The 72,089-nt window shown below is 37.9% G+C and overlaps 4 non-coding genes across 4 annotated transcripts; all 4 read left to right on the top strand.

The window, feature by feature from the left end:
• The first annotated feature begins 710 nt into the window (after positions 1-710).
• On the top strand, positions 711-817 carry LOC141676428 (small nucleolar RNA R71). Its single transcript, XR_012557018.1, has one exon. It is a non-coding gene; the product is annotated as a small nucleolar RNA R71 (small nucleolar RNA).
• A 5,442-nt stretch (positions 818-6,259) lies between these two features.
• LOC141676082 (small nucleolar RNA R71) lies at positions 6,260-6,366 on the top strand. The gene has a single exon (XR_012556691.1). It is a non-coding gene; the product is annotated as a small nucleolar RNA R71 (small nucleolar RNA).
• A 28,852-nt stretch (positions 6,367-35,218) lies between these two features.
• Positions 35,219-35,325, top strand: LOC141675354 (small nucleolar RNA R71). The gene has a single exon (XR_012556012.1). It is a non-coding gene; the product is annotated as a small nucleolar RNA R71 (small nucleolar RNA).
• Positions 35,326-40,766: 5,441 nt separating this feature from the next.
• Positions 40,767-40,873, top strand: LOC141676081 (small nucleolar RNA R71). The gene has a single exon (XR_012556690.1). It is a non-coding gene; the product is annotated as a small nucleolar RNA R71 (small nucleolar RNA).
• Positions 40,874-72,089: the final 31,216 nt, after the last annotated feature.

Raw genomic sequence — 72,089 nt, 5'->3', positions numbered from 1 at the left:
CCTGGCACTTCAGTGTCACTAGGCAATGTACCAGGTTGACGATTTAGCAAGGCATTGGCAATTTGCCCAATCTGATTTTCCAAGGTCTTGATAGAAATAGCTTGACTCTTACACATAAGCTTCAACTCCTATAATTCAGATTTTTCATTAGCTTGTTGCAGCTAGAGTTGTTGTCTTGGTGCATACTGTGGTTGCTGAAAACAAGAGCGTTGTACTACTTAGCTGGATACTGCTGATAAGGCTGTTGAACCGCATTCGGAGCGTTGCTCCAACTGAAATTAGGATGATTGCGGTTGTTAGGATGATAGGTGGCTGACACAGATTGCTGCGATCGCTGGAAGTTGCTCACGAACTGAGCTGATTCACACGAAAGTGTGCACTGATCAGTCTCATGGGCACCAACACAAAGCTCACATACACTAGTGATTTGATTAACTCCATAATTAGCCAAAGTGTCCACCTTCATTGTCAAAGCCTTAAGTTGGGCAGCGATAGCAGTTGTTGTGTCCAACTCCAGAATTCCTGCTACTTTTCCCTGAGTCAGTCTCTGGGAAGGATTCTGGTACTCATTAGCAGCCATTAGTTCAATAAGTTTATAGGCTTCATCATATCTCTTAGCCCACAAGGCTCCTCCTGATGCTGCATCAAGCATGGGCCTAGAAGTATGACCCAATCCATTGTAGAAGCAGTTAATAATCACCCAATCAGGCATGCCATGGTATGGGCACTTCCTTAACATCTCCTTAAATCAATCCTAAGCCTCACAAAGGGATTCTCCAGTTTGCTGCGTGAACTGGGTAAGAGCATTCCTGATTGCTGCAGTCTTCTCCATGGGGAAGAATTTAGTGAGAAATTTTTGAGCAAGATCTTCCCAAGTTGTGATAGACCCTACTGGTAGAGAGTGTAACCAGCACTTAGCTTTGTCCCTTAGAGAGAATGGGAAGAGTCATAGCTTAATAGCATCTTCAGTCACATCATTGAATTTGAAAGTGTCGCAGATCTCGATGAAATCCCTAATGTGCATGTTGGGGTCTTCAGTAGGAGAACCCCCAAACTGAACTAAGTTCTGTATCATCTGGATCGTACTTGACTTGATCTCAAAAGTGTTAGCCTTGATGGCTGGTCTGATGATGCTAGATTGAATGTCATTAATCTTAGGCTTAAAATAGTCCATCAAAGCCTTCGTATTTTCTGCTTGATCACCCATAGCTACTACAATTGGCTCTTCAACTTTCTCTTCTTCTTCTACCTTCTTTTCTTCCTCAAAAACTTCCCTACGAACTACCACAAGTTCTTCCTCGGCTTTATCCAGTGTTCTCTTACGAGTACGTGAACGCGTATGCAGACACCCTCGCTAGAGTACCTGAAACCAGACAAGGAACAAATAAGTAACAATGTCCGAGTTAATGAACTTTAACGACCACTTGTGGAAAGCACATAAACTATAAATTAACACTGCAGTCCCCGGAAGCGGCGCCAAAAACTTGTTAGTCGCTAAACACGCGCTAATAATACACGCAAGTATACGAGTTCATAAGTAGTATAGAATCTTTTCTAGTTCGTTCCCACAGAGACTGTATTGATTAACTATCTAATTTATGCACCTAAGCAACAATGTATGGTTATTATCCAATGCTAAGAAGACAACAATTTGAGATTGTTTATAACTAAGAATTACGCTAACAATTATAACTACGAGAATAAGATTGACTGAATTAATATATATGACAAACATGGGATTCTAACTTCATTAAATACTTCATTCAATAGTCTTATTATTCTTAACCTTAGCATGCAATAGTGATGACACTAATTAGATAACACGAAACTGATAAACGCCAACTTTTGTTGCACGAGTACCATTCTACCAGACATCCATAAAAGAGATAGAAGCTGAATAGGAACTAATTTTATTGAGACCCTATATGTCTATAAAATTTGACAACATAACGGTTTAAGCACAAGTTATCTATCTTGATTACATAGGGCAAGTAAGATGGTTAAAATTACCTACGAATCATGCATAACAAATACATGAACCTATGCTAGCATGACAAGTTCTAAATCCTTAAATTCACTTTCACTTCATTAAGAATTAACACACTATCTTATAAGTTCGCGACACTCATAAGACGAATATGCACAACCAATAGTAGGATATCATACAATAACCACATACTAAGGCATCAAACAATTTAACTAAATAAATCCATAAATAAATCCGCTAGAAGCCTACGATAACGATTAGCCCATAATCGGACTCATCATCAACATGGGTTCCGAGGAAAACATGATATAACACACGTAGTCTGTATATGAATAAATAAAACCAAGTACAAACAAGAGTATAGGTTCAACAAAACAAGAAATAAGCATCCAAATTACAACTCAAAAAAAAGATTCACAAGAAAGTATGATAAATGCCACTCAACAGGCACGCGGCTACAGGGCGCCGCACGCTGGAATAGTGTTTTCAGCTGCGCGGGCGCACTAACTCTGGCGCGGCCACGTTGACATTCTGGAAAAATTCTGACAATTCTTCTTTTGGCCGTATCTTGAGTTCTGCTCATTAGAATTAGGCGATTCAACTGCCCACACGAAGCTAACGAGATTCTCTACAACATAAGAATGACCTAGGCTTCTAATTATGATCTATTTTCAGCATATTTTCTTGAAAAGCTCCTTTCTTCATTTAACTAATGCCTGAAATGCAATAACGCAAAAACACATAAAAAATACCAACTACTTGAGTCCAAAACACCAACTTAAGCTTGTAATGAAGTGTTCCAAGTAGATATAAAATCCACTTATCACACCCCCAAACTTGAATCGATGCTTATCTTTAAGCAAAAACAGACTCAAAACTATAAAACAAACCTAATACATGAATGCAACTACATGAATGCAACTAAATGACAATGCAATCGATCCCCTCAGAATAACCATAACCAAATGAAAAAGCTGACACCTCTAAGAATGCAATGACTCAAAATAGAGCTCGAATAAATCTCACAAACCAACTTACAAACCAGAAACGTGTGTGTTTGGATGCTTAACAGATATACTCTCGATACTAGATCAATAACCATAACTTATCTTTCATCAAGACAATCACAAGTTTATAACTAGAATAGACGTTAAACGCATAATGACTCACAACGCCTCCTTTCTACTAGAGTTATACAAGGATTCATGTTATTATTGAACACATAACAAAGATGCTCATTTGACCGTGTAATGAATGAGGTCCCAGAAGACTTATGCAATAATACCCATGTAGCGAGTGTTATGTTAGCGGATCCCAGACTATCAAAACCTTAGGTCACTAGGCACAAAGTCCCCTGGAGCTTAATAACTCGAGTATTAAAGAGCTCACTCTTAATCAATTATGTATAAACACATACTTTTTTTCTTCTTTTTTTTTCTCTTTTTTTTTCTTTTTTTTCAACAACTTCTGAATGAGTGTGTTTCGCTCCATCTCATTCAACCCTAGACTACTCATAAAAATATGAGCCGGCTACTAGCTATTTGATGTCTAGCCTTACAACAACTAGCAATGAAATCTAAGTTTTTCTCCAGTTTAAGAATTCAGTGTTCTTTTTGTCATTACGAGAATATGAGAAATTCTAAATATAACCAAGTGATTAAATCTCAACAAAAAACAAGTATGATCATGATCTAGATCAAAAGCAACCCTATAAGACTTTGTGAAAATATTTGTTTCCTGGGCATGCAAATCAATTCATTAAGACTTAAGCAACCCTCTATTCATCATCACCACACTCAAATCAACATCAACTTATCAAATAACATAGTTCATCTTAAGGGATCATGCTAAATATGCATGCAAATGCAGCTATATGAAATCACATAAAAAACAAACAAATGTGTCCTATATGAACAATCATGCAACACTACGAATGAAATACAACTATATGCAACATGAATCTATATGAACTTTATGGACACGCACAAACTAATCCTTTCATTATCACCCCAAACTTAAAATTTTCAATATCCTAATTGAAGGTAATAATAAGGATTTCAGGCATACCTAGTCGTCGAAAAGATCACCCTCCTCGGGTGGAGGATCAGGTGGCCAATCAACCTCAACACCAGTATCTCAGGAAATAGTACCGAGAGCGTGTGTCAAATCTGGAACAAAATGACAGTGAATATCTTGCATGGCCTCCATACGCTTAGTCAATCGCCTGTACTGCGCATCACCAACACCAGTCCTATCAACTGCGTGCTATACATGAGAAGAACCCTCTATAGGCATGGAAAGATCCGTCCAACCACTCTCTATATCATCAAAAATATATCCCAACCCATTATCATGGGGTGCACCTAAGAATGAATAACTCAAGTGATCTGGTAGCCGGTTGAGCTCAAGTGTGGGAGCTTCTTAAATAGATGGTTCAAAACGCTCCTGAGAAATTTTCAGCTCTGCTAACCCAAGAGAATCGAATGGCATATCCAACTTCCTCTTCCATGAAGGTGCATTCAAAACCTGCAGTTGCTCTGCCCATCTTCATCTTTACTATCAAATTCCCCTATTAAGGATCTCTCCAAGGTATTCGACTTTGGCAATTGCTCAAGCTCCGAATTCTTGATAAAATCGACCCACTCTACTTTAAAGCATTCCTTTTCAGATGTGGGTAACTTTATTGCCTTGAACACATTAAAAGTGACCTTTTGATCGTGAACCTTCATCGTAAGATCTCCTTTTTGCACATTGATCATAGTTCGGCCTGTAGCCAAGAATGGTCTTCCCAAAATAATGGGAATCTTCTTATCCTCCTAAAAATCAAGAATTACAAAGTCAGCAGGGAAGATGAGTTTATCCACCTTAACCAAGATATCTTCCACTATACCTCGCGGATAAGCGATGGAATGATCAGCTAGTTGCAATGACATGTATGTCGGTTTCGGATCAGGTAGACCAAGCTTCTTGAAGATAGACAAGGGCATCAGATTAATGCTAGCTCCCAAATCACATAAACACTTGTCGAACAACAAGTTTCCGATGGTGCAAGAAATAGTGAAGCTTCCAGGTTCTTTAAGCTTTGAAGGCAACTTCTGTTGCAGCACAACACTGCACTCCTCCGTTAGAGCAACGATGTCTAAGTCATCGAGCTTCATTTTCCGAGATTGAATACCCTTCATTAACTTCGTATAGCTAGGCATCTGTTCAAGAGCTTCAGCGAAGGGTATGTTAATGTGAAATTTCTTGAACACCTCCAGAAACTTAGCAAATTGCTTATCCAGCTTCTGCTTCTGCAACCTTTTAGAAAAAGGAGGTGGAGGATATACATGTTTCTCCCCTGTATTACCCTCAGAAGAAGTGTGTTCCACAGTTTTCTTCCTTGATTCCACTTCTGCTTCCTTCTGCACATCTTCTTTAGCCAAAACTTCAGATTCTGGAACTTAAGATTTTTTAGGGCTTGCAACCTTCCCAGACCTCAATGTAATTGCCTTAACCTGCTATTCTGCTTCCCTCTTGCCTAGAACTTCTGTATCACTAGAAAGCATTCCTGGTAGTCGATTCAGTAAGGAATTAACAATTTTCCCTATCTAGTTCTCCAGAGTCTTGATATAAATAGCCTGTCTTTGGCATATAAGAGCCTGGTTTTTGCACATAAGCCTCAACTCCTCCAATTCAAATTTTTCATTCGAAGATTGACCTGCATCATGAGTTTATTGTTGAAGTTTAAGTTGTTATCTTGGTGCAAACTATTGCTGAAAATCAGGATGGTTGAACTATTTTTCTCCAAACTGCTGGAATGGTTGTTGCATCGCATTTTAATTATTGCTCCATCTGAAGTTAGGATGATTTCAGTTGTCAGGATGATAAGTGTCTGGAACTGGTTGCTGCGATCTCTGAAAGTTGCTCACAAACTGAGCTGATTCACTAGATATAGCGCATTGCTCCATCGCATGCGAACCTGCACATAGCTCACAAACACTGGTTATCTGATTAACACCATAGTTAGCCAGAGAATCGATATTCATAGACAGCTCCTTTAGTTGAGCAGTGATAGCCGTAGTTGTATCCACTTGAAGAACTGCTGCTACCTTGCCCAGTGGGAATCTCTGAATTGAATACTGATATTCATTAGCATCCATCAGTTCAATTAGATCATAAGCTTCCTCATAGCTCTTTGCCCATAATTCTCCACTTGATGCTACATCGAGCATGGGTCTTGATTGTGCTCCCAAACCATTATAAAAGCAATTGATAATCATCCAATCAGGCATTCCATGATGAGGACACTTCCTAAGCATCTCCTTGTAGTGCTCTCAAGCTTCACATAGTGATTCTCCCGATTGCTGCGCAAATTGAGTAAGAGCATTTCTGATTGCAGTTGTCTTCACCATAGGGAAGAATTTAGTAAAAAACATCCGAGCAAGATCTTCCCAAGTGGTGATAAAACCTGCTGGTAGAGAATGTAACCATTACTTAGCTTTATTCTTCACAGAGAATGGGAAAAGCCTCAGCTTTATAGCATCTTCAAAAACACCATTGAACCTGAAGGTGTCGCAGATCTCTATGAAATCCCTAATGTGAATATTGGGATCTTCCGTTGGAGCACCCCCAAACTGAACTGAATTATGCCAGGCTTGACCTCAAAGGTAGTAGCTGTGATAGCTGGCCTGACAATGCTAGATTGAATGTCATTGATCTTGGGTTGAGAAAAATTCATCAAGGCTTTCGTTCGTGCTGTTGGATCTCCCATTGTAATGAGTACCTAAAACACAACAAGTAAACCGTGAAAGTAAAAGAGTCCGAGTCAGTGAACTTTAACGACCACTGATGACAAGCACATAAACTAAATTAACATCGAGTCCCAAGAAGCGGCGCCAAAAACTTGTTAGGGTGAAAACACACGCTAAATTACACGCAAGTATACGCGTTTGCAAGTAGTATAAAATATAGATCAGATTCGTTCCCACAGAGACTGGTTTAGGTTAAGTTCAATTTATGCACCTATGCAACAATGTATGGTTATCGTTCAATGCTAAGATAATTAACAAATTCGGTTTTGATTAAACTAAGAGATTATACTAAATAGCATTAACTAAGAGAGTTGAGGTTGAATTACTTATATAAGACAAACATGGAATTCTAACTTCATTACTACTTCATTCAAAGTCATTGATCTTAACCTTAACATGCAATGGTGATGACAACTAATCAGATACCACGAAACTAGTAAACGCCAACTTTCGTTGCACGAATACCCTACTACCAGACATTGTTAGTCCCTAAACACGCGCTAATAATACACGCAAGTATACGAGTTCGCAAGTAGTATAGAATCTTTTCTAGTTCGTTCCCACAGAGACTTTATTGGTTAACTATCTAATTTATGCACCTAAGCAACAATGTATGGTTATTATCCAATGCTAAGACGATAACAATTTGAGATTGTTTATAACTAAGAATTACACTAACAATTATAATACGAGAATAAGATTGACTGAATTAATATATATGACAAATATGGGGATTCTAACTTCATTAAATACTTCATTCAATAGTCTTATTATTCTTAACCTTAGCATGCAATGGTGATGACACTAATCAGATAACACGAAACTAATAAACGCCAACTTTTGTTGCACGAATACCATTCTACCAGACATCCACAAAAGAGATAGAAGCTGAATATGCACCAATTATATTGAGACCCTATATGTCTATAGAATTTGACAACATAACGGTTTAATCACAAGTTATCTATCTTGATTACATAGGGCAAGTAAGATGGTTAAAATTACCTATGAATCATGCATAAAAAATACATGAACCTATGCTAGCATGGCGAGTTCTAAATCCTTAAATTCACTTTCACTTTATTAAGAATTAACACACTATCTTACAAGTTCGCGACGCTCATAAGATGAATATGCATAAACAATACTAGGATATCATACAATCACCACATACTAAGGTATCAAAAAATTTAACTAAAGAAATCCATAAATAAATCCGCTAGAACCCCACGATAATGATTAGCCCAAAATCAGACTCATCATCAACAAGGGTTCCGAGGAAAACATGATATAAAAAATGTAGTATTTATACAAATAAATAAAACCAAGTACAAATAAGAGTATAGATTCAGTAAAACAAGAAACAAGCATCTAAATTACAACTCAAAACAAAGATTCACAAGAATAAACTAGATCGTCTTCACCTTTGTTGAATTGTGCTAAAGGTCTCTTGTCGTCTTCTCCTTGCGCTATGGTCCATCTCTGACTTGATATATATTAAAAATGACCTACTATGAATATATATGGGAGTAATGGGTTTGATTTGGAGAGGGAATTATGGGATGTGGGGAAGTAAAATTCGGTTAGGAATCAATTTTGGGAAAAAATTCCCGTTTCCCCCCTAAACTGCCTTTTATTTTTCTCAAAGTTGGGACACGGTGCGGGCGCGCACTGGGATGGCGCAGGCACGCGCTACTCCTGCCAAACCGGTGAGGGCGCACGCTGTAACAGCGCGGGCGCGCGGTGTTTTCGTGTAAATGGAGTGGCCGTGCGCTAAGATAGCGCGAGCGCACCAGGCTTTTGTAGTCAGACCTGTACTTTTCCAATTTTTTTAATTTTTTTGTGATTTTCTCTTTTCTTCTTGCGTCCTCTACTTACTAATGTACAACAAACTTGGGTTGCCTCCCAAGAAGCGCTTCTTTTACGTCGCTAGCTCGATGTAGAATCTTGAGATCAAGTGGACAATAAAATGACACTAACCACCTCGCGGTTTGCCGTGTCACTATAATAATGCTTTAACCATTGACCATTTACCTTGAATGCTTGGCCCGGATCATTCTCAAAAATTTCCACCGCTCCATGTGGAAACACAGTTTTGATTATGAAGGCCCCTGACCATCTTGACTTCAACTTTCCAGGAAAAAGACGGAGACGAGAGTTGAATAAAAGAAATTGTTGCCCTGGCACAAATTTCTTGAGCACTAGACCCCGATCGTGCCACCTCTTGACTTTCCCCTTATACATCTTGTTGTTTTCATAAGCTTGAAGTCGAAACTCGTCAAGTTCATTTAACTGAAGCATCCACTTCTTTCCAACTGCATCCAAGTCCATATTCAATTTCTTCAAAGCCCAATATATTTTATGCTCGAGCTCCACAGGCAAATGACACCCATTACCATAAACTAACTAAAATGGTGACATTCCCAATGAAGTCTTATATGTTGTTCTATACGCCCAAACAACTTCATCAAGCTTCAAAGACCAATCCTTCCTTGATGAACATAACACTTTCTCCAAAATGTGCTTGATCTCTCTGTTAGATACCTCAGCTTGACCATTTGTTTGAGGATGATAAGCAGTAGCGATGCGATGATTTATATTATACCTTTTCATCATAGCAGTGAACTTGCGATTACAAAAATGTGACCCCTCATCACTGATTATGACTCTTGGAGTTCCAAATCTTGTGAATATTTGCTTGTGAAGAAAATTAAGCACAACTTTCGTATCGTTTGTTGGAAACGCCTTAACTTCAACCCATTTCGACACATAATCAACTGCCAAAAAGATATACTGATTGTTACAAGATGAGACAAATGGCCCCATGAAGTCAATTCCCCAAACATCGAAGACCTCAACCTTGAGAAGCACATTAAGAGGCATCTCATCCTTTTTAGGCATATTACCCACTCGTTGACATCGATCACATTTCAAAACGAACTGATGAGCATCTTTAAACAATGTTGGCCAAAAGAAACCTACTTGAAGAACACGAGCTGCTGTCTTTTCTCCACCATAATGTCCTCCAACCCCGGCGGGGCCGCGCGCAATCACAGCGTGGGCGCGCCGTCCTTCTGGGAAAAACTCAGATTTCTTCTTAAAACTTACTGCTTCGAGCCGGCTTTCCACGAGCTTTTATTCCAACACCACCTGGACATCAAATTAGCACCAAAACAATGTTAATTCACTTGATTACCTGAATAGTGCCTGAAATGCAAAAACACTAGAAAACACATCAAAACACATAACAACTTGAGTACAAATACACCAATTCAAAGCTTATTAGAGCATAATAAAGTGTCATAAATGCCACTCAATAAACATCCACAAAAGAGATAGAAGCTGAATAGATACCAATTATGTTGAGACCCTATATGTCTATAGAATTTGAGAACATAAAGGTTTAATGAACAAGTTATCTATCATGATTACATAGGGCAAGTAAGATGGTTAAAATTACCTACGAATCATGCATATAAATACATGAACCTATGCTAGCATGAAAAATTCTAAATCTCTATATTCATTATAGCTTCAATAGAGATTAACACGCTATCTTATATGTTAGCTACGCACATAAGACAAATAAGCATAACCAATACTAGGTTATCATACAATTACCACATACTAAGGTATTGATAAGTGGAATTTTATACCACTTAGAACGTCTTATAATGGCTTGAATTGATGTCTTGAAATCAGGTATTTTGTGTATTTAATGTGTTTTCCTAGTGCTTGTGTATTTCAGGGTATAACTTGCATTTGTGGGGAGATTTCATTAGGAATAAACCTAGGGGAGTGCTCGACATTGGATGTGGGAAGTTAGGAGCAGAACGCAGTAGAAATCGGGAGCAGAATAAGGATTTTTTCCAGTAACCTGCTGGGCGCCCGCTCAGGAAAGCTGGGCGCCCGCTCAGGATGCTGGGCGCCCGCTCAGGATTGTTGGGCGGCCGCTCAGGGGCGAGAAATTTAATACTGATTTTTTATAATCCTTATTTTGTTAGATTTCTGAGACGGCTGGTTCTTATGGGCTTCTATATAAGTAGTTTTCAGAGACGTTTCAAAGAGTGTGGTATCAAGCAAGGAGCAAGGAGAGAAGGAAGAAGACCGTTTTAGCACATAGCAATGAAGAAGAGGAAGCATACATTTTCTTGTGATTCTTTTATTCGTTGTATCAGTGGATTCTAGTTTTCTTTACTTTGAACCTTATTACTCTTGTGACGTACTCTGGTTTTAATAATTATTTTTATTAGTTTATCTTGTGTGTTATTATCATATTTTCATATGAACCCATGGTGACGATGCGTTCTATCATGGGCTAATCGTGATCATGGGGTCGTAACGGATTTACTATGTATTTCTTTAGTTAGTTGTTTAATACCTTAGTGTGTGATGATTGTATGATATCTAGCATAGGTTGCGCTTATTCGTCTTATGTGCATCGCGAAAATATAAGATAGGCTGTTAATCTGTTGTGAAGCGACGGTGGATCTTGAGGTTTATAACTTGCCATGCTAGCATAGGTTCATGTATGTGTATGCATGATTAGTGGGTAACTCGAACCGTTTTACTTGCCCTGTGTAATCATAAGGAATAACTTGAGCTTAAATCGTTATGTTGGCAAATTCTGTAGACATATAGGGTCTCAACATAATTGATGCCTATTCAACTTCTATCTTAATTATGGATGTTTGGTAGCATTATATTAGTTCAACGAAAGTTGGCTTTTATCAGTTTCGTGTTATTCGATTAATATCATCACCATTTCATGCTAAGGGTAATAACGATAACTATTAAAGGAAGTAGTAATGAAGTTATGATCTCATGTGTGTTTAATATTTTTAATTCAAGTGTCAATTAAGTGTTCAATTCTCTTAGTTATAATTGTTAGTTTAATCTCTTAGTTTATCAAAACCTAATTTTTTTTTCTTAGCATTGAGCGATAACCATACATTGTTGCATAGGTGCATAAATTGAACTTAACCTAAACCAGTCTCTGTGGGAACAAATATGATTTATATCTTATACTACTTGCGAACACGTATACTTGCGTGAATTATTAGCGCGTGTTTTGTGCCTAACAAGTTTTTGGTGCCGCTGCCGGGGACTTGGCGATTTGTTTAGTTTATGTACTTACCATCAGTGGTCATTAGGACTCATTGATTAAGATGTGTTACTTATTGTTTCCGGTTGTGTTTCAGGTACTTTAGCGAGCGTTTATGCAAACACGTTCTCGTACTCGCAAGAGGACTTTAGATACGGCTGAGGAGACATATTCAATTCTTGATATTCCGGAGAAGATAGATTTTAAAGATTCGGATAAAGGGAGTGAGCCAAAAGAACCAATAATCATGGGTGATCATATAGTTCCGGCAGATCCAGCTCTTATGGACTTTTCTCGGCCTAAAATTGATGACATTCAGTCAAGCATTGTAATAACCCCAATTTTTGAGAAATTTTGAAACCCTTATGAATAGTGTTTTTGCTGAACGAGAAAACTTTTCATGCCACGCTATGTAGGGGTTCTGTTATTGATCTTATGAGATATTATTAGTACTCTATGAAGTATATAAGTGTATGTAAAGATCGTCAGAATCCAATTCCGGACACTTTGGTTTTTCCCGGAAATCCACAAGATACGGAGAGAATTGAGTATAAGGTAACAGGATAAAAAGGATTTAAATAAAAGGATTATAGGAGAGGATCATAAAAGGAATATAATATATTGAGAAAGGTTAAGGGAACCTAAGTAATAAGATCTCGGGTATGATCCCTCAAACGATAAACGAAAACGAAAGTTAAGCGAACCGTATAACAGATCAGCGGTCATTAGGCAAACGATTAGGAAGATAATCAAAGGGATTAGTGGGAATGATGTCATCCAACCAATAGAAAGAGGACAAGGAAGGGAGAATGACATCATGAGGATGACATAGGCATGACAAGAAAGGAAGGAGATGTGGTGACTTTTTAACCACACAAAAACCAAGGGCAACTAGGTAATTCACTAAAGCAAACAACAAAAATCAACCAACCAAGCAAATCATTTCATTTCACCAAGAAAAACACAAAAATATCTCTTCTTCTTCTTCAAGCTCTCGGGTTTTTTCTTAAAAAATGGAAGTCCAAGCTCCTCCACTTACTATTTAGCAAGGTAATTATCTAAGCTTCCCCATGGATAGTTACATACTTCCTATAAGTTTAAGCTTCTAATTCCAAGCCAATCTTTTTCTATAAATCATGAAAGAAGATGGTGAATAGTGTTTTCAAGAACTAAAATTTGTGTTCTTGAAGTTTTGTTTAGATTAAGCTTGGATAAGGGCTTTAAAGGTGATTCCAAGCCATTCTCTTGATTCTCCACTCTCCAAGGAAGGTATAAACTACAAACCCTAGCTTTAGTTTTGAGTAATTAGGATTGAATGTGTTTGATATAGCATATGTGAAGCATGATGCTTGATTGGTTGAAGTTTGGTTGAGTTTGTAGAGATTAGTTGGTTTTGTTGCATTGTTGGAGTTGTAAATCTTGGTAATTAGTTAAAGAACCTAAGTAAAGCTTTTAGTTCATATGAGGAATAAGTATAAATGGTTAATGTGGATTTGTTGGGGCTGTTATGATGTGGTTTGGAGGGATATTGGTTGTATGATTGATTTGGGGTTGATTTGTGGTTGGTATTGAATGGTTTAAAATTGGGAAAACGCGTAAACATAGCCGTCGTAACGTCCGATTTTCTTTGGACTGTTTTTGTGCATAGCATTAGGACCCGAGAACCCCCTGCTAGATTATGACCACTGCCATGTTTAGATAGCTCATGTTACGAGCTTCGTTTTGATATGTAGTTCGTTCGATTCCGATGCACGGTTTAGGAGAAACGACCGTTTCAAGTAACGGCGTTTCGCGAACGAAACTTTTTCCCTCGCCTTACTTTAAAACATAGGTTAAAGACCAAAAAGGGTTAATTAATGTATGAAACATTTATGGTAAGTGTGTTAGGAAGTTGGTAAGACACTCGCGAAGGAATCGCTTTAAAACTCGTAAAGGTTAAATTATTAAAAATGGTGGAGCCGAGGGTACCCGAGTGACTTAAGCAAATCAGTGAGCGCAAATCAAGCGTTAGAGTCTAAGTTAGTTAAAGTATAGATTTACAAGTGATTTTGGTTTAATTCCAACTTACTTGTTGTTTATAGGTTACCAGACTCGTCCCGAGCCATTCGTAACCCCAGTCGCTCAGGCAAGTTTTCTACCCGTTATACTGTTGTTGTGATGTAAATATGTGTATATGCATTATCTTGTGATATTGCATGATTGTTATTAGCAAATTTTGCGATATATTGGAGCATGCTAATATGGTATATATGCATGTCTGTTTCGTAATCTGGTTATCTATCTGTTGATTTCAATGCTTATAGTTGCATAATACCTATGCTAGAAATAAGCAAGTAGTTGCGTATACCCTTAGTATAGGGGATAAAAGGTGAACATATTTCTAAACCGGGAGTCGATGTTCCCGAGTATATTATATATATATATATATATATATATATATATATATATTTATATATATATATATGGATATAGTTTTTAAAACTATTAATCGAATAAGGTTTATTCGATAACTTTAACTTTATTTTATTATTGAATATTATTTCGAATATTATTCGAAGGCGTATGACTCCTTTACATTATTTATTGGATATTACTTGGACATTCATTTGAGGATGTATGACTCCTTTATTTTATTTAATGAATATTATTTATAATATTCATTCGAGGTATTATGACTCAGCTTATTTTTTTTATTGAATATTATTTGAATATTCATTTGAGGATCTATGACTCCGATTATTTGCTGAGATATATTCTTTATTTTATTAAAGAATAAGGTGTCGATAATCAAACTTATTTTTGATTATTCAAATAAAGATATTACTTTCGTATAAGTATATCTTTGATTATTTGCTATTCATTTCAAGTATAAGTTTTAATACTTCTACTTCAACTATTTTATAAAGATTATTTTTTTATGGGAATATTATTTAAATAATAATATTCAGACATTTTCTAAATATTCTGGGGACTGATTTACTTCATTAAATCAGTTTTACTCCAAACACCCTTTAAAGTGTTTTCGAGTCTTTAAAATGATTTTCAAAAGTTAGAGCGGATCCCAAAACTATTTTTATATTTAAGATCTTCCTTTTAAAAAGGGGATTTAAATACTCGCTCAAAACCTGGGGGATCCGGCTCGGTGGTGTGTTTTATATTCGCAACAAGGTTGCTGTCTTGGTAAAAGAGTTTTTGATTACTTACCCAATATTCGGGAAGTAAAATTCTTGGAACAAGTTAATCCATTAACAGGCATCGCCTGGGAAATATCGGTGAGTTTTCCTTTCCAACTAGGTACGACTTCTTGGTGGAGCCGTATCAACAAGTTTCTACTTGGGGAAAGGGGGAAACGAACTTTACGTTTCAGAGTCATGGATTTCATCTGAACTAGGAGTGGCGTAAGTGGTCGAGTAGCGCCGGCCCAGCCTTATTATATTGGCCCAAATGGCCTGGAAGTTCCGCTAAGGCGGTCCATTCCTTAGGAGTTCAGTGTTCGGTTGACAAGTAAATCCGACAGGTTCTCCTCTACATGTAGAAAATGGTGGGGTTGTACTACTACGACTGATCATCGTAAGTGGTCTTCCTGGCGCGGTAAACTCCCGTAATGAGTTCATCATCCAATTGGATATTTCTGCAACACTACCCAAAGCACTTCGATAGAAAGGCTACGGTTGGGCGATTGTTGAGTGTTGGCAGGGTCAAGTTTTCAAAATAATGTTTGCATCAAATGAAGTATCTCATAACTTCATTTTATTTTGATGATATTTTAAAGGTTGAATCTATTCAAGTATTATCTTGTAGTCTCGTCTATATGATGAACTTTGGAAACTAATTATAACTTGAATGATGGTAGTTCAAGTAGTATTTGGAAAAGATATAAGTATATTGGAGTATTTTGTAACTTCATCTTTTAAACTTATATCTAGTAAATGATTATCTTATGCATGACAAAGATTTTCAGAAAAATGTTGAGACAAGGTTAGATATATGAGATCACCTTGCAACGATATTTTTATACAGTTATACACTGGAATTCTGTGTGTATTATGCATGGAAGAGGACTTCCAATATTTTGAAAAGTATATATGTATATATATATATATACTGAATATTTTGCGACTTCATCGCATTAAGATATCAACTTGGTTCATTTCTTTTGACCAAGACTTTCATGAGTATTATGAGTAGGCTCATATATTGTAAATCATTATACATATTATTTTGGTGGGCTTGCTGCTCACCCTTGCTTTATTTCTTCATCACACAACAACAGTTAGGAAAGATGGCCAGACTCCAGCAGACCCAGCGCAAGCACGTGGGAAGCGTCCTGTGTCTTCCCGTTGATGTTGTAGCTGCTATAGCTGCAGAGGTAGATCTATTGTAGATCAGACCATCTACTTTTGAGAATCAATTATGTATAATTATAACTTGTGGCAGATAATGGCAATTAACTCTAAATTTATCAAGTAATCATTTTGGGTTGTAATAACTTTTAAATTGTGGATTCAAAGACTTGTACTTATTTAAATTTCATCTCTGAGACTATAACGGGTTGTGGTGTGTGTTAGTGTGGGGTCACAGCATAAGGTTATTTATTAATTAAGTGAAGTGATATTGTGGAAAGAAAGACCGTGACGACCCGGATCCCCGACCCCGGATCTGGGGGTGTTAGAGAAATGGTATCAGAGCTAAGCGTTATAAACCTCAGAGATGATGGGACGTTAAGATAATAAGTTCACAAAGATAATAAGAACTCTTGCCAAGTTCATAGTCGGGCTACCTAACGTAGTACTGACAGTTAAAACCCTTATGGGAACCCTTATAAATATCGTGATAGGAGCGTAGTTCGTTATCGTATATGGTAGCGGGACTCCGAACCCTGATGTTGAGGAGCAACATCGCGATGATATTTTATTACTAATTGGAGATCGGATTGTGGATCCGATAGAGTGTCCTAATGCAGGACCGGATGATGTTGATATTGAGGATTTAGCGGTTGAGGATGTTGTCCTAGAAGGGATAGTTGTTGAGGAGGATCCCATGGAGGATCCTGACAGGATTGGATAAAGGACCACTGATGAATTGATGACCATGGGTTGGTCGACTACCAGAGGTAGGATTGGCCGGTCACTACCGGAGGTTCGTTCAAGTTGTAAAGATAGTAGCCCCTTTAACGCGGCTTACTCGTAAGACTGAGAAGTTTGAATGGACAGAGAAATGCGAGAACAGCTTTCAAGAACTGAAGCAAAGATTGGTGATGGCCCCTATGCTGGCGTTGCCGGATGGAAAAGGAGATTTTGTGAAGTATAGTGACGCTTCGCACTAGGGCTTAGGGTGCGTGCTTATGCAGCACGGTAAGGAAATCGCGTACATGTCAAGACAATTAAGGTAATATGAAATTCGATATCCCCGCCCATGAGCTTAGGCTCGTGGCAATAGTTTTGCCCTAAAGGTTTGAGGCACTACTTGTATGGAGAGAAGTATGAGATTCACAAACCATAAGTACTCTAGTACATTTTCCCATAGAGAGAGCTCAACATATGCCCGAGGAGGCGGTTAGAGCTAATCAAGAATTATGATTAGGAGATTCTTTATCATTCGGGGAAAGCCAATGTGGTGGCTGATGCCCTTAGTAAGAAGGAGAGACTTAAGAGGTTAATGTCTTTGGGAAAGTTGATAAGAGATTTTGAAAAAAAAAAATGGAAATAGATATGAAGGTAACCGGAGCCGGTACCGAAAAGCTGTTTGAGATTGCAATACAGTCCGAATTATCGGAAAAGAGCATATTGTGCCAGAGAAAGGTGATGAATGAAGGCAGAGAGCCAACAAATAAATATGAGATTAATACCGAGAAAGAGGATAAGGGAATAATGAGGTATTCCTATAGAATTTGGGTTTCGAAAGTTCAAGAGCGTAAGGATGAGAACTTAGATGAGAGCCATAGTTTGAGGAATAAGATTTAGAGCAAACCCTGAACGTGATAGTCAGGGAGGTCGCCATCAAGATAGAAGGAACCCATGACATAATGGAGAGGAAAATGAGGATTTTAAATTAAAAGATGACCCCAATTATGGGGAGTAGGATGAAACATTTCATACTAAGGAAACAGAAAGTCGAGTAAGGAAAGGAGAACCGAGACGGTACTCCTATACGGCAATTCATGGACCTATCTAGAAAGAACTTAGACTATTATCCCCAACCACCACCCTGAGGAGACAGTGCGGTGAGAAATTCTTTCAGGACCTTTAAATCGCTAAGCTCTCAGAGTTCCAAGGAACAAGCTGACCCAGTCGAGGCAAGAGCCTGGCTAAAGGAAATATAGGAATCATTTGAGATTCTAAATGATTGACGAATCACAAAAGACTATTTTTATCACTTACCCTCCTAAGAGAGAGGCCACCCGCCGGTGAAAGGCCAAGGAAAGCACGGAGCAAGAGATTATAATAAACTGATTTAAGTTTAGTCAATTGTTTTCGGGAAAGTAATTCCCAAAGATAAGGAGATAGTGTAAAAGCTTTAGAGCCAGAACAAAGGCAGACGAGTATGATAAATTATGAGTCTAAGTTGTAAAAGTTGTCAAGATTCGTTCTAAGGACACGAATCCAGAATGACGGGATGTTTGAAATCAATGCTTAAGTTGTGTTGGTTCATGAAATAATGATAAGAGAAAGGAAAAAAAAAACTGAAGTGGAAAGGAATATAAAGGCAATAGAGTTTGAGGAATGATAAAGGAATTGGGTATGAGGAAACCCTAAAGACTCGTAGCAATAGAAATAGAAAAGTATGTAATCGTCAGGATGAGGGTGATTCTCCATGAGTTAAAATTGCTGGTTGAAGGCATAAGAGATACATATATTTTATCCCCTGTAAGTTGGGAGGATTCGAGGAAACCTTGAGGTAATTCGAAGGATAAATAATGAGACGCGGATAGACTGAGGAGACAAGGAAGTAAGAAATTAGGAAAATTAGATGAAGGAAGTGACCTTCAGGAATGTGAAATGTAAGACCGGTGGCTCGATACCCAGAAAGGGAGATTCCAGGTATGAGAGATATCCCAACATTGAGATGACTGTTGGGATAAACAACAAAAGTAAATAAGGAATTATTAAGAAGAAGTTCACGTTGAACACGACCAATATCTTCCAGAACATCCTTGTTATCATTACCAAATTAGGCAAGAAAAGTGGATAACCGTTGTTATCTTTTGGAGGCCATATTGATTGACCTCATTTTGAATACAAATGTTATTGTGAAATTAGGCATATACTATTGAGGTGGGAATGATTGAATAAGACACCCTTATCAGGGATATATGACTTGATTTATCCATGGAAGGATGCAGGTACCTTTTAAAGGTGGAATTAAGGATAGAACATCGGTAACTTAAAATGAATCCTTGGGGAATGCATAAAGGTTGGCATTTCACCCTTAATAGGGACAGTATGAGTTTTGACAGTATGATTGGGAAAGGGTTAAGGTAGCAACAACCTTTAAGAATCAGTGGAGAATTTTTTCAGAAGTATATAGACAATGGTTCTAGTATTAGTAAATGGTATTTTGATATGCCCTGTATCTAGGGAATACAGGAGGAACGATTGAAGGATAACCTTAGAGGTTTTACAAGGAGAAAGGTAATATTCAAAATTCTCAAGAATAGAAATGTTGATAAAGGAAATATGACGTAATTATAATGATGCCAAGTAGGGCACGTGTTAAACCACGAGAAAGTATGGATCGAACCAGTAAAGGTCGAAATTATTCAGGGCAATTAAGACTTAAGATAAAAGATGTTCTAAATATGATTGAGAGTCAGTCGTGACAGTGATTAACCTCTAAAGACTGAGGCAATAACTTATGGAAAAATGGTGATATTTTTTTTTACTCATCAGATTTTAAGGAATACATCTTCACAAAAGCAGTGATTGAAATAAGGTAGAAAATTTATTTGGAGGTGGTTAAAATGACATTGACTGTAAGGAAATTTTAATATCAGGAAAGGCCAAAGAGGTGGCCGACACTTTAAAGGTAAGAGGATAATTATAGGCGCTTGTGCCAGAGGAATACAGTGATGATGGTTAAAACTGTGAAGGTTGTATTATGGTTTGGAAGATTGACATTCCTTCTGATGACTGTGCAATACCCAACCGTAATAGTAGTTGGTAAAAGTTTAATTCGTGTAATCGCCAAAGAACGGGCTATCTATCTTAGAAGGTCCTATCTTGAGATAAGCCAGGACCATGTTTCAAAAAGGACTAGATGAACCTTTGAGCTAAGTCTTCTATTTAAGGCATATGATTAAGAATGGTATTAACCTGCTATCGTTGCTTTGATTGAAACTCTTCTGCAATTTTATCTACTTCATGTCATGAAAGTACGTCAGAGTTTGGAGTGTTCTTCATGAATTGTGATTGGTGGTTATGTTAACTCCTTAGGAGAATTAGATACGAGATGTATGGACTCCGTATGGTTAGCTATTAAGATTTCATGGAAAGTGAATGATGACAGTGGGTCAGTGGTGGACCATAGTAAGGCAGCAATGATTCTGCGAGTAGTGAGCTGATTATAACCGTGAGAGTTGTATTGGAATGGATGTTGAGATTGAATACCACTAATCGGGTAGTGGTAGTGTATAAGTTATCATTGATAGACTAATTAAGTAGAGTATCTACATAGTGAATTATTATTCTTTCTTATCAATAGAGAGTCGTATTATTATACGAGGAAGGTTGCGATGCAAGCATAGAATTCGAGTAACGATGATGTCTAGGATGAGATCCCAGATTCGATTTTCGATATCGAGGGAGTTTCAAAGGTAATTGTGTATAAGCTCGAGGAAGAGCATGGGTCTATAGAATGATGGACGGGATAACGAAAATATTTAGGCACGTGAAATACGATGCTATAATACTTGATGCTGATATAAATACGTTTATGTTTTGTTCTCCTATGACAAACCTCTATAATTCAGAGGTAGGTTCCAAGCCAGATATTTTGTGGCAGTATATATATATTTTTTTTATATATACAATTCTCTTCAGTTCGTTCTTTTCTCTTCTTTTCATTTCATGTAATCTGAGAAGAACAACCCTTCCAGAAGGGGAGGTATTGCCGAATGACTATCTATCTGTGTGATCAAAGCCTAGTAGGATACCATCTATTGTTTAATTGCTTGTCAAGTACTAAAGGCTGGCCACCTTCTGTACTAACTATGCAATATAACAAGTGTTCATGATCATAGTGATCTCTCAACAAATTCCTTTACTTCTATATGATTGATCAAGCTTCCAAAGATAGAAGCAGCTGAAAAAGGAGTAATAAAGTGGTGGTAGTATGCGGAATGGGAACACATTCGTGATACTAAGGTTGACGTGGTTATTAAAAGGTTATAGAACGCTAACGAGCAAAAGTATAACCAGTATAATATTAGGAACGGAAGGTAGTAGCGATTACGAACTGGAAAAGAATGGGTATTGAGAAGTAGAAGCTCTAATGTTAAAAGCAATAATGAGAGTCTGTGTAATAGACTTGAAAGAATTTGGAATGATCACTTAATTCGGATTGAGTTATCTTACGACAATAGATCATATGTCATTATCGAGATGTCGCCTTATGAGATCCTTGAGGGAAGACAATGTCGATCTCCCTTATGTTAGGATGAAGTTGTAGAGCGCAAGATGCTCGAACCCGCAGTAGTCCAAAGGACCAAGGATATGATAGATCTAATCAGAGGACGGCTGGTAGTAGCCCAAGATGGACATGATAAGTATGTTGATTTGACACGAAAGGATAAAGAGTATGAAATAGGGGACCTAGTAATGATATAGGTATCCCTTGGAAAGGATTGATGAGGTTCGGAAAGAAAGGAAAACTAAGTCTACAATTCGTTGGACCCTTGGATATATTAAGACGTTTGGGAAGTTAGCATATGAGCTAGCCCTAACCCCGAACATGTAGCAGGTCGTAACGTGTTTCACGTATCAATGTTAAGGAAGTGTAATTCAGATGCCAGATAAATAGAGGCATATGAGCGCATAGATATGCAACCCGACATAACCTATATGGAGCAACCAGGAAGGGTTATAGAGTGAAAAGGAACGAGTGCTTAGGAGAAGGGTTATCAAACTAGTAAGAGTTTGATGGTAGAACCACAATGTGGGAAAATTGACTTGAGAGTTAGAAAGTGCAATACTAAGAAAGTATCCCTATTTATTTTTATCCGATTCCGGGACGGAATCCTTTTAAGGAGGGGAGGCTGTAATAACCCCAATTTTTGAGAAATTTTGAAACCCTTATGAATAGTGTTTTTACTGAACGAGAAAACTTTTCATGCCACGCTATGTAGGGGTTCTGTTATTGATCTTATGGGATATTATTAGTACTCTATGAAGTATATAAGTGTATGTAAAGATCGTCAGAATCCAATTCCGAACACTTTGGTTTTTCCCGGAAATCCACAAGATACGGAGAGAATTGAGTATAAGGTAACAGGATAAAAAGGATTTAAATAAAAGGATTATAGGAGAGGATCATAAAAGGAATATAATATATTGAGAAAGGTTAAGGGAACCTAAGTAATAAGATCCCGGGTATGATCCCTCAAACGATAAACGAAAACGAAAGTTAAGCGAACCGTATAACAGATCAGCGGTCATTAGGCAAACGATTAGGAAGATAATCAAAGGGATTAGTGGGAATGATGTCATCCAACCAATAGAAAGAGGACAAGGAAGGGAGAATGACATCATGAGGATGACATAGGCATGACAAGAAAGGAAGGAGATGTGGTGACTTTTTAACCACACAAAAACCAAGGGCAACTAGGTAATTCACTAAAGCAAACAACAAAAATCAACCAACCAAGCAAATCATTTCATTTCACCAAGAAAAACACAAAAATATCTCTTCTTCTTCTTCAAGCTCTCGGGTTTTTTCTTAAAAAATGGAAGTCCAAGCTCCTCCACTTACTATTTAGCAAGGTAATTATCTAAGCTTCCCCATGGATAGTTACATACTTCCTATAAGTTTAAGCTTCTAATTCCAAGCCAATCTTTTTCTATAAATCATGAAAGAAGATGGTGAATAGTGTTTTCAAGAACTAAAATTTGTGTTCTTGAAGTTTTGTTTAGATTAAGCTTGGATAAGGGCTTTAAAGGTGATTCCAAGCCATTCTCTTGATTCTCCACTCTCCAAGGAAGGTATAAACTACAAACCCTAGCTTTAGTTTTGAGTAATTAGGATTGAATGTGTTTGATATAGCATATGTGAAGCATGATGCTTGATTGGTTGAAGTTTGGTTGAGTTTGTAGAGATTAGTTGGTTTTGTTGCATTGTTGGAGTTGTAAATCTTGGTAATTAGTTAAAGAACCTAAGTAAAGCTTTTAGTTCATGTGAGGAATAAGTATAAATGGTTAATGTGGATTTCTTGGGGCTGTTATGATGTGGTTTGGAGGGATATTGGTTGTATGATTGATTTGGGGTTGATTTGTGGTTGGTATTGAATGGTTTAAAATTCGGAAAACGCGTAAACATAGTCGTCGTAACGTCCGATTTTCTTTGGACTGTTTTTGTGCATAGCATTAGGACCCGAGAACCCCCTGCTAGATTATGACCACTGCCATGTTTAGATAGCTCATGTTATGAGCTTCGTTTTGATATGTAGTTCGTTCGATTCCGATGCACGGTTTAGGAGAAACGACCGTTTCAAGTAACGGCGTTTCGCGAACGAAACTTTTTCCCTCGCCTTACTTTAAAACATAGGTTAAAGACCAAAAAGGGTTAATTAATGTATGAAACATTTATGGTAAGTGTGTTAGGCAGTTGGTAAGACACTCGCGAAGGAATCGCTTTAAAACTCGTAAAGGTTAAATTATTAAAAATGGTGGAGCCGAGGGTACCCGAGTGACTTAAGCAAATCAGTGAGCGCAAATCAAGCGTTAGAGTCTAAGTTAGTTAAAGTATAGATTTACAAGTGATTTTGGTTTAATTCCAACTTACTTGTTGTTTATAGGTTACCAGACTCGTCCCGAGCCATTCGTAACCCCAGTCGCTCAGGCAAGTTTTCTACCCGTTATACTGTTGTTGTGATGTAAATATGTGTATATGCATTATCTTGTGATATTGCATGATTGTTATTAGCAAATTTTGCGATATATTGGAGCATGCTAATATGGTATATATGCATGTCTGTTTCGTAATCTGGTTATCTATCTGTTGATTTCAATGCTTATAGTTGCATAATACCTATGCTAGAAATAAGCAAGTAGTTGCGTATACCCTTAGTATAGGGGATAAAAGGTGAACATATTTCTAAACCGGGAGTCGATGTTCCCGAGTATATTATATATATATATATATATATTTATATATATATATGGATATAGTTTTTAAAACTATTAATCGAATAAGGTTTATTCGATAACTTTAACTTTATTTTATTATTGAATATTATTTCGAATATTATTCGAAGGCGTATGACTCCTTTACATTATTTATTGGATATTACTTGGACATTCATTTGAGGATTTATGACTCCTTTATTTTATTTAATGAATATTATTTATAATATTCATTCGAGGTATTATGACTCAGCTTATTTTATTTATTGAATATTATTTGAATATTCATTTGAGGATCTATGACTCCGATTATTTGCTGAGATATATTCTTTATTTTATTAAAGAATAAGGTGTCGATAATCAAACTTATTTTTGATTATTCAAATAAAGATATTACTTTCGTATAAGTATATCTTTGATTATTTGCTATTCATTTCAAGTATAAGTTTTAATACTTCTACTTCAACTAATTTATAAAGATTATTTTTTTATGGGAATATTATTTAAATAATAATATTCAGACATTTTCTAAATATTCTGGGGACTGATTTACTTCATTAAATCAGTTTTACTCCAAACACCCTTTTAAGTGTTTTCGAGTCTTTAAAATGATTTTCAAAAGTTAGAGCGGATCCCAAAACTATTTTTATATTTAAGATCTTCCTTTTAAAAAGGGGATTTAAATACTCGCTCAAAACCTGGGGGATCCGGCTCGGTGGTGTGTTTTATATTCGCAACAAGGTTGCTGTCTTGGTAAAAGAGTTTTTGATTACTTACCCAATATTCGGGAAGTAAAATTCTTGGAACAAGTTAATCCATTAACAGGCATCGCCTGGGAAATATCGGTGAGTTTTCCTTTCCAACTAGGTACGACTTCTTGGTGGAGCCGTATCAACAAGTTTCTACTTGGGGAAAGGGGGAAACGAACTTTACGTTTCAGAGTCATGGATTTCATCTGAACTAGGAGTGGCGTAAGTGGTCGAGTAGCGCCGGCCCAGCCTTATTATATTGGCCCAAATGGCCTGGAAGTTCCGCTAAGGCGGTCCATTCCTTAGGAGTTCAGTGTTCGGTTGACAAGTAAATCCGACAGGTTCTCCTCTACATGTAGAAAATGGTGGGGTTGTACTACTACGACTGATCATCGTAAGTGGTCTTCCTGGCGCGGTAAACTCCCGTAATGAGTTCATCATCCAATTGGATATTTCTGCAACACTACCCAAAGCACTTCGATAGAAAGGCTACGGTTGGGCGATTGTTGAGTGTTGGCAGGGTCAAGTTTTCAAAATAATGTTTGCATCAAATGAAGTATCTCATAACTTCATTTTATTTTGATGATATTTTAAAGGTTGAATCTATTCAAGTATTATCTTGTAGTCTCGTCTATGTGATGAACTTTGGAAACTAATTATAACTTGAATGATGGTAGTTCAAGTAGTATTTGGAAAAGATATAAGTATATTGGAGTATTTTGTAACTTCATCTTTTAAACTTATATCTAGTAAATGATTATCTTATGCATGACAAAGATTTTCAGAAAAATGTTGAGACAAGGTTAGATATATGAGATCACCTTGCAACGATATTTTTATACAGTTATACACTGGAATTCTGTGTGTATTATGCATGGAAGAGGACTTCCAATATTTTGAAAAGTATATATGTATATATATATATATATACTGAATATTTTGCGACTTCATCGCATTAAGATATCAACTTGGTTCATTTCTTTTGACCAAGACTTTCATGAGTATTATGAGTAGGCTCATATATTGTAAATCATTATACATATTATTTTGGTGGGCTTGCTGCTCACCCTTGCTTTATTTCTTCATCACACAACAACAGTTAGGAAAGATGGCCAGACTCCAGCAGACCCAGCGCAAGCACGTGGGAAGCGTCCTGTGTCTTCCCGTTGATGTTGTAGCTGCTATAGCTGCAGAGGTAGATCTATTGTAGATCAGACCATCTACTTTTGAGAATCAATTATGTATAATTATAACTTGTGGCAGATAATGGCAATTAACTGTAAATTTATCAAGTAATCATTTTGGGTTGTAATAACTTTTAAATTGTGGATTCAAAGACTTGTACTTATTTAAATTTCATCTCTGAGACTATAACGGGTTGTGGTGTGTGTTAGTGTGGGGTCACAGCATAAGGTTATTTATTAATTAAGTGAAGTGATATTGTGGAAAGAAAGACCGTGACGACCCGGATCCCCGACCCCAGATCTGGGGGTGTTAGAAGCATCCTTCATCCGGCTATTCAGGCTAACACTTTTGAAATCAAGTCGGGCACTATTCATATGGTACAGAATTCTGTTTCTTTCGGAGGTGCTGCGATTGAAGACCCCATTATGCATATCAGGAATTTTGTCGAGATCTGTAGTACTTTCAAATATAATGGTGTGACTGATGAGGCTATCAAGCTGAGGCTTTTCCCATTCTCTCTGAGGGATAAAGCTAAGGACTGGTTACATTCTGAACCAGCTGGGTCCATCACTACTTGGCATGATCTTGCACAAAAGTTTCTAGTGAAGTTCTATCCAATGGCGAAGACTGCAGCTATGAGGAGTGCTCTTACTCAGTTTGCGCAGCAACCAACAGAATCTATGTGCGAATCTTGGGAACGCTACAAGGAGATGTTGAGAAAGTGTCCACATCATGGTATGCCTGACTGGATGGTGATCACTGGTTTTTATAATGGTTTAGGGGCCCAATCTCGGCCCATGCTCGATGCAGCAGCTGGAGGCGCCTTGTGGGCCAAAAGCTATACTGAGGCTTATAATTTTATTGAAACTATGGCTGTAAATGAGCATCAAAACCCAACTCAAAGGATGATGACTGGGAAGGTAGCAGGTATTCTGGAAGTTGATGCATCTACAGCTATTGCAGCGTAGCTCCAAGCGCTGTCTTTGAAGGTCGATTCTTTAGCCAACTATGGAGTCAATCAGATAGCTATGGTCTGTGAGCTTTGTGCAGGTTCTCATGCTACGGATCAGTGTTCTCTTGTTAATGAAACTGTGCAGTATGTGAACAATTATCAGCGACCGCATCAGCCTATGCCAGCTACTTATCATCCTAACAACAGAAATCATCCCAATTTTAGCTGGAGCAATAATCAGTATGCTATTCAGCAACCATATCAGCAAGGCGAAGTAAATAGTTTAATCCACCTGGATTCCAGCAACCACAACATTACGCTCAAAGGCAATCATATCCTTAACAAGGAGGTGCTGCTCCACCTTCTAGTGCTGATTTCGAGGAGCTCAAGCTGTTATGCAAAAGTCAGGCTATTTCTATCAAGACCTTGGAAAATCAAATCGGTAAAATAGCAAATACAATTCCCAATCATTAACCTGGCACACTTCCTAGCGATACTGAAGTGCCAGGCAGGAAGGAAGATAAAGAGCAAGTAAAAGCTATTACCTTAAGGTCTGAAAAAGTTGCTGATGCTGAAAAAGCAAAAAACGGAGAAGCTGAAGTTGTCGAAGAAGAAGAGAAGCAAAAGAAGAAAGTGGCGGAACCAAGGAAGACCACTGTTGAACACACTCTGCCTGAGGGTAATACAGGGGAGAAATATCTCTATACTCAACCACCTTTCCCTAAGAGATTGCAACAGCAAAAGCTGGATAAGCAGTTTGATAAGTTTCTGGAGGTGTTCAAGAAACTTCACATCAACATACCTTTCGCTGAGGCTATGGAGCAAATGCCTAGTAATGCAAAATTCATGAAGAGTATTCTTTCAAGGAAGGTGAAACTGGATGACCTTGAGACCGTTGCTCTAACGGAAGAGTGCAGTGTTATGCTACAACAAAAATTACCTCCAAAGCTTAAAGATCCAGGTAGCTTCACCATTCCTTGCACCATTGGCAAGTTGTCTTTCAAAAAATGCCTGTGCGATTTGGGAGCAAGCATCAATCTGATGCCTTTGTCGATCTTCAAAAAGTTGAAATTGCCTGATCCAAAGCCCACCTACATGTCTCTACAATTGGCTAATCGTTCTATTACATACCCATGAGGCATAGTGGAGGACGTGTTAGTAAAGGTGGATAAGCTCTTCTTCCCCGCAGACTTTGTCATTTTGGATTTCGAGGAAGATAAGAAAATTCCCATAATTTTGAGAAGACCTTTCTTGGCTACAGGCCGTACCTTGATAGATGTGCAGAAAGGTGAACTTACTATGATGGTGTAGGATCAGGATGTGACATTCAATGTATTCAAGGCGATAAAATTCCCTACAGAAGACGGGGAGTGCTTAAAGGTGGATTTGATTGATTTTGCGGTAACTTCAGAACTTGATCATATGCTAATGTCTGATGCCTTAGAGAAAGCCTTAGTGGGGGAATTTGACATTGATGATGAGGATGGCAATGAGCAACTACAATATCTAAATGCTTCTCATTGGAGGCGAAAGCTAGACATGCCATTTGAATCGCTTGGTACTACTGAACTCAAAAATGCTGAAGGAAAGCTCAAACCATCTATTGAGGAAGCACCTACTTTGGAGCTTAAACCATTGCCTGAACACTTAAGGTATGCTTTTTTAGGTGATGCATCTACTTTACCTATTATTATTGCATTTGACCTTTCAGGTAGTGAGGACGACAAGCTCTTGAGGATCTTGAGAGAATTCAAATCGGCTATCGGATGGACTATAGCAGATATCAAAGGGATCAGCCCTTCGTACGACATGCATAAAATTCTACTAGAGGAAGGTAGTAAGCCAACTGTTGATCAACAAAGACGACTTAATCCTATCATGAAAGAAGTGTTGAAGAAAGAAATTCTGAAGTGGCTGGATGCAGGAATTATATATCCTATTTCTGATAGTTCTTGGGTGAGCCCCGTGCAATGTATACCTAAGAAAGGAGGTATAACTGTGGTAGCAAATGAGAAGAACGAGCTCATCCCCACTCGAACAGTCACATGATGGAGGGTATGCATGGATTACAGAAAGTTAAACAAAGCCACGAGAAATGATCACTTTCCTCTTCCATTTATTGATTAGATGCTTGACAGGTTGGCTAGTCATGAGTATTATTGTCTTCTGGATGGCTATTCGGGGTATAATCAGATTTGCATTGCACCAGAAGATCAAGAAAAGACTACATTCACTTGTCCATTTGGCACGTTTGCTTTTTGCAAAGTATCGTTTGGCTTATGTGGTGCACCTGCCACTTTTCAGAGATGTATGATGGCTATATTCTCTGATATGATTGGAAACAATGTCGAAGTGTTCATGGACGACTTCTCCGTCTTTGGACATTCATATGATGAATATTTGAATAATCTTCGTTCGGTGCTCAAAAGGTGTGTGGAAACTAATTTGGTGCTCAATTGGGAAAAATGTCACTTTATGGTGCGTGAAGGCATTATTCTTGGGCATAAAGTCTCTAGCAAGCGTCTTGAGGTGGACAAAGCCAAGGTGGGAGTCATTGAAAATCTCCCACCACCTATTTCTGTGAAAGGAATCCTTAGTTTTCTTGGTCATGCGGGTTTTTATCGGCATTTCATCAAGGACTTCTCGAAGATATCTACGTCATTGTACAACTTGCTCGAGAAAGATGTGCCTTTCAAATTTGATGATGAATGTTTGGCGGAATTCGAGACTCTCAAGAAGAGTTGGATAACTGCATCAGTTATTACGGCACCTGATTGGACTGAACCGTTTGAGATGATGTGCGATGCGAGTGATTATGCTGTGGGAGCAGTTCTTGGGCAGCGCAAGAATAATCTTTTTCATGTGGTCTACTATGCTAGTAAGACTCTAAATGGAGCTCAAATGAACTACACCACTACTGAGAAGGAGCTCTTGGCTATAGTCTTTGGTTTTGAAAAATTTCGATCTTATCTGCTTGGGACAAAGGTGGCAGTATTCATTGATCATGCTGCCATTCACTATTTAGTCTGAAAGAAGGATTCAAAGCCTAGACTTATTCATTGGGTGCTCTTGCTACATGAATTTGAGTTAGAGATCAAGGATCGAAAAGGTACTGAGAATCAAGTAGCTGACCATCTCTCTAGATTGGAGAATCCCGATTCTACTTCACATGATACGACATTGATCAACGAATCTTTTCCGGATGAGCAGTTGTTCGCAGTTCAGGAGGAAGAGCCATGGTTCGCAGATATTATGAACTATCTTGTCAGCAATATAATGCCTCCTAATATGAATGCAGCTCAAAAGAAGAAGTTTATGTATGAGGTGAAGTGGTACATGTGGGATGAATCATATTTGTTTAGAGAAGGAGCTGACCAGATCATCATGAGATGTATCCCATTCTGTGAGACGGAGGGGATATTACGATTCTGCCATTCCACAGTTTATGGTGGACATTATGGTGGTGAAAAGACAGCAGCTCGTATTCTGCATGCAGGTTTTTTCTGGCCTACTTTGTTTAAGGATGCACATCAGTTTGTTTTAAGGTGTGATCATTGCCAAAGAGTGGGGAATCTTCGAGGAAGGATGAGATGCTGTTAAATATGATGCTTGAAGTTGACGTCTTTGATGTTTGGTGAATCGATTTTATGGGACCATTTGTCTCATCCTGTAATAATCAGTACATCTTGCTGGCAGTCGATTATGTTTCAAAATGGGTAGAAGTCAAGGCTCTACGGACGAATGATGCAAAGGTAGTGTTGAGTTTTCTCCATAAGCAGATATTCACAAGGTTTGGAACGTCACGAGTAATCATAAGTGATGAAGGGTCGCATTTTTGTAATCGTAAGTTCACTTCTATGATGCAGCGCTATAATATGAATCATCGTGTTGCTATTGCCTATCATCCACAAACGAATGGTCAAGCTGAAGTGTCTAATAGAGAGATCAGGCGCATTCTAGAGAAAGTTGTTTGTCCGTCAAGGAAGGATTGGTCTTTTTATCAGAGGATGATAAGCCGCAGCGATGCAATGATTCACATTATACTTTTTTATCATAGCAGTGAACTTGCGATTGCAAAAATGTGACCCCTCATCACTGATTATGACTCTTGGAGTTCCAAATCTTGTGAATATTTGCTTGTGAAGAAAATTAAGCACCACTTTCGCATCGTTTGTTGGAAACACCTTAACTTCAACCCATTTTGACACATAATCAACTGCCAACAAGATATACTGATTGTTACAAGATGAGAAAAATGGCCCCATGAAGTCAATTCCCCAAACACTGAAGACCTCAACCTCGAGAAGCACATTAAGAGGCATCTCATCCTTTTTAGACATACTACCCACTCGTTGACATCGATCACATTTCAAAATAAACTGATGAGATCTTTAAACAATGTTGGCCAAAAGAAACATGCTTGAAGAACACGAGCTGCTTTCTTTTCTCCACCATAATCTCCTCCATAAGCCGTTGAGTGGAAATATTGCAAGATCCCCCTGTTTCGCTGTAAGGAATACATCTCCTGATAATTTGGTCAGCTCCTTGGTGAAAAAGAAATGGCTCATCCCACATATACAACTTCACCTCATGAAGAAACTTCTTCCATTGAGCATAAGATAAGTCGGGAGGCATGATATTACTCACAAGATAGTTCATAATATATGCAAACCACGGTTCTTCTTCTTGTACTCCAAACAGCTGCTCGTCGGGAAAAGACTCATTTATCAATGTCTTATCCAATGAAGTAGCATTAGGATTCTCTAAACGCGAGAGATGATCAGCAACTTGATTTTCCGTTCCTTTTCTGTCCTTGATCTCTCATTCAAATTCTTGGAGCAAAATAACCCATCGAATCAGTCTAGGCTTCGAGTCCTTCTTTGAGATGAGATATCGAATGGCGGCGTGATCGGTGAAAACTGTCACCTTAGTCCCAAGTAGATAAGATCGAAATTTCTCAAAACCGTAGACAATAGCCAAAAGTTCTTTTTCCGTAGTAGTGTAATTCAGTTGAGCATCATTTAGAGTCTTACTAGTGTAGTAGACTACATGAAATATATTGTTCTTTCTCTGCCCAAGAACTGCTCCAACTACATAGTCACTTGCATCACACATCATCTTAAAAGGCTCATTCCAATCAGATGCAGTTATGACAGGTGCCGTGATTAAACTCTTCTTCAATGTCTCAAAAGCTGCGAAGCACTCGTTATTGAATATTAAATGAACATCTTTCTCTAACAGACTGCACAAAGGCTTTGAAATTTTCGAGAAGTCCTTGATAAAATGCTTGTGGAAACCCGCATGACCAAGAAAACTGTGAATCCCCTTGACATAAATAGGTGGAGGAAGATTCTCAACGACCCCCACCTTGGCCTTGTCCACTTCTAAACCCTTATTAGAAACCTTGTTCCCGAGAATAATGCCTTGACGCACCATAAAATGACATTTCTCCCAATTGAGAACCAGATTGGTCATAACACACCTCTTGAGAACGTGTCCCAGATTCTGCAAGCATTCATCAAAAGAATCACCAAAGACTGAGAAGTCATCCATGAACACCTCCACATTCTGGTCAATCATGTCAGAAAATATGGCCAACATACATCTCTTCAATGTGGCTGCTGCACCACACAGACCAAAAGAAACTCATCTGAAGGCGAAAGTACCAAATGGACAAGTAAAAGTAGTTTTCTCTTGATCTTCTAGAGTGATACAAATCTGATTGTAACCCGAATAACCATCTAGAAGACAATAATACTCATGACCGGCCAACCTGTCAAGCATCTGATCAATGAAGGGCAATGGAAAATGGTCCTTACTAGTGGCTTTATTCAGCTTCCGATAGTCCTTGTAGACTCTCCACCCCGTGAATGTCCGTGTAGGAATAAGCTCATTCTTCTCATTTGCTACCATAGTAATTCCACCTTTCTTTGGCACACATTGAACTGGGCTTACCCACGAACTGCTAGAGATAGGATAGATGATTCCTGCATCTAGCCACTTCAAAATTTCCTTCTTCACTACTTCCTTCATGATAGGATTAAGTCTTCTTTGCTGCTCGACTGTAGGCTTGCTACCTTCCTCTAGCATAATTTTATACATACAGTAAGAAGGGCTGATCCCCTTGATATCTGCTATAGTCCATCCAATTGCCGACTTGAACTCTCTCAAAATCCTTAAAAGCTTTTCCTCATCACTACCTGAAAGGTCAGATGCAATAATAACAGGCAGAGTAGATGCATCACCTAAAAATGCATACCTCAAATGTTCAGGTAAAGGCTTAAGCTCAAGAGATGGAGCTTCCTCAATAGAAGGGTTGAGGCGTTTAGGAGCTTTATTCAGTTCCTCCATTCTAAGAGATTCAAAAGGCATATCAATCTTCCTTTTCCAGGGAGAAGCATTCAAATACTGTAATTGCTCTTCACCTTCGTCATCTTTACTGTCTGAATTCCCCAATAAGGCTTTTTCTAAGGCATCAAACCTTAGCAATTGATCAAGTTCCGATGTGACCACCAAATCGACCAACTCCAGTTTTAAGCACTCCTCATTATCAATAGGAAATTTTATAGTATTGAACATATTAAAAGTAACATCTTGATCCAGCACTCGCATTGTAAGCTCACCCTTCTGCACATCGATCAAGGTTCGGCCAGTTGCCAAGAAAGGTCTTCCCAAGATTATGGGAATCTTTTTATCCTCCTCAAAATCAAGAATTACAAAATCAGCAGAAAAGATGAGTTTATCAACCTTGACCAAGACATCCTCCACAATACCTCGTGGATATGTAATAGAATGGTCGGCCAACTACAAAGTCATATAAGTTGGTTTGGGATCAGGTAAGTCCAACTGCTTGAATATTGACAAAGGCATCACATTGATGATAGCTCCTAAGTCAGATAAGCATCTATCAAAAGATACTTTTCCAATAGTACATTAAATAGTGAAGCTTCCTGGATCTTTAAGCTTTGGAGGCAACTTCTGCTGCAGCACTGTACTGCATTCCTCTGTGAGAACAACAATCTCTAAATCATCTAGCTTCACCTTCCGAGATAGAATATCTTTCATAAACTTTGTATACCTAGGCATCTGCTCGAGAGCCTCAGCGAAAGGTATGTTGATATGAAGTTTCTTGAACACCTCCAGAAACTTCTCAAATTGCTTGTCCAGCTTTTTCTTGTGCAGCCGCTTAGGAAAAGGCGGTGGAGGATAGATATGTTTCTCCCCTGTATTACCCTCAGGCGGAGTGTGCTCGACAGTAGTCTTCCTTGGTTCCAATTTTTCATCCTGCTGCTTTACTTCTTTCTCAGCCCCAGCTTCTTTAGTCAACTCTAGAGTTTGTTCGGGGTTCGTAACCTTACCAGACCTCAAAATGATTGCCTTTACCTGCTCCTTAGCTTCCTTCTTTCCTGGCACTTCAGTGTCACTAGGCAATGTACCAGGTTGACGATTTAGCAAGGCATTGGCAATTTGCCCAATCTGATTTTCCAAGGTCTTGATAGAAATAGCTTGACTCTTGCACATAAGCTTCAACTCCTCTAATTCAGATTTTTCATTAGCTTGTTGCAGCTAGAGTTGTTGTCTTGGTGCATACTGTGGTTGCTGAAAACAAGAGCGTTGTACTACTTAGCTGGATACTGCTGATAAGGTTGTTGAACCGCATTCGGAGCGTTGCTCCAACTGAAATTAGGATGATTGCGGTTGTTAGGATGATAGGTGGCTGACACAGATTGCTGCGATCGCTGGAAGTTGCTCACGAACTGAGCTGATTCACACGAAAGTGTGCACTGATCAGTCTCATGGGCACCAACACAAAGCTCACATACTAGTGATTTGATTAACTCCATAATTAGCCAAAGTGTCCACCTTCATTGTCAAAGCCTTAAGTTGGGCAGCGATAGCAGTTGTTGTGTCCAACTCCAGAATTCCTGCTACTTTTCCCTGAGTCAGTCTCTGGGAAGGATTCTGGTACTCATTAGCAGCCATTAGTTCAATAAGTTTATAGGCTTCATCATATCTCTTAGCCCACAAGGCTCCTCCTGATGCTGCATCAAGCATGGGCCTAGAAGTATGACCCAATCCATTGTAGAAGCAGTTAATAATCACCCAATCAGGCATGCCATGGTATGGGCACTTCCTTAACATCTCCTTAAATCAATCCTAAGCCTCATAAAGGGATTCTCCAGTTTGCTGCGCGAACTGGGTAAGAGCATTCCTGATTGCTGCAGTCTTCTCCATGGGGAAGAATTTAGTGAGAAATTTTTGAGCAAGATCTTCCCAAGTTGTGATAGACCCTACTGGTAGAGAGTGTAACCAGCACTTAGCTTTGTCCCTTAGAGAGAATGGGAAGAGTCATAGCTTAATAGCATCTTCAGTCACATCATTGAATTTGAAAGTGTCGCAGATCTCGATGAAATCCCTAATGTGCATGTTGGGGTCTTCAGTAGGAGAACCCCCAAACTGAACTAAGTTCTGTATCATCTGGATCGTACTTGACTTGATCTCAAAAGTGTTAGCCTTGATGGCTGGTCTGATGATGCTAGATTGAATGTCATTAATCTTAGGCTTAAAATAGTCCATCAAAGCCTTCGTATTTTCTGCTTGATCACCCATAGCTACTACAATTGGCTCTTCAACTTTCTCTTCTTCTTCTACCTTCTTTTCTTCCTCAAAAACTTCCCTACGAACTACCACAAGTTCTTCCTCGGCTTTATCCAGTGTTCTCTTACGAGTACGTGAACGCGTATGCAGACACCCTCGCTAGAGTACCTGAAACCAGACAAGGAACAAATAAGTAACAATGTCCGAGTTAATGAACTTTAACGACCACTTGTGGAAAGTACATAAACTATAAATTAACACTGCAGTCCCCGGAAGCGGCGCCAAAAACTTGTTAGTCGCTAAACACGCGCTAATAATACACGCAAGTATACGAGTTCATAAGTAGTATAGAATCTTTTCTAGTTCGTTCCCACAGAGACTGTATTGATTAACTATCTAATTTATGCACCTAAGCAACAATGTATGGTTATTATCCAATGCTAAGAAGACAACAATTTGAGATTGTTTATAACTAAGAATTACGCTAACAATTATAACCACGAGAATAAGATTGACTGAATTAATATATATGACAAACATGGGATTCTAACTTCATTAAATACTTCATTCAATAGTCTTATTATTCTTAACCTTAGCATGCAATAGTGATGACACTAATTAGATAACACGAAACTGATAAACGCCAACTTTTGTTGCACGAGTACCATTCTACCAGACATCCATAAAAGAGATAGAAGCTGAATACGCACTAATTTTATTGAGACCCTATATGTCTATAAAATTTGACAACATAACGGTTTAAGCACAAGTTATCTATCTTGATTACATAGGGCAAGTAAGATGGTTAAAATTACCTACGAATCATGCATAACAAATACATGAACCTATGCTAGCATGACAAGTTCTAAATCCTTAAATTCACTTTCACTTCATTAAGAATTAACACACTATCTTATAAGTTCGCGACACTCATAAGACGAATATGCACAACCAATAGTAGGATATCATACAATAACCACATACTAAGGCATCAAACAATTTAACTAAATAAATCCATAAATAAATCCGCTAGAAGCCTACGATAACGATTAGCCCATAATCGGACTCATCATCAACATGGGTTCCGAGGAAAACATGATATAACACACGTAGTCTGTATATGAATAAATAAAACCAAGTACAAACAAGAGTATAGGTTCAACAAAACAAGAAATAAGCATCCAAATTACAACTCAAAAAAAAGATTCACAAGAAAGTATGATAAATGCCACTCAACAGGCACGCGGCTACAGGGCGCCGCACGCTGGAATAGTGTTTTCAGCTGCGCGGGCGCACTAACTCTGGCGCGGCCACGTTGACATTCTGGAAAAATTCTGACAATTCTTCTTTTGGCCGTATCTTGAGTTCTGCTCATTAGAATTAGGCGATTCAACTGCCCACACGAAGCTAACGAGATTCTCTACAACATAAGAATGACCTAGGCTTCTAATTATGATCTATTTTCAGCATATTTTCTTGAAAAGCTCCTTTCTTCATTTAACTAATGCCTGAAATGCAATAACGCAAAAACACATAAAAAATACCAACTACTTGAGTCCAAAACACCAACTTAAGCTTGTAATGAAGTGTTCCAAGTAGATATAAAATCCACTTATCACACCCCCAAACTTGAATCGATGCTTATCTTTAAGCAAAAACAGACTCAAAACTATAAAACAAACCTAATACATGAATGCAACTACATGAATGCAACTAAATGACAATGCAATCGATCCCCTCAGAATAACCATAACCAAATGAAAAAGCTGACACCTCTAAGAATGCAATGACTCAAAATAGAGCTCGAATAAATCTCACAAACCAACTTACAAACCAGAAACGTGTGTGTTTGGATGCTTAACAGATATACTCTCGATACTAGATCAATAACCATAACTTATCTTTCATCAAGACAATCATAAGTTTATAACTAGAATAGACGTTAAACGCATAATGACTCACAACGCCTCCTTTCTACTAGAGTTATACAAGGATTCATGTTATTATTGAACACATAACAAAGATGCTCATTTGACCGTGTAATGAATGAGGTCCCAGAAGACTTATGCAATAATACCCATGTAGCGAGTGTTATGTTAGCGGATCCCAGACTATCAAAACCTTAGGTCACTAGGCACAAAGTCCCCTGGAGCTTAATAACTCGAGTATTAAAGAGCTCACTCTTAATCAATTATGTATAAACACATACTTTTTTTCTTCTTTTTTTTCTCTTTTTTTTTCTTTTTTTTCAACAACTTCTGAATGAGTGTGTTTCGCTCCATCTCATTCAACCCTAGACTACTCATAAAAATATGAGCCGGCTACTAGCCATTTGATGCCTAGCCTTACAACAACTAGCAATGAAATCTAAGTTTTTCTCCAGTTTAAGAATTCAGTGTTCTTTTTGTCATTACGAGAATATGAGAAATTCTAAATATAACCAAGTGATTAAATCTCAACAAAAAACAAGTATGATCATGATCTAGATCAAAAGCAACCCTATAAGACTTTGTGAAAATATTTGTTTCCTGGGCATGCAAATCAATTCATTAAGACTTAAGCAACCCTCTATTCATCATCACCACACTCAAATCAACATCAACTTATCAAATAACATAGTTCATCTTAAGGGATCATGCTAAATATGCATGCAAATGCAGCTATATGAAATCACATAAAAAACAAACAAATGTGTCCTATATGAACAATCATGCAACACTACGAATGAAATACAACTATATGCAACATGAATCTATATGAACTTTATGGACACGCACAAACTAATCCTTTCATTATCACCCCAAACTTAAAATTTTTAATATCCTAATTGAAGGTAATAATAAGGATTTCAGGCATACCTAGTCGTCGAAAAGATCACCCTCCTCGGGTGGAGGATCAGGTGGCCAATCAACCTCAACACCAGTATCTCAGGAAATAGTACCGAGAGCGTGTGTCAAATCTGGAACAAAATGACAGTGAATATCTTGCATGGCCTCCATACGCTTAGTCAATCGCCTGTACTGCGCATCACCAACACCAGTCCTATCAACTGCGTGTTATACATGAGAAGAACCCTCTATAGGCATGGAAAGATCCGTCCAACCACTCTCTATATCATCAAAAATATATCCCAACCCATTATCATGGGGTGCACCTAAGAATGAATAACTCAAGTGATCTGGTAGCCGGTTGAGCTCAAGTGTGGGAGCTTCTTAAATAGATGGTTCAAAACGCTCCTGAGAAATTTTCAGCTCTGCTAACCCAAGAGAATCGAATGGCATATCCAACTTCCTCTTCCATGAAGGTGCATTCAAAACCTGCAGTTGCTCTGCCCATCTTCATCTTTACTATCAAATTCCCCTGTTAAGGATCTCTCCAAGGTATTCGACTTTGGCAATTGCTCAAGCTCCGAATTCTTGATAAAATCGACCCACTCTACTTTAAAGCATTCCTTTTCAGATGTGGGTAACTTTATTGCCTTGAACACATTAAAAGTGACCTTTTGATCGTGAACCTTCATCGTAAGATCTCCTTTTTGCACATTGATCATAGTTCGGCCTGTAGCCAAGAATGGTCTTCCCAAAATAATGGGAATCTTCTTATCCTCCTAAAAATCAAGAATTACAAAGTCAGCAGGGAAGATGAGTTTATCCACCTTAACCAAGATATCTTCCACTATACCTCGCGGATAAGCGATGGAATGATCAGCTAGTTGCAATGACATGTATGTCGGTTTCAGATCAGGTAGACCAAGCTTCTTGAAGATAGACAAGGGCATCAGATTAATGCTAGCTCCCAAATCACATAAACACTTGTCGAACAACAAGTTTCCGATGGTGCAAGAAATAGTGAAGCTTCCAGGTTCTTTAAGCTTTGAAGGCAACTTCTGTTGCAGCACAACACTGCACTCCTCCGTTAGAGCAACGATGTCTAAGTCATCGAGCTTCATTTTCCGAGATTGAATACCCTTCATTAACTTCGTATAGCTAGGCATCTGTTCAAGAGCTTCAGCGAAGGGTATGTTAATGTGAAATTTCTTGAACACCTCCAGAAACTTAGCAAATTGCTTATCCAGCTTCTGCTTCTGCAACCTTTTAGAAAAAGGAGGTGGAGGATATACATGTTTCTCCCCTGTATTACCCTCAGAAGAAGTGTGTTCCACAGTTTTCTTCCTTGATTCCACTTCTGCTTCCTTCTGCACATCTTCTTTAGCCAAAACTTCAGATTCTGGAACTTAAGATTTTTTAGGGCTTGCAACCTTCCCAGACCTCAATGTAATTGCCTTAACCTGCTATTCTGCTTCCCTCTTGCCTAGAACTTCTGTATCACTAGAAAGCATTCCTGGTAGTCGATTCAGTAAGGAATTAACAATTTTCCCTATCTAGTTCTCCAGAGTCTTGATATAAATAGCCTGTCTTTGGCATATAAGAGCCTGGTTTTTGCACATAAGCCTCAACTCCTCCAATTCAAATTTTTCATTCGAAGATTGACCTGCATCATGAGTTTATTGTTGAAGTTTAAGTTGTTATCTTGGTGCAAACTATTGCTGAAAATCAGGATGGTTGAACTATTTTTCTCTAAACTACTGGAATGGTTGTTGCATCGCATTTTAATTGTTGCTCCATCTGAAGTTAGGATGATTTCAGTTGTCAGGATGATAAGTGTCTGGAACTGGTTGCTGCGATCTCTGAAAGTTGCTCACAAACTGAGCTGATTCACTAGATATAGCGCATTGCTCCATCGCATGCGAACCTGCACATAGCTCACAAACACTGGTTATCTGATTAACACCATAGTTAGCCAGAGAATCGATATTCATAGACAGCTCCTTTAGTTGAGCAGTGATAGCCGTAGTTGTATCCACTTGAAGAACTGCTGCTACCTTGCCCAGTGGGAATCTCTGAATTGAATACTGATATTCATTAGCATCCATCAGTTCAATTAGATCATAAGCTTCCTCATAGCTCTTTGCCCATAATTCTCCACTTGATGCTACATCGAGCATGGGTCTTGATTGTGCTCCCAAACCATTATAAAAGCAATTGATGATCATCCAATCAGGCATTCCATGATGAGGACACTTCCTAAGCATCTCCTTGTAGTGCTCTCAAGCTTCACATAGTGATTCTCCCGATTGCTGCGCAAATTGAGTAAGAGCATTTCTGATTGCAGTTGTCTTCACCATAGGGAAGAATTTAGTAAAAAACATCCGAGCAAGATCTTCCCAAGTGGTGATAAAACCTGCTGGTAGAGAATGTAACCATTACTTAGCTTTATTCTTCACAGAGAATGGGAAAAGCCTCAGCTTTATAGCATCTTCAAAAACACCATTGAACCTGAAGGTGTCGCAGATCTCTATGAAATCCCTAATGTGAATATTGGGATCTTCCGTTGGAGCACCCCCCAAACTGAACTGAATTATGCCAGGCTTGACCTCAAAGGTAGTAGCTGTGATAGCTGGCCTGACAATGCTAGATTGAATGTCATTGATCTTGGGTTGAGAAAAATTCATCAAGGCTTTCGTTCGTGCTGTTGGATCTCCCATTGTAATGAGTACCTAAAACACAACAAGTAAACCGTGAAAGTAAAAGAGTCCGAGTCAGTGAACTTTAACGACCACTGATGACAAGCACATAAACTAAATTAACATCGAGTCCCAAGAAGCGGCGCCAAAAACTTGTTAGGGTGAAAACACACGCTAAATTACACGCAAGTATACGCGTTTGCAAGTAGTATAAAATATAGATCAGATTCGTTCCCACAGAGACTGGTTTAGGTTAAGTTCAATTTATGCACCTATGCAACAATGTATGGTTATCGTTCAATGCTAAGATAATTAACAAATTCGGTTTTGATTAAACTAAGAGATTATACTAAATAGCATTAACTAAGAGAGTTGAGGTTCAATTACTTATATAAGACAAACATGGAATTCTAACTTCATTCAAAGTCATTGATCTTAACCTTAACATGCAATGGTGATGACAACTAATCAGATACCACGAAACTAGTAAACGCCAACTTTCGTTGCACGAATACCCTACTACCAGACATTGTTAGTCCCTAAACACGCGATAATAATACACGCAAGTATACGAGTTCGCAAGTAGTATAGAATCTTTTCTAGTTCGTTCCCACAGAGACTTTATTGGTTAACTATCTAATTTATGCACCTAAGCAACAATGTATGGTTATTATCCAATGCTAAGACGATAACAATTTGAGATTGTTTATAACTAAGAATTACACTAACAATTATAATACGAGAATAAGATTGACTGAATTAATATATATGACAAATATGGGGATTCTAACTTCATTAAATACTTCATTCAATAGTCTTATTATTCTTAACCTTAGCATGCAATGGTGATGACACTAATCAGATAACACGAAACTAATAAACGCCAACTTTTGTTGCACGAATACCATTCTACCAGACATCCACAAAAGAGATAGAAGCTGAATATGCACCAATTATATTGAGACCCTATATGTCTATAGAATTTGACAACATAACGGTTTAATCACAAGTTATCTATCTTGATTACATAGGGCAAGTAAGATGGTTAAAACTACCTATGAATCATGCATAAAAAATACATGAACCTATGCTAGCATGGCGAGTTCTAAATCCTTAAATTCACTTTCACTTTATTAAGAATTAACACACTATCTTACAATTTCGCGACGCTCATAAGATGAATATGCATAAACAATACTAGGATATCATACAATCACCACATACTAAGGTATCAAAAAATTTAACTAAAGAAATCCATAAATAAATCCGCTAGAACCCCACGATAATGATTAGCCCAAAATCAGACTCATCATCAACAAGGGTTCCGAGGAAAACATGATATAAAAAATGTAGTATTTATACAAATAAATAAAACCAAGTACAAATAAGAGTATAGATTCAGTAAAACAAGAAACAAGCATCTAAATTACAACTCAAAACAAAGATTCACAAGAATAAACTAGATCGTCTTCACCTTTGTTGAATTGTGCTAAAGGTCTCTTGTCGTCTTCTCCTTGCGCTATGGTCCGTCTCTGACTTGATATATATTAAAAATGACCTACTATGAATATATATGGGAGTAATGGGTTTGATTTGGAGAGGGAATTATGGGATGTGGGGAAGTAAAATTCGGTTAGGAATCAATTTTGGGAAAAAATTCCCGTTTCCCCCCTAAACTGCCTTTTATTTTTCTCAAAGTTGGGACACGGTGCGGGCGCGCACTGGGATGGCGCAGGCACGCGCTACTCCTGCCAAACCGGTGAGGGCGCACGCTGTAACAGCACGGGCGCGCGGTGTTTTCGTGTAAATGGAGTGGCCGTGTGCTAAGATAGCGCGAGCGCACCAGGCTTTTGTAGTCAGACCTGTACTTTTCCAATTTTTTTAATTTTTTTGTGATTTTCTCTTTTCTTCTTGCGTCCTCTACTTACTAATGTACAACAAACTTGGGTTGCCTCCCAAGAAGCGCTTCTTTTACGTCGCTAGCTCGATGTAGAATCTTGAGATCAAGTGGACAATAAAATGACACTAACCACCTCGCGGTTTGCCGTGTCACTATAATAATGCTTTAACCATTGACCATTTACCTTGAATGCTTGGCCCGGATCATTCTCAAAAATTTCCACCGCTCCATGTGGAAACACAGTTTTGATTATGAAGGCCCCTGACCATCTTGACTTCAACTTTCCAGGAAAAAGACGGAGACGAGAGTTGAATAAAAGAAATTGTTGCCCTGGCACAAATTTCTTGAGCACTAGACCCCGATCGTGCCACCTCTTGACTTTCCCCTTATACATCTTGTTGTTTTCATAAGCTTGAAGTCGAAACTCGTCAAGTTCATTTAACTGAAGCATCCACTTCTTTCCAACTGCATCCAAGTCCATATTCAATTTCTTCAAAGCCCAATATATTTTATGCTCGAGCTCCACAGGCAAATGACACCCATTACCATAAACTAACTAAAATGGTGACATTCCCAATGAAGTCTTATATGCTGTTCTATACGCCCAAACAACTTCATCAAGCTTCAAAGACCAATCCTTCCTTGATGAACATAACACTTTCTCCAAAATGTGCTTGATCTCTCTGTTAGATACCTCAGCTTGACCATTTGTTTGAGGATGATAAGCAGTAGCGATGCGATGATTTATATTATACCTTTTCATCATAGCAGTGAACTTGCGATTACAAAAATGTGACCCCTCATCACTGATTATGACTCTTGGAGTTCCAAATCTTGTGAATATTTGCTTGTGAAGAAAATTAAGCACAACTTTCGTATCGTTTGTTAGAAACGCCTTAACTTCAACCCATTTCGACACATAATCAACTGCCAAAAAGATATACTGATTGTTACAAGATGAGACAAATGGCCCCATGAAGTCAATTCCCCAAACATCGAAGACCTCAACCTTGAGAAGCACATTAAGAGGCATCTCATCCTTTTTAGGCATATTACCCACTCGTTGACATCGATCACATTTCAAAACGAACTGATGAGCATCTTTAAATAATGTTGGCCAAAAGAAACCTACTTGAAGAACACGAGCTGCTGTCTTTTCTCCACCATAATGTCCTCCAACCTCGGCGGGGCCGCGCGCAATCACAGCGTGGGCGCGCCGTCCTTCTGGGAAAAACTCAGATTTCTTCTTAAAACTTACTACTTCGAGCCGGCTTTCCACGAGCTTTTATTCCAACACCACCTGGACATCAAATTAGCACCAAAACAATGTTAATTCACCTGATTACCTGAATAATGCCTGAAATGCAAAAACACTAGAAAACACATTAAAACACATAACAACTTGAGTACAAATACACCAATTCAAAGCTTATTAGAGCATAATAAAGTGTCATAAATGCCACTCAATAAACATCCACAAAAGAGATAGAAGCTGAATAGATACCAATTATGTTGAGACCCTATATGTCTATAGAATTTGAGAACATAAAGGTTTAATGAACAAGTTATCTATCATGATTACATAGGGCAAGTAAGATGGTTAAAATTACCTACGAATCATGCATATAAATACATGAACCTATGCTAGCATGAAAAATTCTAAATCTCTATATTCATTATAGCTTCAATAGAGATTAACACGCTATCTTATATGTTAGCTACGCACATAAGACAAATAAGCATAACCAATACTAGGTTATCATACAATTACCACATACTAAGGTATTGATAAGTGGAATTTTATACCACTTAGAACGTCTTATAATGGCTTGAATTGATGTCTTGAAATCAGGTATTTTGTGTATTTAATGTATTTTCCTAGTGCTTGTGTATTTCAGGGTATAACTTGCATTTGTGGGGAGATTTCATTAGGAATAAACCTAGGGGAGTGCTCGACATTTGATGTGGGAAGTTAGGAGCAGAACGCAGTAGAAATCGGGAGCAGAATAAGGATTTTTTCCAGTAACCTGCTGGGCGCCCGCTCAGGAAAGCTGGGCGCCCGCTCAGGATGCTGGGCGCCCGCTCAGGATTGTTGGGCGGCCGCTCAAGGGCGAGAAATTTAATACTGATTTTTTATAATCCTTATTTTGTTAGATTTCTGAGACGGCTGGTTCTTATGGGCTTCTATATAAGTAGTTTTCAGAGACGTTTCAAAGAGTGTGGTATCAAGCAAGGAGCAAGGAGAGAAGGAAGAAGACCGTTTTAGCACATAGCAATGAAGAAGAGGAAGCATACATTTTCTTGTGATTCTTTTATTCGTTGTATCAGTGGATTCTAGTTTTCTTTACTTTGAACCTTATTACTCTTGTGACGTACTCTGGTTTTAATAATTATTTTTATTAGTTTATCTTGTGTGTTATTATCATATTTTCATATGAACCCATGGTGACGATGCGTTCTATCATGGGCTAATCGTGATCATGGGGTCGTAATGGATTTACTATGTATTTCTTTAGTTAGTTGTTTAATACCTTAGTGTGTGATGATTGTATGATATCTAGCATAGGTTGCGCTTATTCGTCTTATGTGCATCGCGAAAATATAAGATAGGCTGTTAATCTGTTGTGAAGCGACGGTGGATCTTGAGGTTTATAACTTGCCATGCTAGCATAGGTTCATGTATGTGTATGCATGATTAGTGGGTAACTCGAACCGTTTTACTTGCCCTGTGTAATCATAAGGAATAACTTGAGCTTAAATCGTTATGTTGGCAAATTCTGTAGACATATAGGGTCTCAACATAATTGATGCCTATTCAACTTCTATCTTAATTATGGATGTTTGGTAGCATTATATTAGTTCAACGAAAGTTGGCTTTTATCAGTTTCGTGTTATTCGATTAATATCATCACCATTTCATGCTAAGGGTAATAACGATAACTATTAAAGGAAGTAGTAATGAAGTTATGATCTCATGTGTGTTTAATATTTTTAATTCAAGTGTCAATTAAGTGTTCAATTCTCTTAGTTATAATTGTTAGTTTAATCTCTTAGTTTATCAAAACCTAATTTTTTTTTCTTAGCATTGAGCGATAACCATACATTGTTGCATAGGTGCATAAATTGAACTTAACCTAAACCAGTCTCTGTGGGAACAAATATGATTTATATCTTATACTACTTGCGAACGCGTATACTTGCGTGAATTATTAGCGCGTGTTTTGTGCCTAACAAGTTTTTGGCGCCGCTACCGGGGACTTGGCGATTTGTTTAGTTTATGTACTTACCATCAGTGGTCATTAGGACTCATTGATTAAGATGTGTTACTTATTGTTTCCGGTTGTGTTTCAGGTACTTTAGCGAGCGTTTATGCAAACACGTTCTCGTACTCGCAAGAGGACTTTAGATACGGCTGAGGAGACATATTCAATTCTTGATATTCCGGAGAAGATAGATTTTAAAGATTCGGATAAAGGGAGTGAGCCAAAAGAACCAATAATCATGGGTGATCATATAGTTCCGGCAGATCCAGCTCTTATGGACTTTTCTCGGCCTAAAATTGATGACATTCAGTCAAGCATCCTTCATCCGGCTATTCAGGCTAACACTTTTGAAATCAAGTCGGGCACTATTCATATGGTACAGAATTCTGTTTCTTTCGGAGGTGCTGCGATTGAAGACCCCATTATGCATATCAGGAATTTTGTCGAGATCTGTAGTACTTTCAAATATAATGGTGTGACTGATGAGGCTATCAAGCTGAGGCTTTTCCCATTCTCTCTGAGGGATAAAGCTAAGGACTGGTTACATTCTGAACCAGCTGGGTCCATCACTACTTGGCATGATCTTGCACAAAAGTTTCTAGTGAAGTTCTATCCAATGGCGAAGACTGCAACTATGAGGAGTGCTCTTACTCAGTTTGCGCAGCAACCAACAGAATCTATGTGCGAATCTTGGGAACGCTACAAGGAGATGTTGAGAAAGTGTCCACATCATGGTATGCCTGACTGGATGGTGATCACTGGTTTTTATAATGGTTTAGGGGCCCAATCTCGGCCCATGCTCGATGCAGCAGCTGGAGGCGCCTTGTGGGCCAAAAGCTATACTGAGGCTTATAATTTTATTGAAACTATGGCTGTAAATGAGCATCAAAACCCAACTCAAAGGATGATGACTGGGAAGGTAGCAGGTATTCTGGAAGTTGATGCATCTACAGCTATTGCAGCGTAGCTCCAAGCGCTGTCTTTGAAGGTCGATTCTTTAGCCAACTATGGAGTCAATCAGATAGCTATGGTCTGTGAGCTTTGTGCAGGTTCTCATGCTACGGATCAGTGTTCTCTTGTTAATGAAACTGTGCAGTATGTGAACAATTATCAACGACCGCATCAGCCTATGCCAGCTACTTATCATCCTAACAACAGAAATCATCCCAATTTTAGCTGGAGCAATAATCAGTATGCTATTCAGCAACCATATCAGCAAGGCGAAGTAAATAGTTTAATCCACCTGGATTCCAGCAACCACAACATTACGCTCAAAGGCAATCATATCCTTAACAAGGAGGTGCTGCTCCACCTTCTAGTGCTGATTTCGAGGAGCTCAAGCTGTTATGCAAAAGTCAGGCTATTTCTATCAAGACCTTGGAAAATCAAATCGGTAAAATAGCAAATACAGTTCCCAATCATTAACCTGGCACACTTCCTAGCGATACTGAAGTGCCAGGCAGGAAGGAAGATAAAGAGCAAGTAAAAGCTATTACCTTAAGGTCTGAAAAAGTTGCTGATGCTGAAAAAGCAAAAAACGGAGAAGCTGAAGTTGTCGAAGAAGAAGAGAAGCAAAAGAAGAAAGTGGCGGAACCAAGGAAGACCACTGTTGAACACACTCTGCCTGAGGGTAATACAGGGGAGAAACATCTCTATACTCAACCACCTTTCCCTAAGAGATTGCAACAGCAAAAGCTGGATAAGCAGTTTGATAAGTTTCTGGAGGTGTTCAAGAAACTTCACATCAACATACCTTTCGCTGAGGCTATGGAGCAAATGCCTAGTAATGCAAAATTTATGAAGAGTATTCTTTCAAGGAAGGTGAAACTGGATGACCTTGAGACCGTTGCTCTAACGGAAGAGTGCAGTGTTATGCTACAACAAAAATTACCTCCAAAGCTTAAAGATCCAGGTAGCTTCACCATTCCTTGCACCATTGGCAAGTTGTCTTTCAAAAAATGCCTGTGCGATTTGGGAGCAAGCATCAATCTGATGCCTTTGTCGATCTTCAAAAAGTTGAAATTGCCTGATCCAAAGCCCACCTACATGTCTCTACAATTGGCTAATCGTTCTATTACATACCCATGAGGCATAGTGGAGGACGTGTTAGTAAAGGTGGATAAGCTCTTCTTCCCCGCAGACTTTGTCATTTTGGATTTCGAGGAAGATAAGAAAATTCCCATAATTTTGAGAAGACCTTTCTTGGCTACAGGCCGTACCTTGATAGATGTGCAGAAAGGTGAACTTACTATGATGGTGTAGGATCAGGATGTGACATTCAATGTATTCAAGGCGATAAAATTCCCTACAGAAGACGGGGAGTGCTTAAAGGTGGATTTGATTGATTTTGTGGTAACTTCAGAACTTGATCATATGCTAATGTCTGATGCCTTAGAGAAAGCCTTAGTGGGGGAATTTGACATTGATGATGAGGATGGCAATGAGCAACTACAATATCTAAATGCTTCTCATTGGAGGCGAAAACTAGACATGCCATTTGAATCGCTTGGTACTACTGAACTCAAAAATGCTGAAGGAAAGCTCAAACCATCTATTGAGGAAGCACCTACTTTGGAGCTTAAACCATTGCCTGAACACTTAAGGTATGCTTTTTTAGGTGATGCATCTACTTTACCTATTATTATTGCATTTGACCTTTCAGGTAGTGAGGACGACAAGCTCTTAAGGATCTTGAGAGAATTCAAATCGGCTATCGGATGGACTATAGCAGATATCAAAGGGGTCAGCCCTTCGTACGACATGCATAAAATTCTACTAGAGGAAGGTAGTAAGCCAACTGTTGATCAACAAAGACGACTTAATCCTATCATGAAAGAAGTGTTGAAGAAAGAAATTCTGAAGTGGCTGGATGCAGGAATTATATATCCTATTTCTGATAGTTCTTGGGTGAGCCCCGTGTAATGTATACCTAAGAAAGGAGGTATAACTGTGGTAGCAAATGAGAAGAACGAGCTCATCCCCACTCGAACAGTCACATGATGGAGGGTATGCATGGATTACAGAAAGTTAAACAAAGCCACGAGAAATGATCACTTTCCTCTTCCATTTATTGATTAGATGCTTGACAGGTTGGCTGGTCATGAGTATTATTGTCTTCTGGATGGCTATTCGGGGTATAATCAGATTTGCATTGCACCAGAAGATCAAGAAAAGACTACATTCACTTGTCCATTTGGCACGTTTGCTTTTCGTAGAGTATCGTTTGGCTTATGTGGTGCACCTGCCACTTTTCAGAGATGTATGATGGCTATATTCTCTGATATGATTGGAAACAATGTCGAAGTGTTCATGGACGACTTCTCCGTCTTTGGACATTCATATGATGAATATTTGAATAATCTTCGTTCGGTGCTCAAAAGGTGTGTGGAAACTAATTTGGTGCTCAATTGGGAAAAATGTCACTTTATGGTGCGTGAAGGCATTATTCTTGGGCATAAAGTCTCTAGCAAGCGTCTTGAGGTGGACAAAGCCAAGGTGGGAGTCATTGAAAATCTCCCACCACCTATTTCTGTGAAAGGAATCCTTAGTTTTCTTGGTCATGCGGGTTTTTATCGGCATTTCATCAAGGACTTCTCGAAGATATCTACGTCATTGTACAACTTGCTCGAGAAAGATGTGCCTTTCAAATTTGATGATGAATGTTTGGCGGAATTCGAGACTCTCAAGAAGAGTTGGATAACTGCATCAGTTATTACGGCACCTGATTGGACTGAACCGTTTGAGATGATGTGCGATGCGAGTGATTATGCTGTGGGAGCAGTTCTTGGGCAGCGCAAGAATAATCTTTTTCATGTGGTCTACTATGCTAGTAAGACTCTAAATGGAGCTCAAATGAACTACACCATTACTGAGAAGGAGCTCTTGGCTATAGTCTTTGGTTTTGAAAAATTTCGATCTTATCTGCTTGGGACAAAGGTGGCAGTATTCATTGATCATGCTGCCATTCGCTATTTAGTCTGAAAGAAGGATTCAAAGCCTAGACTTATTCATTGGGTGCTCTTGCTACATGAATTTGAGTTAGAGATCAAGGATCGAAAAGGTACTGAGAATCAAGTAGCTGACCATCTCTCTAGATTGGAGAATCCCGATTCTACTTCACATGATACGACATTGATCAACGAATCTTTTCCGGATGAGCAGTTGTTCACAGTTCAGGAGGAAGAGCCATGGTTCGCAGATATTATGAACTATCTTGTCAGCAATATAATGCCTCCTAATATGAATGCAGCTCAAAAGAAGAAGTTTATGTATGAGGTGTAGTGGTATATGTGGGATGAATCATATTTGTTTAGAGAAGGAGCTGACCAGATCATCATGAGATGTATCCCATTCTGTGAGACGGAGGGGATATTACGATTCTGCCATTCCACAGTTTATGGTGGACATTATGGTGGTGAAAAGACAGCAGCTCGTATTCTGCATGCAGGTTTTTTCTGGCCTACTTTGTTTAAGGATGCACATCAGTTCGTTTTAAGGTGTGATCATTGCCAAAGAGTGGGGAATCTTCGAGGAAGGATGAGATGCTGTTAAATATGATGCTTGAAGTTGACGTCTTTGATGTTTGGTGAATCGATTTTATGGGACCATTTGTCTCATCCTGTAATAATCAGTACATCTTGCTGGCAGTCGATTATGTTTCAAAATGGGTAGAAGTCAAGGCTCTACGGACGAATGATGCAAAGGTAGTGTTGAGTTTTCTCCATAAGCAGATATTCACAAGGTTTGGAACGTCACGAGTAATCATAAGTGATGAAGGGTCGCATTTTTGTAATCGTAAGTTCACTTCTATGATGCAGCGCTATAATATGAATCATCGTGTTGCTATTGCCTATCATCCACAAACGAATGGTCAAGCTGAAGTGTCTAATAGAGAGATCAGGCGCATTCTAGAGAAAGTTGTTTGTCCGTCAAGGAAGGATTGGTCTTTAAAGCTCGATGAAGTTGTTTGGGATTATAGAACATCATACAAGACTCCACTTGGGATGTTCCCATTTCAACTTGTTTATGGTAATGGATGTCATTTACCTACGGAGCTTGAGCATAAGGCTTATTGGGCGTTGAAGAGATTGAACCTTGATCTAGATACAGCTGGGAAGAAGCGAATGCTTCAGTTAAATGAACTTGATGAATTTCAACTTCAAGCGTACGAGAACAACAAAATGTACAAGGAAAAAGTAAAAAGGTGGCATGATAGGAAGCTATCCCATAAGTCATTCGTGTCGGGGCAACAAGTTCTTTTATTCAACTCTCGTCTCCGACTTTTTCCTGGAAAGTTGAAATCAAGGTGATCTGGACCTTTTATTGTCAAAACTGTGTTTCCACATGGAGCAGTGGAGATTTTTGAGAATGATCTGGGCCAAGCATTCAAGATTAATGGTCAGAGATTGAAGCATTACTATGGGGACACGGCAAACCGGGAAGTGGTTAGTGCCGTTTTATTGCCAACTTGATCAAAGTACTCTGCGTCAAGCTAATGACGTAAAAGAAGCGCTTCTTGGGAGGCAACCCAAGATTTGTGACTATAGGAACCCTTAGAAGTTAGTAACCTATCCAAAACCAAAAAAATCAGAAAAAATTGGGCAAGAAATTTTTTTTCCAGAAAACTCTTGGGCGCCCGTTCAGGAATGCTGGGCGGCCGCTCAGGATCCGACTGTCAGAAATTTTTGCCTTATAAAAAAAAGTCCAAAAAAAAATCAGAAAAATCCAAAAAAAACACAATACAAACCCACAACCCACGATTTCTTTTTCCACAACCCACGTTTTATCTCCCACAAACCCCACTCCTACTCTAATTTTAACCCTAATTCCTACCCTATATATACACACAACACCTCCATATACACTCCCATATACTTTCAACTTTAAAACTCTCTCCTACACTCAAAACACAACTCTTAAACACTTTTTCTCTGTTTCAATGGCACCTAAGAGATCCCAAACTATTGATAGCAGTAGCACCATTCCTACTGCTGATTCTTCGAGGGGAACTGCTGCGAGACCTCGTTTGATGGATAGGGCTGATGAGGAGGAGTATACTAGGCTTCTGGCTAAGCCGATTTTGAAGGAGAGGGGATTTTTACCATCGTGGAGGGATGGTGAGTTGTTACCAATGATTGCGGAGAAAGGGTGAATTTCTTTTTGTGAGTCACCGAAGGCGGTTCCAATTAGTGTGGTTCGCGAGTTTTATGCGAACGCCAAGGCTGAAGAGAATGGGTTTACTGTTGTTCGTGGGCTTACTGTAGATTATCAGCCGGAGGTGATTCGCCGTGTTATTGGGCAGCGACAACGGAAGCCCACGGAGGAGAATTGGAATGAGAAGACCCCCGCGGACTTTGATTTGGATTTGATTTGTGCTGCTCTTTACCAGCCGGGCACGGTGTGGAAATTCAAGACGGGAACTAACGAGTATCATTCTTTTCCGGCGATTGCGATGAATAGGTATGCCCGTGCATGGAATGACTTTATTTATGCTAATATTTTGCCTACTTCGCATGCACATGAGGTTACAGTTGAGCGAGAAAGGTTGTTATGGGGGATCTTGAATGAGGAGTATTATGTGGACCTTGGTGAGTTCATCTACCAAGGGATTTTGAAGTTTTTGAGGGGGGCGAAGCACATGAACATCCCTTATGCATCTACTGTCACGAAGCTGTGCAGAGCAGTGGGAGTTCATTGGCCTTTTCACGAGCAGCTGCAGATGCCGGCCGCTCCTATTGACTTAGGACTCTGAATGCGATGCAAGAGTGGACGGGTGGAGAGCCCGAGGAGCATGGTTTGGGATATCATCTTCCAGGAGGACGTCCAGTAGTTGGTGCTACCATGGCTAGGCCCAGTCAGGGTCGTGATGAGGCAGGCTCTTCTAGAACTCAGGAAGGTGCTGGGATGGCTGATGCCCAGTATAGGAGGCTGTCGAGGCGGATGGATGTGATGTATGAGTCGCAGAGTAGGTTCGCTCAGGAGCTCACCCTTGCACTTGGGACTGCTTTCAGAGGCCTTGGAGCTGACATCCAGTGGCCCGTTTTTGGTGAGGACTCTGCTTATCCGCCTCCTGATACTCCACCCTCTGAGGGTGATGATGATGATTTCTCCGAGTAGGTATACCATATGTTCCTTTCTACTACCTTCACTGAGGACAGTGAAGATATTAAGTTTGGGGGTGGTAGTTAAGGAATATTTTTTGTGTGTGTGTCATGTAGTTGCATATTAATGATAGTTTAGTTCATATAATTGCATATTTTTGCCATATATAGTTTTTTTTATTTTGTTTTATAGCTTTATTTATCATGTCATTTAGCTCATGCATATACCATGATCCCTTTTTGTTTGGTCCCAATGTGTTTATAGAAGGGGGGTTGAATACAAACAGTACCGAATAATCGAATTAAATGCGGAATAAAAAATGTGAAACAAAATTCAAGTTAAATAAAAATATTATTAAACTTGAAAGGTGTTACAACAACTGTATCGATTACAAGGAATTAATCTCAAATTAATTATCACAAATCTAGAATAAATTCGACATGAACTTTTTCTATTTTTGTAATAAAAAGATTCAAATGCTAAACGCAATTTGAGATTAAGTTCTAGGGATTTTGATCCGCTAGATTGTTACACAAGAACAAGATAAAGATTTCTAGTTGATTGGATTTAACTTTACAATCTAGAAATTGATCTTGAAGTTGCAGAGAAGAATAAAATGTTTGCTGCGGCTGCTCTGTTCTTGTTTGTTGACTTGTGTATTTGATGATTATTTCTTTCTGCTGCTTCTGTGTCTTTTTAATTCATTCAACATAATTGAATTGAACTGGAATGACAATCCTATAGCTGGCAAGACTTTCGGTAGGACAATGGATTGAACTAGCAAGACAATCTGATTGAACTACAATGACTTTCGGTATGATAATCAGTTGAACTAGCAAGACTATCTCCTTCCCAGTAGAACTTTCGGTAGGACAATTGAAATGACTTGGCATGACAATCGGTATGACAATCCTGATTGTCATGCTAGTTCATTTTCAATTGTCTTGCTGATTTAAGACTGTTTTTAATCCAATTTAAATTCTGAAAAATCCTTAATATAAATTCTGAATTAATTAATCAATTAATTCAATTAATGAATAAATTAATCTTTGCAAATATAATTTATTTTCTTAATTAAATTATATGACTTAATTAATTAATAGAGAATTAATACTAATCCTGAGCAGCAACCAATCTTCTGAATATCTTCTGAAAATCACTGAAAATTATGAATCAATTCAACCACTTCAATGTTGACACTCGATGTACTGTCTGGTTCATGAGTGACTAACTTCCGTGATGTTTCTTCATGTCTTGACTTTGATACTTTGATTTTCTTCAGATTAAATCCTTGTAAATAATGATACTCTGATGAGATCTCTGTCACTTGATCAAATCCACACTCTTGATTTATATCACTGAGGCATGATCAATTTCTTGAACTTCTTCCAGTGAATTAATTCCTCAAGTCTGTAGATGAACCTTGTCTCTGAATCCTTTGACAGATATTACTTTGCGAGATCTCTTTGACGGTAGATCCACTATTTACTTATTACATTCTTATTTGAGTTGAGTTAAATCCTCGAATATACAAATATGCTATGACATATGACTTACAATCTCCCCCTATTTGTTTGTTGGACAATAACACACAAATACCTAGAGGATAACTCAACTAACAAATAAGAAAAAGATATAAAAAGAAATACAACGTAAATAGTAGAAAAGTTCTGGACCAGATTTAACATTTTCCAGATTCCAAGTAGATGTTCCTCTAGACTGAACATATCTTCAAGTAGTTCCATCTTCATTTGTACAACCACATTTCCTGTTGAGAAGCGGATATCTGTCTTGCTTCTCCCCCTATGAGAATCAACTGATTAAAGAAGATCACCTTCATTTACCACCTCTCCCGTACAATAGGATCCGCAGATAAAAACCAATGGTACTCCCTTAACAGCTTCTTCCCTTACTAGAAAATCACCTTGTGTTTACCACCTCTCCCGTACAATAGGATCCGTAGTTACAAACAACAATGGTGTGGTGTAGTGTACATGTAGGATCTTTTTCTTCCTCCCTGCTATTTCTCCCCCTTAGTTGAGGAATCCTCCAAACTATTACTTAAGCTTTTACCTCCCCCTTAAAGAAGGAATGTATGCTGTCGTCTGAAGGAGTTCTCATATTCACTTGGTTGGAAAAGAAATAACAAGTAGTTTCTCTTTCTTCCTCACTGTGAGTGTGTGATTCTGTTTAGTGTACCTCATATGAGTTTCACTCTTCTCTCCACTCGTGTTTACACTCTTTCTCACAAGTGTATCACTCCTCTCATAGCTCCATATTCCAGCTGTACCTGCAAGGAAAATCACCTTAGCCATCCTTAAGGAGGTCACAGGTGGTGCAATGGGAGTTCGCAAATCCCCATCCTTGTTAAACTCGTCAGATAAATCTGAGTCATAATTTACAAGTTGCTAGTTTCCCTTTTAGGGTTCCAGATTTGAATTCTGGGAAAGTAAATAATGATCCAAAGAATTTAGCATAAAGATCAAGGTTCCCTTCTAATGTCTGTGAAGACATTTCCTTGTGACTCATCAGGTAATATCTGAATCATTGTCAACAAGTTGCCGATCTGCACCTATGTCAGATCCACTATCCGCAGATGCATCCAGGGGATTTAAGCCTGGGGAGGTAGACACTGACCACTGACATATGGCTTTTGGATCAGTATCCTCTCCTAACACCTGTAAAGGCAATTGGTCCATTAATGAACCTTGAACAATCGAATCTGACCTTAAAATGGTCGAAACTCTTGTTTTCGTCAATTCATCCTTTGTGTGTATAACCTCTCCTTGTACATCAAGAATTGTTTATGTTTGAAGTGGTGACACTACATCGGATGCCTTGGCCGACAAGCAAAATTCAATAGACGCACCCTGTTGAGAGAATGAATCTAGTAACTGTTTATGTGCCTTTTCAGCCATTACATCTTTTTGAGAAGATGTATGGGGGCTAGCAGTTGTCTCGGTTTAAATACTACTCATCTATGTAGGAGACAGAGCTACTGGGTTGACTACAGAACCTTCCTTATGTGGTGCACTAAGGCACTATCTCCCTCACGCTCATTCATACTACATTTAGTGGTAAGAGAGTGTTGGCTGGTTCTGTTTCTGTGTTTATCTTTACAGTCTGGGATAGACGTTGTGGGTTTTCAACCTCATGACTGTCAATGAAAGAAAGCCATTGGAGACTAAACCTGTGTCACAGAACATAGGGCAATATAGAGAGATAAAATGTACTTAAGATCTATAATGAATGAAAATTATACATTTAATCTTTTGAGAGAGATGATGTACAATAGTGATTTCAAAGGATTTTACAAGAAATAAGAAATCACTAATGTAGAAAGAAGTTTGATTTACTCCTAAAACTCACTGCACATATTAAAAAATATGATTGTGCCTAGTGATTAGAGAGTTATAAATATGACGATTGCTTGAGCAGTACACTAGTTCATACCAACCTGAAGTGAGATTATGAAGAAGAGATTGCATAGTCCAATAGATCTGCAAGTGCAAAGTCCATGAACTGAGGTGCATTGACTTCCTCTTTTGACTCACCAACCAGGAGTACACTTGTACACATCTTACTAGAGTCCAATTCCAAGTGTAATGTGCAGCAGGTGCCTGATATGTCGTAATATTCTCAAGTCTCGTCACTGGTGCTATATGTTAGATACTGCTTCCTGATAATAACCTAGCACAATATACAAAATTACAATAATAACATTCCCAGCTTGCAAACAGCCATATCCCTCAGATAAACCTTTGTTGTTATCTCCAAAGGTAACCAGGGGGCCAGCTTTCTCAATCCACATTTGATAGAAGGGCTCTATCTCCGGTCATATATCTTGATGATTCACTGTCAAGAATCCACACTTCCGGTTTCACCTGTTTTAATGCCCTGCAACACAAATGGATTAACCCTTCTTCGGAATCCAAACTTGGTTGGGCCCGGCATACTTGTAGAACTGTCCTCTGTCAGGCAAAACAACATTTTTAATTTTAATTGTCTCAACTTTCTCAATGACTGAACATTTGACCTTGTAAACAGCCTTAACAAATTTCTGTTTAAGCTTAGGCACAAATGTCTCCTTTCTAGCCTTAGAAGGACTGGCAGTCTTAGACCTATCATGCTTTTTGTTATTCACATGCTGACGAGGAGTAGTCTTATCATTAGAAATATGCTTACCATTAAAATAAGCATACATCATATTAAAAGCACAAGACATACAATTAGAAACACCATATGCTTTATGAGAGTGATTAATAGTAGGCAATTTATGCATGGCAGACATGGCATTTTTTTTATCCAACTCATGTGTGTCTGAGTTAGTCTCAGTTGCTTTCACAACTTTGACTGGAACTTTCGACACACTTGACTTGGAAACAACCTTCTCATTAGCATGATCTTCAGCACGTATTTCTTCCTGAATAACAGAAGAGGTCGCATCAAATGGTTCAGCAATTGATGGTTTATAGAGGGGTTCATCAACACCCTTAAGCACATGTGGTACTTCCCTCCCTTTAGCACAGACACGAGGAGGGGAGTTTATGCCTAATTCTCCAATAGCAACATTGTAATCATAACCTATTCCAGATGTTTGATTAACAGATTGCTTACTGTAGAACTCTTTAGCCTTCGAACAAGAATTGAAGTAGGCTCTAACCTTAGTCTCAAGACCGGTGATCTTGTCTATGAGAATAGTTTCGAGTTTTCTATAACAGTCAACTCTATTCTCTAGAAAAGATACTTGTTCTTTTAATTTGTCTTGATTAATGTGCACAAGTCTTAATTTATTGACCTCTTTCTCAAGGTCTGTGATCTGTAAACTTAACAGTTCATTATCACGACGTGCACAATCTAAGTTACCTCTTAGATGATAAACCATTTCAGCATCAGAAAGTTTTACCTCTATTCTTGACGATGAAGCTTTTCCATCAATAGCCATAAGAGCAAGATTTCCTTCATCTTCATCTTCACTGTCAGTATCATCCCAACTTCTTCCCTTTGCCAGATAAGCCCTTTCAGAGTTCTTTCTTACTTGCTTTGGCTTCCTACATTCTGTGGCAAAGTGTCCCAACTCATTGCAGTTATAGCATCTGATGGTGCTCCGATCAACCATCCCTGTTTTGTATCCACCACTGCTGGTGTTAGAGGATGAAGATCCACCTTTCTGGAATTTGTTGTAGTTGGACTTGTACTTAAGCTTGGGATTCCTCTTGAATCTGACATGGGAGAATCTCTTGACAATTTGGGCCATTGACTCATCTTCCAATTGCTCCAGCTCTTCCAAGGAATAAAAATTATCACTTGATTGATTTGTAGTAGGAGGATCACTACACCATAGATTGGCTATAGCAACGCCCATTTCAAAATGTTTCCATAAAACGTTGCTATTTGTGAAGTACTTTTGACAAATGTATTGCTATTGTAATATTTTTAAAAATGTTACAACAGAGTGCATTTTTGACAAAATTTTAAACACTTTACAACAAATTTATAAAACTGTTGCAAAAAAATTAAAATTTTGGGTTCAAAATATTGGCGGGCTGTAAACGAAGCGGGCTTGTAAATTATTTTTGCCCGGGCTACTAGAAACAAAAGGCTAAGTAAAATAAAATTTCAGGACATCATTGGACCAAGACAACCAAACACTCTAATACGCGACAGGCGAGAGAGACACTCAGACAAACCTTGGTTTGATTCAAGACCAAATCGATTTAAACTGGAAGATTTAAGTTCTAATCAATTCAAACTAGAAGAACACTCAAGCTTTAGAAGGTATGTTCTTCCCCCAAATTAATTGTTTGTGTGTGGGTGTGTATTTAGTGCTCATTTGGGTTCTATTTGTTTGTGTGTTAATTAAGTTTTGTGATAGTTTGGGGTTTTCAATCGATTTCTCGTGGCACTCTCTGTTTATCTCAATTAGGGTTAAGTCAATTACCCGACCCGGTAATAGCTCAGGTTCTAATTAAGGGCTAATTTGAAGGTTTACTTTACACAATTATTGTTGCTACTGTTACTGCTTCTGCCACGGCTGATCCTGTTACTACTTTTTTAAAAATCAGTGATGTAGAGTTCAAATTCCAGAATCTTTATCTGGATTTACTATTGAAGAAGTCCTATTTCAAGTAATTTCCTCGTGCACCTTTGAATCACAAATGTATTGATCAACAATGCTTTCTACGATATTACTGCCTTTATTTTCATATCAAAGAGTATTCGTTCGGTCTCGTGTGTTACCAGATTCACTTTCATAACTCAAATTTTCGCCTTTATTTGTCACAGCACTTGAAGCACCATCAACCTTGTGTCACATTTAAATTTAATTGATGTTCTGGTCCACTCTTAAAATGTGCTTCTACAATTTCTTGTCGTAACTTCTCTCACTGTTTCCTCAACTTCAACCTGGAATCACATGGAATCAAATGTGAGGTAATTATACATTATTTTACTTCCTTTTCGTCGTAGTAATATGTAGTCATACTCTTAGCCTGTTTATTTCATTTATTTCAGGTATAATATAGAAGCAGTACAACGCTAATTACTCTAATGCAATCACTGCAGAGGTATAAAATATAAGAAATATTATAATGACAGTCTTCTGGTGTGTGTACTACTGTACTACTTAGTTCCCCTGTCCTGAAAATAAGTAGTACTGATTGTTTGTTTTATATTTTTTGAGGGTCCAGATGCTGCACAACGATGTGTACATTCTGCAAGAATATTGTACCACAACTTCTGGTCTTTTTTCAGGAGACTTGAGTCTAAACTTAAGTATGATCATGTGCTACTTTACTTAGTAATATGTAGGAATATTGAATTAAATTTATGTGAATTCACATAAATGAGCCAACCCGTAAATTCTTGTATTAGTGTTTATTATATTAATAAACTTTTTTGAGACTTGAGTCTAAACTTTTTTCAAGGGAATCAATTAATATTAATTGAAGGTTGGCATCCAAGGAGGCTTCTTCCTTCTCAGCAGGAGTAAAATCTTCAGGCTCTTTTGGATATGTTCTAGCTTTGGTAATCACAACAGCATCTACTATCACCTCTGGTTCAATAACCATCGGAGTTTTTATCCCCTTCTTTAACAAGTTTGAATATTTGGGATTTGCCACTTGTAAAAATAAGAGCATCTTCTTCTTCCACATAATATAATTCTCTTTATCAAATTGTGGAATTTTAACGGTTCCAACTTTTTGTGAAGTCATTATGAATTTTGAATGAATAAAAATTCAAGGAGTTGAAAAATCACAAAAGTCTAGGATCTTGATTTGTTCATTAATCAAAAGGCTCTGATACCAATTGTTAGGTCCCAATGTGTTTGTAGAAGGGGGGTTGAATACAAACAGTACCGAATAATCGAATTAAATGCGGAATAAAAAATATGAAACAAAATTCAAGTTAAATAAAAATATTATTAAACTTGAAAGGTGTTACAACAACTGTATCGATTACAAGGAATTAATCTCAAATTAATTATCACAAATCTAGAATAAATTCGACATGAACTTTTTCTATTTTTGTAATAAAAAGATTCAAATGCTAAACGTAATTTGAGATTAAGTTCTAGGGATTTTGATCCGCTAGATTGTTACACAAGAACAAGATAAAGATTTCTAGTTGATTGGATTTAACTTTACAATCTAGAAATTGATCTTGAAGTTGCAGAGAAGAATAAAATGTTTGCTGCGGCTGCTCTGTTCTTGTTTGTTGACTTGTGTATTTGATGATTATTTCTTTCTGCTGCTTCTGTGTCTTTTTAATTCATTCAACAGAATTGAATTGAACTGGAATGACAATCCTATAGCTGGCAAGACTTTCGGTAGGACAATGGATTGAACTAGCAAGACAATCTGATTGAACTACAATGACTTTCGATATGACAATCAGTTGAACTAGCAAGACTATCTCCTTCCCAGTAGAACTTTCGGTAGGACAATTGAAATGACTTGGCATGACAATCGGTATGACAATCCTGATTGTCATGCTAGTTCATTTTCAATTGTCTTGCTGATTTAAGACTGTTTTTAATCCAATTTAAATTCTGAAAAATCCTTAATATTAATTCTGAATTAATTAATCAATTAATTCAATTAATGAATAAATTAATCTTTGCAGATATAATTTATTTTCTTAATTAAATTATATGACTTAATTAATTAATAGAGAATTAATACTAATCCTGAGCAGCAACCAATCTTCTGAATATCTTCTGAAAATCACTGAAAATTATGAATCAATTCCACCACTTCAATGTTGACACTCGATGTACAGTCTGGTTCATGAGTGACTAACTTCCGTGATGTTTCTTCATGTCTTGACTTTGATACTTTGATTTTCTTCAGATTAAATCCTTGTAAATAATGATACTCTGACGAGATCTCTGTCACTTGATTAAATCCACACTCTTGATTTATATCACTGAGGCATGATCAATTTCTTGAACTTCTTCCAGTGAATTAATTCCTCAAGTCTGTAGATGAACCTTGTCTCTGAATCCTTTGACAGATATTACTTTGCGAGATCTCTTTGACGGTAGATCCACTATTTACTTATTACATTCTTATTTGAGTTGAATTAAATCCTCGAATATACAAATAGGCTATGACATATGACTTACACTTTTGTGTTGCTTTACCGATTGATTTGTGATATTGATGCAAGTGTAGTGATAGCGTTAGAGTGATGATTGAGTCTTGTAGGTTGACATGTATGCTAGAAACACTTGTAATTTTACTAAGTTTTAGAGTATGCTTAAGGACAAGATGGTTGTCATGGTTTGATGGTTTTTGAGGTTAATCTATTGATTATGTTTAGAATTTATGATAGGCTCTTAATGATAAAAGGCATGAAAAGAAAAAATTGGAGTAAAAATTGGAATACATTGCTAATTGTGGCTAGACGTCAAATGGCTAGTAGCCGGCTCATATTTTTATGCGAGTAGTCTAGGGTTGAGCAAGATGGAGCGAAACACACTTGCTCAGAAATTTGAAAAAAAAGAGAAAAAAAAAGAGGAAAAAAAAATATAAAGAGTTAATGCATAATTGATCTCGAGTGGGCTCTTTGGTATTCGAGTTATTAAGTTCTTAGGGGACTTTGTGCCTAGTGACCTAAGGCTTTTATAGTCTGGGATCCACTAACTTAACGCTCGCTAAATGGATGCCATTGCATAAATCTTTTGTGGACCTCACTCATTGCACGGTCAAATAAGCATTTGTTGTTGTATTGAATAAAAGCATGATTCCGTAATAAGCTCCAGTGATCTTGAAGTGTTAAAAGTCATTTTGTGCCTAGAATTTATTCTTCGTATAATCATGTGATTGCCTTGAGGATAATCGAGTTATGATAATTGATCTAGTTTCGAAGCATATCTGTTAAGCATCTGCACACATCACGTTTCTAGTTGTATATTAGTTTGCTTGATTTGATTGATCTTTATTCTCCTAATTGCATTTGTTGAGATGTTTTGAGTTGGTTGGTTTAGTCATTATAAGGGGGATCGCTGCATTTCATGTAGATTGCATTCATGCATGTTTTTGTTTTGCTTTTGAGTCTGTGACGCTTGAGGACAAGCATCGATTTAAGTTTGGGGGTGTGATAAGTGGCATTTTATACCACTTAGAACGTCTTATAATGGCTTGAATTGATATCTTGAAATCAGGTATTTTGTGTATTTGATGTGTTTTTCTAGTGTTCGTGCATTTCAGGGTATAACTTGCGTTTATGGGGAGATTTCATTAGGAATAAGCATAGGGGAGTGCTCGGCATTGGATGTGGGATGTTAGGAGCAGAACGCAGCAGAAATTGGGAGCAGAATAAGGATTTTTTCCAGTAACCAGCTGGGCGCCCGCTTAGGAAAGCTGGGCGGCCGCTCAGGATGCTGGGCGCCCGCTCAGGAAAGCTGGGCGCCCGCTCAGGATGCTGGGCGCCCGCTCAGGATTGCTGGGCGGCTGCTCAGGGGCAAGAAATTTAATACTAATTTTTTATAATCCTTATTCTGTTGGACTTCTGAGACAGTTGGTTCATGTGGTCATCTATATAAGTAGTTTTTAGAGACGTTTCACAGAGTGTGGTATCAAGTAAGGAGCAAGGAGAGAAGGAAGAAGACCGTTTTAGCACATAACAACGAAGAAGAGGAAGCATATGTTTTCTTATAATTCTTTTATTCGTTGTATCAGTGGATGCTAGTTTTCTTTACTTCGAACCTTATTCCTCTTGTGACGTACTCTTATTTTAATAAGTATTTTTATTAGTTTATCTTGTGTGTTATTATCATATTTTCATATGAACCCATGGTGACGATGCGTTCTATCATGGGCTAATCGTGATCATGGGGTCGTAACGAATTTACTAAAGATTTCTTTAGTTAGTTGTTTAATACCTTAGTGTGTGATGATTGTATGATATCTAGCATAGGTTACGCTTCTTCGTCTTTTGTGCGTCACAAACATATAAGATAGGCTGTTAATCTGTTGTGAAGCGACGGTGGATCTTGAGGTTTAGAACTTGCCATGCTAGCATAGGTTCATGTATGTGTATGCATGATTAGTGGGTAACTCGAACCGTTTTACTTGCCCTGTGTAATCATAAGGAATAACTTGAGCTTAAATCGTTATGTTGTCAAATTCTGTAGACATATAGGGTCTCAACATAATTGATGCGTATTCAACTTCTATCTTAATTGTGGATGTTTGGTAGCATTGTATTAGTACAATGAAAGTTGGCTTTTATCAGTTTCATGTTATTCGATTAATATCATCACCATTTCATGCTAAAGGTAATAACGATAACTATTGAAGGAAGTAGTAATAAAGTTATGATCTCATGTGTGTTTAATATTTTTAATTCAAGTGTCAATTAAGTGTTCAATTCTCTTAGTTATAATTGTTAGTTTGATCTCTTAGTTTAATCAAAGCCTAATTTGTTTTTTTCTTAGCATTGAGCGATAACCATACATTGTTGCATAGGTGCATAAATTGAACTTAACCTAAACCAGTCTCTGTGGGAACGAATTTGATTTATATCTTATACTACTTGCGAACGCGTATACTTGCATGAATTATTAGCGTGTGTTTTGTGCCTAACAGGTATCAAAACAATTTAACTAAAGAAATACATAAATAAATCCGCTAGTATCCCACAATAATGATTAGTTCATAATCGAAGTCATCGTCACCATGGGTTCCAATAAAAGCATGATATAAGACAATATAAGAGTAGTAAGGTTCAAGAACAAATCGAAAACAAGCATCCAAGTATCAACTATATTAAAGAAAACAAAATTCTTCTTCTCCGTAGCCTTCTCGTTCTCTCTAGGTCTTCTTATTGCTCTTCCAGGCCTCCTTGTTGTTAAAAACGTCTTTTTATTTGTATATATAGGCTCCATAATGACCATAACTCTCAAAATCTTCAATTTCGACTAAAATCAGGATTCTAGTGCAGAAATAGGGCGTGGGCGCGCTTCTACAGGGCGCGGCCGCGCTAGAATAGTATTTTCAGCGGCGCGGGCGCGCGGACTCTGGCACAGCCGCGCTGACATTCTAGAAAAATTCTGACAATTCTTCTTTTGGAAGAATCTTGAGTTTTGCTCATCAGAATTAGGTGATTCAATTGCCCACGCAAAGCTAACGAGTTTCTATACAACTTGAGAAAGGCCTAGGCTTATAATTCTGATCTTTTTTCAGCATATTTCCTTGAAAAGATCCTTTCTTCATTTAACTAATGCCTGAAATGCAATAACGCAAAAACACATCAAAAATACCAACAACTTGAGTCCAAAACACCAACTTAAGCTTGTAATGAAGTGTTCCAAGTAGATATAAAATCCACTTATCAGTTGCTGGCTTGAATAGCGGTGAGAAATTGTTGCGCTTGCTTCTTGCCCTTAAATATCACCTTACTCCCATTCTTTGCTCATAAATAGATCTTCTTAGACCTACAATCTATCTGAGCATTATTTTTTCCTAACCAATCCATCCTTTCTGGAATCCAATTCTCTTCACGTTTCTATCTTGCTGGTACCCTGATTCTGACCTCTCCTTCTGATGAAACACTTTCCTCTTCTTAATATCTCTTTCCTTTCTGGATTGTGCTCCATTACTTTCAATCAATGCCGCCTTTTGAACTACCCCAGCGTAGGTACCAATCTCAAACATCGACACTCTATCTCGAATACAATATTCGAGTCTTTGTTGAAATCTCTTAGCCTTCTCTTCATCAATATCCACATACTTGGTCACAAATCTTGATAAATCTGTAAACTTCTTCTTATATTCCAAGACTGTCATACTTCCTTACTTCAATTCCAAGAATTTCATCTCCATCTGTTTCCGCATATACCGGTGTTAGGTCCCAATGTGTTTGTAGAAGGGGGGTTGAATACAAACAATACCAAATAATCGAATTAAATGCGGAATAAAAAATGTGAAATAAAATTCAAGTTAAATAAGAATATTATTAAACTTGAAAGGTGTTACAACAACTGTATCGATTACAAGGAATTAATCTCAAATTAATTATCACAAATTTAGAATAAATTCGACATGAACTTTTTCTATTTTTGCAATAATTAGGATCAAATGCTAAACGCGATTTGAGATTAAGTTCTAGGGATTTTGATCCGCTAGATTGTTACACAAGAACAAGATAAAGATTTCTAGTTGATTGGATTTAACTTTATAATCTAGAAATTGATCTTGAAGTTTACAGATGAGATGAAATATTTTTCTGCTTCTTTTTCTTTTGTTCTCGGGTTCTGTTTTTGTTGGATTTAATTAAGTTGAATGGCTGCTTCTTCTTCTTTTAACAACCAACCGAATAGAATTGAACTGGCATGACAATCTCTTTGGCTCAGCAAGACTTTCGGTAGGACTATCTTTTAGAACTAGCAAGACAATCAGAATGAACTAGCAAGACTTTCTGTATGACAATCAATTGTCATACCGATTGTCATAGTAGTTCAAACAGATTGTTTTTGCTGAAAATAAATAGATTTAAATCCTATAAAAATTATGGTAAGACAATCCTTTTGAATTAGCATGACTTTCGGTATGACTATTGATTGTCATACCGATTGTCATACTAATACAATCAGTTAAGTTGTTGAATTAAAACAGATTTTTAGACCAATTTAAATTCTGAAAATTCTTAATATTAATTCAGAATTAATTAATCAATTAATTTAATTAATCAAATAAATTAATCTTTTGCAGATATAATTTATTTTCTTAACTAAATTATATGACTTAATTAATTAATAGTGAATTAATACTAATCTTGAGCAGCATCTATTCTTCTGTATATCTTCTGAAAATCACTGAAAATTATGAATCAATTCCACCACTTCAACGTTGACCCTCGATGTACTGTCTGGTTCATGAGTGACTAACTTCCGTGACGTTTCTTCATGTCTTGACTTTGATACTCTGATTTTCTTCAGATTAAATCCTTGTAATTAATTGATACTCTGACGAGATCTCTGTCACTTGATTAAATCCACGATCTTGATTTATATCACTGAGGCTTGATCAATTTCTTGAACTTCTTCCAGTGAATTAACTCCTCAAGTCTGTAGATGAACCTTGTTTCTGAATCCTCTGACAGGTGTTACTTTGTGAGATCTCTCTGACGGTAGATCCACTATTTACTTATTACATTCTTATTTGAGTTGAGTTGAATCCTCAAATATACAAATAGGCTATGACATATGACTTACAATCTCCCCCTATTTGTTTGTTAGACAATAACACACAAATACCTAGAGGATAACTCAACTAACAAATAAGAAAAAGATATAAAAAGAAATGCAAAGTAAATAGTAGAAAAGTTCTGGACTAGATTAAACATTTTCCAGATTCCAAGTAGATGTTCCTTTAGACTGAACATATCTTCAAGTAGTTCCATCTTCATTTGTACAACCACATTTCCTGTTGAGAATCCCATATCTCTCTTGCTTCTCCCCCTATGAGAATCAACTGATTAAAGAAGATCACCTTCGTTTACCTCCTCTCCCGTACAATAGGATCCGCAGATAAAAACCAATGGTACTCCCCTTTTGAAAACAGCTTCTTCCCTTACTAGAAAATCACCTTGTGTTTACCACCTCTCCCGTACAATAGGATCCGTAGTTACAAACAACAATGGTGTGGTGTAGTGTACATATGATCTTTTTCTTCCTCCCTGCTATTTCTCCCCCTTAGTTGAGGAATCCTTCAAACTATTACTTAAGCTTTTATCTCCCCCTTAAAGAAGGAATGTATGCCGTCGTCTGAAGGAGTTCTCATATTTCACTTGGTTGGAAAAGAAATAACAAGAAGTTTCTCTTTCTTCCTCACTATGAGTGTGTGATTCTATTTAGTGTACCTCACATGTGTTTCACTCTTCTCTCCACTCGTGTTTACACTCATTCTCACAAGTGTATCACTCTTCTCTCATAGCTCCATAATCCAGCTATACCTGCAAGGAAAATCACCTTAGCCATCCTTAAGGAGGTCACAGGTGGTGCAATGGGAGTTCGCAAATCCCCATCCTTGTTAAACTTGTCAGATGAATCTGAGTCATAATCTACAAGTTGCTAGTTTCCCTTTTAGGGTTCCAGATTTGAATTCTGGGAAGGTAAACAATGATCCAACGAATTTAGCATAAAGATCAAAGTTCCCTTCTAATGTCTGTGAAGACATTTCCTTGTGACTCATCAGGTAATATCTGAATCATTGTCAATAAGTTGTCGATCTGTGCCTATGTCAGATCCACTATCCGCAGATGCATCCAGGGGATTTAAGCCTGGGGAGGTAGACACTGACCACTGACATATGGCTTTTGGATCAGTATCCTCTCCTAACACCTGTAAAGGCAATTGGTCCATTAATGAACCTTGAACAATCGAATCTGACCTTAAAATGGTCGAAACTCTTGTTTCCGTCAACTCATCCTTTGTGTGTGTAACTTTTCCTTGTGCATCAAAAATTGTTTATGTTTGAAGTTGTGACACTACATAGGATACCTTGGCCGACAGGCAAATTTCAATAGACGCACCCTGTTGAGAGAATGAATCTAGTAACTGTTTTTGTGCCTTTTCAACCATTACATCTTTTTGAGAAGATGTATGGGGGTTAGCAGTTGTCTCGGTTTAAATACTACTCATCTATGTAGGAGACAGAGCTACTGGGTTGACTACAGAACCTTCCTTATGTGGTGCACTAAGGCACTATCTTCCTCACACTCATTCATACTACATTTAGTGATAAGAGAGTGTTGGTTGGTTCTATTTTTGTGTTTGTCTTTACAGTCTGGGATAGACATTTTGGGTTTTCAACCTCATGACTGTCAATGAAAGAAAGTCATTGGAGACTGAACCTGTAACACAGAATATATGGTAATAGAGAGAAAATGATTTACAATAGTGATTTCAAAAGATTTTACATGAAATAAGAAATCACTAATGTATAAAGAAGTTTGAGTTCAATGATAGCATTATCAATATATCACTGCACATATAAAATAATATGATTGTGCCTAGTGATAAGAGAGTTATAAATATGACGATTGCTTGAGCAGTACAGTAGTTCATACCATCCTGAAGTGAGATTGTGAAGAAGAGATTGCATAGTCCAATAGATCTGCAACTGCAAAGTCCATGAACTGAGGTGCATTGACTTCCTCTTTTGACTCACCAACCAGGAGTACACTTGTACACATCTTACTAGAGTCCAATTCCAAGTGTAATGTGCATCAGGTGCCTGATATGTCGTAATATTCTCAAGTCTCGTCACTGGTGCTATATGTTAGATACTGCTTCCTGATAATAACCTAGCACAATATACAAAATTTCACTGATAACATATCCAGCTTGCAAACAGCCATATCCCTCAGATAAACCTTTGCTATTATCTCCAAAGGTAACCAGGGGGCTAGCTTTCTCAATCCACATTTGATAGCAGGGCTCTATCTCCGGTCATATGTCTTGATGATCCACTGTCAAGAATCCACACTACCGGTTACACCTGTTTAATGCCCTGCACTACAAATGGATTAGACCTTCTTCGGAACCCAAACTTGGTTGGGCTCGGCATACTTATAGAATTGTCCTTTGTCAGGCAAAATAACATTTTTAATTTTAAATGCCTCAACTTTCTCAATGACTGAACATTTGACCTTGTAAACAGCCTTAACAAATTTCTGTTTAAGCTTAGGCACAAATGTCTCCTTTCTAGCCTTAGAAGGACTAGCAGTCTTAGACCTATCATGCTTCTTGTTATTCACATGCTGACGAGGAGTAGTCTTATCATTAGAAATATGCTTACCATTAAAATAAGCATACAACATATTAAAAGCACAAGACATACAATTAGAAACACCATATGCTTTATGAGAGTGATTAATAGTAGGCAATTTATGCATGGCAGACTTGGCATTTTTGTTATCCAACTCATGTGTGTCTGAGTTAGTCTCAGTTGCTTTCACAACTTTGAATGGAACTTTCGACACACTTGACTTGGAAACAACCTTCTCATTAGCATGATCTTCAGCACGTATTTCTTCCTGAATAACAGAACAGGTCGCATCAAATGGTTCAGCAATTGATGGTTTATAGAGGGGTTCATCAACACCCTTAAGCACATGTGGTACTTCCCTCCCTTTAGCACAGACACGAGGAGGGGAGTTTATGCCTAATTCTCCAATAGCAACATTATAATTATAACCTATTCCAGATGTTCGATTAACAGATTGCTTACTGTAGAACTCTTTAGCCTTCGAACAAGAATTGAAGTAGGCTCTAACCTTAGTCTCAAGACCGGTGATCTTGTCTTTGAGAATAGTTTCGAGTTTTCTATAACAGTCAACTCTATTCTCTAGAAAAGATACTTGTTCTTTTAATTTGTCTTGATTAATGTGCACAAGTCTTAATTCATTGACCTCTTTCTCAAGGTCTGTGATCTGTAAACTTAACAGTTCATTATCACGACATGCACAATCTAAGTTACCTCTTAGATGATAAACCATTTCAGCATCAGAAAGTTTTACCTCTATTCTTGACGATGAAGCTTTTCCATCAATAGCCATAAGAGCAAGATTTCCTTCATCTTCATCTTCACTGTCAGTATCATCTCAACTTCTTCCCTTTGCCAGATAAGCCCTTTCAGAGTTCTTTCTTACTTCCTTTGACTTCCTACATTCTGTGGCAAAGTGTCCCAACTCATTGCAGTTATAGCATCTGATGGTGCTCCGATCAACCATCCATATTTTGTATCCACCACTGCTGGTGTTAGAGGATGAAGATCCACCTTTCTGGAATTTGAATCTGAATCTGACATGGGAGAATCTCTTGACAATTTGGGCCATTGACTCGTCTTCTAATTGCTCCAGCTCTTCCAAGGAATAAAAATCATCACTTGATTGATTTGTAGTAGGAGGATCATATTCTGCTACTAACATATTTTCCTTAGCCTTGGAACACTGTACCATTATCTCCAATTGTTGAGATTGCTGTTGTTGTTGACCTTCAGCTACAAGTGCAATAGATGTGCTGACCATTCTATCCTTCCCGTAGACTTCCTTCTATTGAATCTGCTCCAACTCATAGGTTTTTAACACTCCATAGAGCCTGTCCAAAGAAATCTCACTCAGATCTCTAGCTTCTCTAATGGCAGTGATTCTATGTTCAAGATGAGTTGGCAGTGTTAAAAGGAACTTTTTGTTGACCTCCCTGATTGAATAATATTTCCCATTTATGTTCAGGTTGTTGATCAACGCATTGTACCTCTCAAACACTTCAGTAATTCCTTCTCCTGGATTTGATTTAAAATATTCATACTCAGAGGTTAGGATCTCCAACTTATTCTCCCTAACTTCCTCTGTGCCTTCATTAATCACCTCAATAGTTTCCCACATGTGTTTGGAATTTTTACAGTTCATCACATGTCTCTTCATCAAGGGATCAAGGGAATCAATTAATATTAATTGAAGGCTGGCATCCAAGGAGGCTTCTTCCTTCTCAGCAGGAGTAAAATCTTCAGGCTCTTTTGGATAGGTTCTAGCTTTGGTAATCACAACATCATCTACTATCACCTCTGGTTCAATAACCATCGAAGTTTTTAGACCCTTCTTTAACAAGTTCAGATATTTGGGATTTGCAACTTGTAAAAATAATAGCATCTTCTTCTTCCACATGATATAATTTTCTTTATCAAATAGTGGAATTTTAACGGTTCCAACTTTTTGTGAAGTCATTATGAATTTTTCAATAAATAAAAATTCAAGGAGTTGAAAAATTACAAAAGTCTAGGATCTTGATTTCTTCGTTAATCAGAAGGCTCTGATACCAATTGTTAGGTCCCAATGTGTTTGTAGAAGGGGGGTTGAATACAAACAATACCAAATAATCGAATTAAATGCGGAATAAAAAATATGAAACAAAATTCAAGTTAAATAAGAATATTATTAAACTTGAAAGGTGTTACAACAACTGTATCGATTACAAGGAATTAATCTCAAATTAATTATCACAAATTTAGAATAAATTCGACATGAACTTTTTCTATTTTTGCAATAATTATAATCAAATGCTAAACGCAATTTGAGATTAAGTTCTAGG

The sequence above is a fragment of the Apium graveolens genome, chromosome 7 (assembly GCF_009905375.1).
Source record: "Apium graveolens cultivar Ventura chromosome 7, ASM990537v1, whole genome shotgun sequence".
Lineage (NCBI taxonomy): Eukaryota > Viridiplantae > Streptophyta > Magnoliopsida > Apiales > Apiaceae > Apium > Apium graveolens.
Note: the sequence above shows the minus strand (reverse complement) of the source record. Positions and strands in the feature narration are given on the sequence as shown.